Below are 71306 nucleotides of genomic sequence, written 5' to 3'. Positions count from 1 at the left end.
TCCCACAAATCTACAGCAGACCAGCAGGGAGCACAATTTTCAATGGAATATTGTTGGCAATCATTGCAACATGCCTTAGGAAGGAAAAATTCTTCTTTTGGTGGATATATGCAAATAGGTTACATAAGTACGTGAGAAGAGTCGTGCTGGATCAGGCCAATGGCCCAAACTACCCCAGTATCCTGTTCTCAAACTTGGGCCACACTTTCTGAATAAAAGTTCAGATGTGAATTTTTTATTGCTCAGAAATACATTGGAATATAAAAAGAAACCACTCCTGGTATACAGTGGTACCTTGGTTCTCAAACTTAATCCGTTCCAGAAGTCCGTTCCAAAACCAAAGTGTTCCAAAACCAAGGCACACTTTCCTGTAGGAAGTAATGCAAAATGGATTAATCCATGCATGAGCAAAGTGCGATTTAGCGCTTCTGCGCATGCGCAACCGCCGAAACCCGGAAGTAACCAGTTCTGGTGCTTCCGGGTTTTGGCGATCCACAACCCAAAAAAACGCAACCTGAACCGTCTGTAACCCGAGGTATGACTGTACTTAGGAAGACCAGATGGAAAAAGAAACACGGCCTTTAATAGTTGCGTAGAAAATTTCAGAGGATGTGGCTGGCACGGCAAAACACACCTGAATTCTCCTCTTTGGCACGGCTATTAAAGGCGCAGGGGCCCCGCCCTCTTTTCCATCTGAACCCGCCCACATAAATAGTATGTTGCCTAACCCTGACGCACGTAATGCCTGCTGCCTAATCTCACTTCTAGACATATAAACGCTTGACCTAATCTAATCATCGAAAAGGGAAATGTTACAAACAAGCTTCACCTTTAGACGTGCAGCTACTGTCAGAACGATATCGAGAGTGATGAGGAAGTTCTCTCTTATTCTGACAACTGAGATTGTGGAGGTGAAGGAGGAGCTGGAATCCAGCAAAGAATGTCCTCAGCAGCAAAGATGCATCTGCCAACGTTTTCTTTCCAATCCTTCCACCCTTAAGCCTTGATCTGTTTATGTGGGGACAACACAGGGCAAGAAAGGCCAGGGCAAGCACCGCCCACCCCTTGAATGAAAACAGGATTCCAGAATAAAGGTTACCAACTTATTCTCTCTTTTTTAAAAAAACCAGGCCTTTAGCAACAGCATTATCTAAAGGCTTATACAGTGGTACCTCGGGTTAAGAACTTAATTCGTTCTGGAAGTCCGTACTTAACACGAAACTGTTCTTAACCTTTGGTACCACTTTAGTTAATGGGGCCTCCCGCTGCCGCCGCATGATTTCTGTTCTCATCGTGAGGTAAAATTCTTAACCCAAGGTACTATTTCTGGGTTAGCGGAGTCTGTAACCTGAAGCGTCTGTAACCCAAGGTACCACTGTAGTGCACATTTACATGCCGTGAAAACGTTTGCCCACAGATTGAGGGCAGAGCCACAAAATACATTGAAAGCGCATAACTTCCCCCCAAGTATCCTGGAAACTGTAATTCCCCCCCTCTCAGAGCTACAGTTTTCAGCATGCTTAGCAAACCAGTTCTCAGGGTCCACAGAAGTTGTGTGCTTTCAGTGGGGGTTGGACAAAGTATGAGCCTGAACAATGCGCTTTTCGGTAGCATAGGGAGCAATCCCTGCACCGGTTGGCCTCGTGCACCTTTCATAGCATTGCAGAAGAGGAGATTTCAGCAAGTGTAGCTTGTTCTGCAAGGTGCATGAGTCCTCTTTTGCATCCGGCCACCCTAGCAACAACTCCTAGGTCTCACCAGCTTCATTGTGCTGTTACTACACTCCGGAAGGTTGCATAATGGAGGGTGGGAAGTCAAATCTGCCCTTACTGGTTCAGTTCCTTTTGCAGTCAGCAACAGAGCTCCTTCCCACCGAGTCTTTCTTCCAGCCCATTAAACGATTTTTAGCCCATTGATCATCTGCCTGATTAATCGACTCAATTTAAATAGCTTGACTATCTCCAGAACCTTAACGCCAATGCCCTTTTGACACAGTGAAGTCAGCAGGGAGGCTGGCTTGGTTAGGAGAAGCAACAACCCAGCCTTCTCTTCTGCCTTCAGCAAGCTGATTGGCAGAAAGCTGTGGGTGAAGCTTCTCAGGGCAGGTCACAGACAAATGTGATCCTTGTTTTTGGTTACCAAGTGCTCCAAACAATTGCAATGAATCAAGGAAGGAAGGAAGGAAGGAAGGAAGGAAGGAAGGAAGGAAGGAAGGAAGGAAGGAAGGGTTAAGTTGTGGGTGAACTTCTTGCAGTGAGGGAACCACCAGAAGGCCCTCGGCGCTGGATCTCAGTGTCCGGGCTGAACGATGGGGGTGGAGACACTCCTTCAGGTATACAGGACCGAGGCCGTTTAGGGCTTTAAAGGTCAGCACCAATACTTTGAATTGTGCTCGGAAACGTACTGGGAGCCAATGCAGATCTCTCAGGACCGGTGTTATGTGGTCCCGGCGGCCGCTCCCAGTCACCAGTCTAGTCTAGCTGCCGCATTCTGGATTAATTGCAGTTTCTGGGTCACCTTCAAAGGTAGCCCCACGTAGAGCGCATTGCAGTAGTCCAAGCGGGAGATAACCAGAGCATGCACCACTCTGGCGAGACAGTCCGCTGGCAGATAGGGTCTCAGCCTGCGTACCAGATGGAATTGGTAGACAGCTGCCCTGGACATAGAATTGACCTGCGCCTCCATGGACAGCTGTGAGTTCAGAATGACTCCCAGGCTGTGCACCTGGTCCTTCAGGGGCACAGTTACCCCATTCAGGACCAGGGAATCCCCCACACCCGCCCGCCCCCTGTCCCCCAAAAGCAATACTTCTGTCTTGTCAGGATTCAACCTCAATCTGTTAGCCGCCATCCATCCATCCATGGGACTACAACTCCCATCAGCCCCCAGCCAGCACATCTGCAGAGCACCAGGTTGGCAAAAACTCCACTAGATCAAGCGGGACTTGGGCTTTTTTCAGCCATTGGAGTGGAGACGTGAGGCAACAGCTCCTTCCTTTCCTGGCCGTTCTGCTTCCTGCAGCGGTTACATGAGGAGCCCATTTCCCCTCACATGGCTCTCTGGCGCAAGAGGCGAAGGCCGAACGTCAACAGGGGCCTGGTCTTGTTAAAAGCCAGTGATGAAACTTATATATGTGTGTGAAACAGTTAAAAAACAAAACAAAACACCACAATATTTCTGAATGAAGAAGCGTACTACGTGCCACAGAAAACACCAGGTCCTCCTCCAGTCAAACTATCGCCCGCCTGCCATCTTACATATTGTCTTAGTTCTTTAAAATGGTTAACCACCTTGGGAGAAAGGCAGTACTGTACAGTGGTACCTCGGGTTAAGAACTTAATTCGTTCTGGAGGTCCGTTCCTAACCTGAAACTGTTCTTAACCTGAGGTACCACTTTAGCTCATGGGGCCTCCCGCTGCCGCCACACAATTTCTGTTCTCATCCTGAAGCAAAGTTCTTAACCCGAGGTACTATTTCTGGCTTAGCGGAGTCTGTAACCTGAAGTGTCTGTAACCTGATGCATCTGTAACCCGAGGTACCACTGTATATAAATTAGACAAAAAGGTAAATAAAGAAAACATATGGGGGGTTTTGTGGGGGGCAATCACTTTAACCTCTCAGCTAAGCCTACCTCACAGGGCTGTTTAGAGGATAAAATGTGAGGAGAACTGTGCATGCCGCCTTGGACATTTTAGAGAGAAAGCAAGAAGGAAATTGTACTTATAGAAAAATAAATGTGCGTGTAGGCCGGAAGCTGCTGCTACTGAAGATCCCTATGCAACGCCCCAACATAGGATCAATGTTGCTAAAGGGTCTGCTGTTTAAGTACAGTGGTACCTCAGGTTAAGTACTTAATTCGTTCTGGAGGTCCGTTCTTAACCTGAAACACCACTTTAGCTAATGGGGCCTCCCGCTGCCGCCACGCCGCCGGGGCACGATTTCTGTTCTCATCCTGAAACAAAGTTCTTAACCTGAAGCACTATTTCTGGGTTAGCAGAGTTGTAACATGAAGCGTATGTAACCTGAAGCGTATGTAACCTGAGGTACCACTGTATCTGCTGTTTAAAGGCACAGAGAATGTGGTTTGTGAATAGGAGGAAAGAGCAGTTGTCAACCCTGAATTGGGGATTGGGGGTGGGGGGTGGGGAAAAAATAAACCTCCCCTATTTCTCTCTACGCTGTTATAAGAAAACACTGCTTCCTTTCCCTTATGGGGTATTCCGGAGCCCATATAGAGTCCTTAAGTGGGTTCTCTACCGGTACGAGAAAATAACAGAGGCCAACCAGAGTATATTGAGAAGCAAAGCGGCTAGTAAGCCTGATCTTTATTAAACCATTGCAACAGGGTCCCCACTCACCACACGCAGGAAGGAGGAGGAATCCAGAACAATGGTGCACAAGCCCTTATACTTTTGAAATTGCCCACCCTGTAGCCCAAGACCACCCCCCTAAACATCATACATACATCACAGAAGGAGGCGGTCCCCAGCAGAAATTTGAGCATGTTGCTTCTCTCCTGTCTGCCAGGATACCAGATAATGCCTTACTTGATTGCATTTTCTGGGTAGCCTGGCCATTCCTTTGAGATACCTTGTTCCTGAATCTCTTACACATATTGATAGTTTGCTTACCTTAACAGATTCTTGCCAGACTGCATCTGAAATGGGAGATGTAAGCCCATACAGTCAAAGACAATTTGAAAGCTCTCCTTCCTCCTTGCAGAGAAATATTTGAGGTCAATTTGGGAGAGTCAAAATGGCTTCAGGATTGCTCTCCTGAACTATTTCAGATACGTGGTTTATATACTTCTGTATGTGTTTGCCTTGTACATTTATGAGCGTTTATTTTATATTTGAGGCCTTAGAATTCTTATAACACCGCCATTTACATCTGCTGCAACAGCTATCTTGAGACCGTCACTTTCAAAGGCTTCAGCACAAAGAAAAGGTCTGGGTCGTTCTCGGCTCCGTTTCCAATAGCAACCTTGGGATGGACAAAAGGCGGCGGCGTTTTTCAATCAATATGGAAGGCTGTCCTTGAAAGGCCCCAAAAACAAAAGGCTCCCCCTTCCTCTTCCCACCCCCTCCCTATCTCGGCAGCATTTTTCAGTCCATCCTCAACCCATCTGACAAGGCCCAGTGCCGTTTGCCTTCCCCCTGCTTTGAGAAGGGCAGATAAGTGCTTACATCTGTCATTAATATTTCCACGCAGGCAGCTATAGGACTGCCTCTCGCTCGCTCCATTCAGAAGATCCTCCAGCCTCTCAGGAAACCAGATGATGAGATCGATCCAAATGCAAAAGAACCTGGAAGTGGGAAGCTATGCACTGGGGGCAAGGGGGAAGGAGGCTGGCATGGGGAGTGGCATTAAGCAATGGGGTAAGGGGCTCAGGGTGTGGAAAGGATAAAAGAAGGGGTCTCTTATACGTTGCTGGAAAACGTTTTGCAGAAATGGTGACATCTCCTATGGAAGAATGAGTGGGAAAACTTTGGGAACCTGCTAAAATGGCTGAATTAAATCACAATACAGTCAGGTTACAGACGCTTCAGGTTGCATTTTTGGGGGGTTACAGAACCGCCGAAACCCGGAAGTACCGGAACGGGTTACCGCAGCAGCGCTGCGGGTTACGAACGCTGCAGGTTGCAAACATGCCTTCCACACAGATCACATTCACAACCTGAGCGTCCACTGTATTAGATTTAAGGGACAGGGGGCAGAGGCATGATAGCTTTGTGATACGATGGGGTGGGGGAATAATTGAATATGTAGTAAAAAAAAAAAATTGAGACCGATAGTGGAAATAAATTATCAATGTATCATGTTATGAATATAAAGACTATGTTTTGAACATAAGTATTATCTTACAGCGCTATTTATTCAGAGAATCAGAGAATCGTAGAGTTGGCAGGGACCCCGAGGGTCATCTAGTCCAACCCCCTGCAATGCAGGAATTTCAGCTAAAGCATCCCTGAGAGATGGACATCCAACCTCTGCTTAAATACCTCCAAGGAAGTACAGTCCACCACCTCCAGAAAGAATCCGTTGATGCCTGTAATTATTACGTGTCTCTTTGGACATGTAAAATAATTGCTCGTTTTTTATAGTAAAGGTAAAGGGACCCCTGACCATTAGGTCCAGTCGTGGCCAACTGGGGTTGCGGCGCTTATTTCGCTTTACTGGCCGAGGGAGCCAGGGTGCAGCTTCCGGGTCATGTGACCAGCATGACAAAGCCGCTTCTGGGAACCAGAGCAGCACACGGAAATGCCGTTTACCTTCCTGCCGGAGCGGTACCTATTTATCTAGTTGCACTTTGATGTGCTTTCAAACTCCTAGGTGGGCAGGAGCAGGGACCGAGCAACGGGAGCTCACCCCGTCGCGGGGTATTCGAACCGCCAACCTTTGGATCGGCAAGTCCTAGGCTCTGTGGTTTAACCCACAGCACCAGGACATTTTGTGGTATGTTGTGTTTAAGTTTTGGAAATATTAATAATGACAAAGAAGGAAGGAAATATATGAGCACTATGTGGCATACTGAATGCTCCTTTAAGGGGCCTGCAATGGAACGGTCAAGGTTTCCTTTGTGGTGTTTATCTGCCCCTCGGGGAAACATGCAACGGGCTTGGCTTTGCAACAACAGAGATTGCAAAGGGAGCACTGGTGCCAACTCTAGGGGGCCCTGGGTACCAGGGTACCTCAGCACCCATACTGCAGGACCCTGACAGAACTTCTGAGGCTGTGCGAAGCCTCGGAAGTGACTTCCGGTAGAAACTGGAAGTTGTGTCAAAGGTCTTGCAAGGCCTCAGACGTAACCTCTGAGGCCCAGTGAGGCCCCGGAAGCGCCACTGCGCCGCCACCAATGTCATGTGATGTCATGACGCCGTGACATGTTGCGAGTGCCTTTGGGCACCCATAATAATAATATTATAATAATTTACTATTTATACCCCGCCCATCTGGCTGGGTTTCCACAGCCACTCTGGGTGGCTTCCAACCGAATATTAAAAACAATACAGCATCAGACATTAAAAACTTCCCTAAACAGAGCCGTCTTCAGTTGTCTTTTAAAAGTAAAATAGTTGCCTTGACATCTGACGGGAGGGCGTTCCACAGGGCAGGTGTTATGTACTGAAGTTCTCACCCTGGGCCAGCAAGGGAATACTGTAGATAGTTTTCACTCAGGTCCACATATGCAAATAAGGGATTGAAAGTGACATTCAGTAATTGGATAGTTACAGAAAGTGGTTACTGTTGCGTTGTAGTGGAGCTCTATATAAGCAGGCTGGCTGAACCCTTCAGTTCAGTTCTGGCCTGTGAATAAACAAGAGCTGTTTGAAGAATTGCTGTGTCATCTGATATGTTCACCCACGACTTAACAGCAGGAGCCACCACTGAGAAGGCCCTCTGCCTGGTTCCCTGTAACCTCACTTCTCGCAGTGAGGGAACCGCCAGAAGGCCCTCGGCACTGGACCTCAGTGTCCGGGCTGGGTGATGGGGGTGGAGACGCTCCTTCAGGTATACAGGACCGAGGCCTGTATGCTGGGGGGCCAAGTCGGCGCCCCTGGAAGGGAGAGAAGAGGTAGCGCCTCTCTCTCAGGAGCACCTGTCTCACAAACCAAATCTGCTCAGACTTCCTGCTAGGTCGAACGCTGCCCCGGAGACAAGAGGGAGTCTGTCAGTGTGCTGGCAGAAGAGGGATGAGATATGTGTTTGTAAGGTGTTCCTGGAAACCAGCCCACGTCAGAAGGCAAGGCCGTCACAGCCTGCTTCTGCTGAATGGTTTTGCAACACACCCCAAAGGGAGTGAACAATGGAGGCAAGCAGAGCGGTGCCTTTGTGAAGGATGCATATCCCTTGAGTTTCTGAAGCCTTGTCGCCGGGAGCTGTGGCAGAGCAGGCGCCGTTTGCCTTTCCTCTAGCTCCTAAGGATGGGCAAACGGGTCAAACGCCGTTCGTCTCTCAGCTCCTTCAATTTCCCAATCTCCTCCACATTTCCACATCAGCTTGTGGGAAGCGCACTAGCAGGTTCTGGGTGCAAGAGCACTCTCTCCTCTTGTGGTCTCAATAGGAGTATAGCATCTAGATCAATAGGAGTATAGCATCAAGGGAAGTAATAGTGCCACTGTATTCTGCTCTGGTCAGACCTCACCTGGAGTACTGTGTCCAGTTCTGGGCACTACAGTTCAAGAAGGACACTGACAAACTGGAACGTGTCCAGAGGAGGGCAACCAAAATGGTCAAAGGCCTGGAAACGATGCCTGATGAGGAACGGCTAAGGGAGCTGGGCATGTTTAGCCTGGAGAAGAGGAGGTTAAGGGGTGATATGATAGCCATGTTCAAATATATAAAAGGATGTCACATAGAGGAGGGAGAAAGGTTGTTTTCTGCTGCTCCAGAGAAGCGGACACGGAGCAATGGATCCAAACTACAAGACAGAAGATTCTACCTAAACATTAGGAAGAACTTCCTGACAGTAAGAGCTGTTCGACAGTGGAATTTGCTGCCAAGGAGTGTGGTGGAGTCTCCTTCTTTGGAGGTCTTTAAGCAGAGGCTTGACAACCATATGTCAGGAGTGCTCTGATGGTGTTTCCTGCTTGGCAGGGGGTTGGACTCGATGGCCCTTGTGGTCTCTTCCAACTCTATGATTCTATGATTCTATGATTCTATGTCTCAAGCGACTGGCATTCGGAAGCGTTACAGTGGTACCTCAGGTTACATACGCTTCAGGTTACAGACTCCGCTAACCCAGAAATATTACCTCAGGTTAAGAACTTTGCTTCAGGATGAGAACAAAAATCGGGCCCCAGCCATACCTGTCAACTTACAGATTTGAAAATAAGGGACCAGAAGCCTCGAAAATAAGGGATCAGCAGCCAAAATAAGGGATTTTAGTCAACCAGCAGCCAAATGAAGCCTCAAGTGGTGGTTCCCATAGTGCAGCAACCCGGCAAAGGGGATGCAGCAAGGAAAACCACCGTCACCTCTCCGCTGGGAAGCACTGAGCAAAGGCGAGTCCCCAGGCAACGCGGCCGATTTGATTGGCACAAGGCATGCAAGCTCCACCCCCCAGTCGTTCTTAGACTTCTTACTGGGTGAGCAACGCAGCCTAGCAACGCAGTTGGAGCCTCCCTCCTCCCTGGCCAGCGGGGAGGGAGGGAGAGGAGCTGCTTCCTTTGAAACCCGGGAAATTTAAGGGACATCATCAATAAGGGACAGCAGCGGGACACGGCGCTGGGATAAGGGACTTTCCCGCCAAATAAGGGACGCTTGACAGCTATGGCTCCAGCGGCGCGGCGGCAGCAGGAGGCCCCATTACCTAAAGTGGTACCTCAGGTTAAGAACAGTTTCAGGTTAAGAACGGACCTCCGGAACAAATTAAGTACTTAACCCGAGGTACCACTGTACTGGCATCCTGGGCGCAGCCAACAGGGCCCACCGGCCTCTGAAGGGAATCCAAATGTCATCAAATGCGCAGGTAGAAATTCAATAGACAAGGCATGTCCTTTGCATGGAGAGGTTCTGCGGAGGCAAGCTTTACTGGCTGAGTTCTGGCCCGCCACGCAGCTGCCAAAGGGTGGCTGGAAGGGGGCGAGAATGCAGTCTCTTGTCGAGAAATATGTCGGTATTCACACAAACAAGCCCCAACTTGTCTTGTTACACAACGCCTCACTTCCTCATTCCATGGGGCATGAACTCAAGGCTGCTTGTGGGGTGGGAGGTTAGAAATGTTCGCAATACCGCCAGCTCTCTTTGAAATAAAATTTTAAAATGCACACAAAAACAGTGAGGCTTGTGTATTCTTGCAGTAACAGATGACAACTCTGGGATTTAGCGCAATTCAGTGAACACAAATATCACCCCGTGCCTGATCTCACACACACACACACACACACACACACTCCCTAGCCTCAAACGGCTTCATGCAGCCATAGCAGCGCAGTTGGGAGAATATAAATAATAATTATGATGTTGTTATCGTTATGATTCTAAACAATCGTTTTGTTTACATGGTGCCTGCCTAATTGCTCTTTGAGGCTCTTTATGGAAATCCTGATGCAGTTTGAAACGTCCTATGAAGATGAAAGCTCTTTTGTTTTTTTATAAGGAGGGAAGAGAGACGAGGGGGAAAATAGGTCTATTAACAGCACAACCACAATCGAGACAGACTTATTGACATACCCTCCAACATTTATCTGATGAAAATAGGGACGTCCTATTCAATATTATTATTATTATTAATTATACGCCGCCCATCTGGCTGGGTTTCAGCCACTCTGTGCGGCTTACAGCATGTATCGAAACATAATAAAACACCAAACATTTAAAAACTTCCCAATACAGGGCTGCCTTCAGATGTCTTCAGATGACATCTGATGGGAGGGTGTTCCACAGGGAGGGCACCACTACCGAGAAGGCTCTCTACCGAGAAATACTACTACTACTACTACTACTACTACTACTACTAATAATAATAATAATATTTATACCGCACCCATCTGACTGGGTTGCCCCAGCCACTGTGGACGACTCCCAACATACAGTGGTACCTTAGGTTAAGAACTTAATTCGTTCTGGAGGTCCGTTCTTAACCTGAAACTGTTCTTAACCTGAGGTATCACTTTAGCTAATGCAGCCTCCCACTGCCACCGCACTGCCACAGCGCGATTTCTGTTCTCATCCTGAAGCAAAGTTCTTAACCTGAGGTACTATTTCTGGGTTAGCGGAGTCTGTAACCTGAAGCATCTGTAACCTGAAGCGTCTGTAACCTGAGGTACCACTGTATATAAAAACATTTTTAAAAAACCTTCCCTATACAGGGCTGCCTTCAGATGGTCAGGAGTCGCATAACTCCATACCCTCCAACATTTCTCCAATGAAGATAGGGACGTCCTAAGGAAAAGCAGGACATTCCTGGATCAAATCAGAAACTGGGATGGCTTCTGTAAATCCAGGATTGTCCCTGGAAAATAGGGACAGTTGGAGGGTCTGCATTTATTAGGTAAAACAGAAATGTGCTGCTGTGCTGCCAAAGTTTCCCTTAACTGTCTTGTGTGATGGCAATTTCCCCAATGTGCCGCTCAAAAGGATGCAGAGCCCGCCGCAACAATCCCGGAAAAGGATATGTACATGGTACATCTATGGCACATCTAGTTATGCTTCTTGGGGACAGTTCTGGGTTTCCCAGCAAACAGCCAGAAGCGCTGCAAAAGTCTGCAGAACCAGTTCCACGAGAGATGGCATTCCACTGCAGAAAAAGGGGAACACGATGGCTTTATTGTACTGTCTGCAAACATAGTCTATGTACACAGCTTCAGATACCGAGGATATTACCTGTGATTAGTTATATTGCTCTCTTCCTGGGAGAAAGAACATCTTCAAATGTTTGTCTCGTAGAAGATTCGCATGACACGGACTGACATGGGAGCTTCTGCAATTCTCTGCCAATCCAAAGACCCATGAGAGTTACTGACTAGGTCATTCTGAGCAGCAACATTAGTCCCTCTTGCCCAACACTGTCTAGTCCAGCCTTCTTCGACCTCTGGATGTTGTTGTTTTTTTAAAAAAAGATATTTATTGAAGTTTTACAAAAACATAAATTTAAAAAGGTCATATAAAAAGAAAGAAATATAAAAAAACATAGAAAAATACATGAAAAAGAAAAAAGAAGAATAAAAACAAATCCATTTTTTGTAACCCTAACTCATCTTATTTCCTTGGCCTCCTCACACCTCCCCTTTTTGTATTCCCATTTAAGTAATCAAATCAGCAAATCCTTACCCTCTTTCGTTTATCTTAACTCTGCATCTTAACATATTATAACTCTATATTTTCATCCATTATCAATTCAATTTTGCTTACTCTTGTTAACTTTGTTGCTAATGCCACTTATTTTGAATCCAACATCATTTTAACATTCATTAATTTTACAGTGTTTCTGCAGATAGTCTTTAAATTTCTTCCAGTCTTCTTCCACCAACTCTTCTCCCAGGTCTCGGATTCTGCCAGTCATTTCCGCCAATTCCATATAGTCCATCACTTTCATCTGCCACTCTTCCAGGGTGGGTAAATCTTGTGTCTTCCCGACCTCTGGATGTTTTGGACTACAAATCCCATCGTACCCAGCCAGCATGGCCAATGGTCAGGGGTGATGGGATTTGTAGTCCAAAGCAACTACTCTATTCCGAACTTAAAAATGGAAAGCATAATGCTGGTGGTCAACAAAAGAGAGTTAAAGACTCTCTCAAGGCAAATTTTAAAAAATGTAGTATAAACACTGACAACTGGGAAACACTGGCCTGCGAGCGCTCCAGTTGGAGAACAGGCTTTACCAAAGGTGTCATGGGCTTTGAAGACACTCAAACTCAGGACGCAAGGGAGAAACGTGCTAAGAGGAAGGCATGCTTGGCAAATCCACACCGTGATCAACTACCACCTGGAAACCAATGTCCCCACTGTGGAAGGACGTGTGGATCCAGAATTGGCCTCCACAGTCACTTACAGACTCACTGTTAAAACTGTGTTTATGGAAGACAATCTTACTCGGCTACGAGTGATCGCAGAAGAAGAAGAAGAAGAAGAAGAAGAAGAAGAAGAAGAAGAAGAAGTCCAAAAATAAACAAATGGAAGACACCAATGCTGGGGGGGCATCCTCCTGAGAGCCCCCACCCCACAATTCTTCTCTGTTAGTATTTTGTAGGAAGGATTCAAGGGCACAGTGGAAATGCAAGTTTGAACAATAAAAACAGGGCTTTTTAATTTTGAGGAAAGGCGAGTAAGACATGATAGACATGATAGAACTGTATAAAATTATGGCATGGAGGACATGGACCGGAAAAAGCCCCTCTCCCTCCCTCAGAACTTATAAGCATTCAATGAAGGTGAAATACTGGGAGATTCGGGATAGACAAACGAATGTATTCCTTTACACTGTGCAAAGTTAAGCTCTGGGAAGGACTCCCCCAAGAGGGGATGAGAACAGGATGCCAGATGAGATGAGTGCTTGGCCTGATCCAGGACAGCTCTTCTTATTTATTTATTCATATATTGACCGATAGTAAGGAAGCCTCCAAGTCACCATCAAAAACATAAAACAAAACGTTGAAATTATTTGTACTTTTTCTTCTGATGTCCTTAAAGTGGAAGCTCTTCTCGCTGAAATTCAACACAGCTATTAAAGGTGCAGGAATTGTGTCCTCTTCCACACCTGGGCAACCTAGCGGTGAGCAAGCAAATTCTTGGTTTGAATTCCTACTCCCTGCCCTGAGTTCCTTGAGGTGAGGCTCTCACTCACTGCTCAAAAGACTGGGTTGTGGCAGGATCACATCCTGTGACGTTTCCTACCTGCTCCTCTGCCCCCTCAACACATATCACATCACAGCCTGAGTCATGCCCTGCTCAGATCAGCTACAGAATTCCCTTCGGGCATCTGCACCAAGTTGCTCTTGGGCAGCTGTGTCACAATGAGCAGAGCTTCAGGAAGTGCATATTTTCCTGGTATGGCAATCCAGTGAGAGGGAGGGCGAGGAAGGATTTTGGCCCATACAGTAGCTCCCTTGTTTTGACACAACTATTACAAAAGGCCCAGGGACCTTGTCCTCATTGCCCTTACCCATCAGATGCAGGCAGTGATGGAGGGTACCCATTAGGACTGGGAGGGAAGAAGGCCAGGAGGCCAACAGCAGAGGGCGCCAGAGCCATCGGCAGTACCAGGAGCTGAAGCCTGGAGCAAGTCAGCAATGAAACACCTGGTCTCTGCGACGTTAACTCTTCATTCAAAGAAACCAAAACTGCTCAGGCGCTGTGATGACAGCAACTCTTCCCAGTAGGTCTTGCCCCAATGAGGCACTTGCACGGACTGAAGGTCCTTGCTTTCCCACCACTCTCTAAGACTCTTGCCACCCCCACTGGTCCTTCCCCAGCAATCTGAGGCTCTTCCGTCTTGTCTCTCTTTGCTCCTATGCCTTCATTCCTCTGCGTGTTCTGGGAGAGCAGAGGGGAAGGTTGTGGTGGGAGGGAGAGAACCCCTGGCTTCTTCAGCAGCCTGCCTCCATCATCCTGTCTCCTGGCCCATCTCCTCTCCTGCCTCTGATTCTGGACTGCTCTCTGCTACAGACTCTCCCTGCTCACTAAACCCTGTTGCCTCTTCAGCTTCCAACCCTCCTCTTCCCAGTCTTCTCCCTCTTCTTGCTCTGACCACTCATCATCAATCTACCACCGCTCCCTGGGCTCTAAGTCTTCTTCCCTTGGGGGTCCCCCAACTGGTGCCTCCCAGCATTCCTCTGCATCCAGCCAGACCATGATGACGGACAGGTGGAAGCCAGACAAAGTATAGCTTTGTCTCCACCCCGCCAAGTTCCATAAGAAATCGCAACGAGACTAAACAGGAGGAGGCCAGTAGCTGGTGAAAAAACACAAAGGCTGGTAGGTGGGGGTTGGCTGAGGTTATTTATTTATCTATCTATTTATTTATTAATTATACCCCGCCCATCTGGCTGGGTCCCCCCAGTCACTCTGGGCGGCTTCCAACAAAACACTAAAATACAATAACCTATTAAACATTAAAAGCTTCCCTAAACAGGGCTGCCTTCAGATGTCTTCTAAAAGTTTGGTAGTTATTTTTCTCTTTGACATCTGCTGGCAGGGCGTTCCACAGGGTGGGTGCCACTACCGAGAAGGCCCTCTGCCTGGTTCCCTGTAACTTGGCTTCTCGCAGTGAGGGAGCCGCCAGAAGGCCTTCAGCGCTGGACCTCAGTGTCCGGGCAGAACGATGGAGGTGGAGACACTCCTTCAGGTATACTGGACCAAGGTTGGTGGTGCAGTACCCCCCCTTCACCCCGACGGTCCAGCCTGCACTGTAAGCAAGAAATGTGCCTTTGAGCAGCCGAGCAACAGGCAGAGATTGAGTCGCCCCAGCTTTTCCCCCCAAGATGGGGAGATTTTGTTGTTTTTCCCCCAGCCTGATACACACAGTTCTCCAGAGGCACTGGGAGAAAGTGACTAGGCTTGAGCCGCAGGTGGTGTTTAACTCTGCAACATTTCCGTTGCCTGATGACACACTTGTGCCCCATTCAGTCACCGCCACCGCAAATCTCTGAGGAGTGCCTTGTGATGTCACGCTTTACTTTTGCGCTGTCAAAGGGTCACACACACACACACACACAGGCACTCTGCCACTCCCATTGAGCATTGAGGGAGGAGCTGACTTGAGCACTCGGCTGTTCAGAGCTGCAAAGGAACTAGCTGGTGGAGGTTTGGCTGCTGCTGTGGCCCAGAAGAGGAGGGGAAGAGAGAAAGTAAGGAAGAGGGAAAGACTGCAGGCGAGTGAGAGGCAGAAAGGTGAGCAGGAAAACCCGGAAAGCCAGTGCCAGCCTGTTTATTTATTTCTCTGTCTTTTCTTCTCGCCCTCTTTCTCTCCACCTGATTCAATCCATTGCTTTCTCTCTATATATACTTTGTCTGGAGGGAATCAGTAGCCTCACTCTTCTTCATGTAAGACAGAGAAAGTCGGACAGGGAGGCTGTGTCTACACAGCACATGTAAGGCAAAACCTGCCCCACCCACCCCCAGGTTGGGAACTGTAGTTTTGTTAAGGGTGGTGGGAACAGCAGCTCTGTGGAGAGTGAACTATGGTTCTTTGGAAAGGGGGAGCAAGCTTTGTGTGTTTTGTAAATATATGACAGGCACGCAGTGTCAGTACACTTTGATTATCTTTATTGAATCAGTTTCCTCATTCTTTTTTGCCTAGGAGTGGGCGGCGGGGAATCTTCCAGCACTCTGAGAGGCAAATGATTTATTGTGGTCCATACCTGAGCCACAGCAAATCCTGTTAACAGCACAATCTTAGCCACGTTTACTCAGAAGGAAATCCTATTTGGTTTAGGATGGCCGCTGTAGCACCTTGAATACTCTTTTTTTATTTTATTTTTTTAAAAAACCCTTTGCTGTCAGAGACACATCTAGCTTCCCCTCTGGCATTGGCCTCTTAAATTTCTGTGTCCCCAGTTCTGTCCCCATTTTTTGATCTATCCCTCCCTCCCTCCCTCCATCTCAACATTGCCATATTCCTCTCCCTGTTCTCAAAGACTGAGATCAGGTAATACTTTTACATCAAACAGAAATGCAGAACCGTCAACATTATTATTATTATTATTATTATTATTATTATTATTATTATTCACAGTTTAGATATGTGCTAATGTGATTTGCAGACATACAATGAAAACAGTAGCCCCCCTCCCCAGAATATTTATTTATTTATCCCAGAAAATTTATACACCCCTTGATTGTTAAAAAAAAACACACCAAAAAAACCCCCCAACAACCTTCAAAGTGGTTTACGAAAAGATAAAACAAGAAAAGAAAAGAAAAGGCCTTACTTTAAAACGTACAAAACTTAAATTACTAAAGCGGATTAAAATTACCTCAGCTTTCTAATCCTCTGGGTGGACTTGTCTAAACAGGAGTGCTTTTAGCTGGTGCCGGAAAGTGTACGGCGAAGCTGTCTGCTTAATATCAAGTGGCAGGGAGTTCCAGAGCCCAGTTGTTGCCACACTTACAAAAGCAGAACGGATACTATTGGGGAGGGGGGCTTAGCATTTATGTTTGTTATCATCTTGCATATTTTTGTGCTTTCATATTGTAAACTACCCTACGAACTTCGGATGAAGGGCGGTTCAGAAATTTACGGATAAATATTATGTAGGCACCTCCAGTAGTGCCAATCCCGCCAACTGGAGCGGTCGGTTGGGCATGTGGGGGGCAAGGCGATCCTGTAAGTAAACTGCTCTCAAGTTATTAAGCGCCTTATATAATAACAGCAACACCTTGAATAGTAGCACCCGGTTGCAAATCAGGAAAAACAAACACCTAAGGCCAGCTAGACCTTTCTGCCCAGCTGGAAAAAATAGCTTGCCCGAAACGATTGTTCCCAGAAGGTACAGATTGTGGGTGCAATCCACAAATTGCAGACCCTCCAAGTATCCCTATTTTCCAGGGACAGCCCTGGAAACCGTCCCGGTTTCTGATTTCCTGGAATGTCCCGCTTTTCTTTCTTTTTTTTTTTTTTTAAATATTTTTATTTTTCCATATAAACACAATACAACAAACATAAACATATAAAAACAAAAACAAAACAAAAAACATGTATCATTTCATATCCTAATTTCATATCCTATCTTCCCCGACTTCCTCATGCTTCCCCTTTCTGTATTCCAAATTCTTATCGATTGTTCAGCAAATCTTCCCTTATTTTAATTTAAATTTAGACTATTCTTCCTTATTTTCCTTGTCTTAACCATTGCTAATAGTAACCATTTACTTTCCAGTCCAACATCATTCTAACTTTCATTAACTTTATGATATTTCTTTAAATAGTCCTTGAATTTTTTCCATTCTTCTTGCGCTGCTTCTCTTCCCTGGTTTCGGATTCTGCTCGTCATTTCTGCCAAGCCCATATAGTCTATCACCTTCATCTGCCATTCTTCCAGTGTGGGTAGTTCTTGCGTCTTCCAGTACTTCGCAATGAGTATTCTAGCTGCTGTTGTAGCGTACATAAAGAAAGTTATATCCGTCTTTAACACCCCTTGGCCGACAATACCCAAGAGAAAGGCCTCTGGTTTCTTGGGGAAAGTATATTTAAATACCTTTTTAAGTTCATTATAGATCATTTCCCAGAATGCCTTAATCTTCGGGCAGGTCCACCAAAGATGAAAAAATGTACCTTCAGTTTCTTTACATTTCCAACATTTGTTGTCAGGCACATGGTAAATCTTTGCAAGCTTGACTGGGGTTATGTACCACCTGGAATGTCCCGCTTTTCCTTAGGACGTCCCTATTTTCACTGGAGAAATGTTGGAGGGTTTGCAGTTATGCAACCCCTGAGCCAAAGAGATAAGTAACTAGGCAACCTTTAGAAGGCATCTGAAGACAGCCCTGTATGGGGAATTTTTAAAAAATGTTTTATTATGTTTTTGTTTGTTGGAAGCCGCCCAGAACGACTGGGGCAGCCCAGTCACATGGGTGGAATATAAATAATAAAATTATTATAATTACTATTATTGTTATGGAGTAGGATGTCCCTATTTTCATCGGAGAAATGTTGGAGGATATGTTATTTATCATATTTATTATCAAGGAGTGCAGGAAAACAAAGAAAAAGACATCTGAAGGCAGCCCTGTATAGGGAAGTGTGTTTTCCCCCCACAAAAAAACCCACATGTTTAATGTTTTATTATGTTTTTATATATGTTTGAAGCTGCCCAGAGTGGGTGAGGCAACCCAGCGAGATGGGTGGGGTATAAATAACAAATTAAATATCATTATTATAATTATGGAATAGGATGTCCCTATTTTCATCGGAGAAATGTTGGAGGGTATGAAATTGGAGGGGTGGGGGCTGTTTCTCTCCCTCTCTCAGTCCTCACCCTCCTCGTCTCCCATCCTTGCTGTGTTCCAGCCGGCTGATGTGCCCATGCCCAAGTTTGCTGCAAAGGAAAAGCCTCTTCTATCGCAGTCCCTTCAGATGGCCCCCCTGGTTTTTCCTTCAGTGGTTGTTGATGTTCCGGACATTCCTCGACCTTTCGGGTGGATGGACGGATGGACAAAATTAGTGGCTCTGGGAGAGAGCCTCTAGGGATAGGGAGAGAGGACTGGGCCGGTTTGGCAGTGGGGTGCGTGCCCATGCGTACGGAACGAAGACGGGGAAGGAGCATAGCTGTCAACTTTTCCCTTTTCTTGCGAGGAATCCTATTTGGAATAAGGGAATTTCCCTTTAAAAAAGGGAAATGTTGACAGCTATGGGAAGGAGAGAGGGCAGGCAGGCTTGTAGGGCACCAGCGCTGGGCTTCTCCCTTCCCTGCTTCGACTTTTCTGCAAGCGCATGATTTACTTCTCGGCAGAGACATAAGCCAGAAACTCCGTCCCTGACCTTTTGCTGTCCCGTGGGGTACACACATGCATTAACTCTTCTTCCCCTGTAGCGACAGCAGGCTGGCTTGTCCCAGAAAGGCGAGGGGACGAGGAAGAGGAAAAGCCACGGCGGAATGCGGAACGCACACCCGTTTATTACCAGTGACTACTTTCGATCCACGGATTTGCCAACCCAACCTGCTTGGGGAGGGCGTGTGTGTGCGCCACCCAAGTCCTCCAAACGTGGCAAACCAGTGTGCCGTGTGCCTGACAAACCAGGGTGCCATAAGCTGCGAACAGGTGCACCACAGACAGATGGCTATAGGGCAGGACTCTGCGCAGGCGACTCAAGAGAGTGAGCCAAGCTGCATGTTAGAGTGGTACCTCTGGATGTGAACAGGATCTGTTCCGGAGCCCAGTTCACATCCTGAAGCGAATGCAACCCAAATCTGCGCATGCGTGGGTTGCAATTCGCCGCTTCCGCGCATGCACGTGACGTCATTTTGAGCATCTGCGCATGCGCGAGCGGCGAAACCCGGAAGTAACGCATTCTGTTACTTCCGGGTTGCCGCAGAGCGTAACCTGAAAATGCTCAACCTGAAGCATATTTAACCCAAGGTATGACTGTATAAAGGGACGCGGGTGGCGCTGTGGTCTAAACCACTGAGCCTAGGGCTTGTCGATCAGAAGGTCGGCGGTTCGAATCCCCGCGACGGGGTGAGCTCCCGTTGCTCAGTCCCTGCTCCTGCCAACCTAGCAGTTCGAAAGCACGTCAAAGTGCAAGTAGATAAATAGGTACCGCTCCGGGAGGGAAGGTAAACGGCGTTTCCGTGCGCTGCTCTGGTTTGCCAGAAGCGGCTTGGTCATGCTGGCCACATGACCCGGAAGCTGTACGCCGGCTCCCTCGGCCAATAAAGTGAGATGAGCGCCATAACCCCAGAGTCGGTCACGACTGGACCTAATGGTCAGGGGTCCCTTTACCTTTACCTTTATGACTGTATAGGGGATGGCAACACCTTCTCACCAATGTGTGTGTGTGTGTGTGTGTGTGTGTGTGTCTCCAAGGTCTCAGGCAGGGTCCGCCCAAGACCCATCCGGCTGCAGGTGCCCACAGCTGGACTTTGCATCTTCTGCGTGCAGGGACCTGCAGTATGTATAGTTTGGTCTAGGATGGGGGAGACTTGGGTTCAAATCCACCATCAGGCATGACCTTGGGGCTAGTTGCTCATTGTTGTGAATTCTTCGGGGAAAGGAACGGATAGGCATTTACCAAATTCTGCCCTCTACCACTGAACTCTAGCTCTTCGCCGTATAGAGCGGATTCCAGGAGCGAGTGGTCTGTGCTGCGTTTATTTATTTGTTACATTTATTAATTTGCCCAGGTAGCTCAGTCAGTAGAGCATGAGGCTCTTATTCTCCGGGTCGTGTGTTCGAGCCCCATGGTGGGCAAAAGATTCCTGCATTGCAGGGGGTTAGACTAGATGACCCTCAGGGTCCCTTCCAAGTCCACAACTCTATGATTCGAATTCTATGATTCTGTATCCTGCTGTTCCTCCAAATGGCCTCTGAGGACTTTACAGGGGTGGCTCCCTGGTCATTAGCATTTTTTCATTAGCTTTTGCATAACTGTTTTAAATATTTTTTATTACAGTGGTACCTCGGGTTACAGACGCTTCAGGTTACAGACTCCGCTAACCCAGAAATAGTACCCCGGGTTAAGAACTTTACCTCAGGTTGAGAACAGAAATCGTGTGGCAGCAGCGGGAGGTCCCATTAGCTAAAGTGGTACCTCAGGTTAAGAACTGTTTCAGGTTAAGAACGGACCTCTTGAACGAATTAAGTTCTTAACCCGAGGTACCACTGTACAGTCATTTTAAACCATTACCTCTATTGTGTAATAGCGGGTGAGATGGTGCTTTTTAACTTTTCAGCTTTTATCTTTTCTAATGTAGAAACATAAGTTGTTGTAAGTTGGCAATTCCTTTATTCTTTTGTGTTGGTTTGGCTTTTCACATGGATGATTAACTGCTGTTTTATGTGTCTCTCTGTGTGTGTGTGTGTGTGTGTGTGTGTGTATACACACTCTTTTATTTAGTTTTGCATTTATATTACCGAGTGAATCTACATTATCTAGCAGCTAATATATATAATGAATGGATATGTAAATAATACGGAACAACAGCCAACATTGCCTGAGTGGACGTCTGCCTGTGCAATGAGACTTCCCCCTCTCACTGTCAGGGGCAATATGTTTCCGAATACCAGTTGCTGGAAACCGCAGAAGCATGGAGAGGAGCTGTTGAGCTGCTGTTCTGCTTGTGAGAACAGGACGCTGCGGGAACAGGATTCATTATATCTTATTTTCTTAGGATCTCACCCGATGTGCCTCCTTAAAATTGCTCCTGAGAGTCAGGAGCTGATTGTGGGGCACAGGTGTTGCCATGGGGGCAGAGGAAAGAAGTATATTATTATTATTATTATTATTATTATTATTATTATTATTATTATTAGAGGTGCCGGAACTCAATTCCTGTAGGTTCCCCCTAAAAAAAAACCCTGGTGGTTGTTGTTGTTATGTATTATTATTATTATTATTATTATTATTATTATTAATACCACTCTGGGTGGCTTCCAACATATAGGAAACCATAATAAAACATTAAGCTTTAAAAAAAACAAAACCCTTCCCTAAAAAGGGCTGCCTTTAGATTTCTTTCAAAGGTTGCATAGTTACTGGTAAAGGACCCCTGACCGTTAAGTCAAGTCGTGGATGACTCTGGGGTTGCAACGCTCCTCTCGCTTTAATGGCCGAGGGAGCCGGCGTTTGTCCGCAGAAAGCTTCCAGGTCATATGGCCAGCGTGACTTAGCCACTTCTGGAGAAACCAGAGCAGCACACGGAAATGCCGTTTACCTTCCCGCTGGAGCGGTACCTATTTATCTACTTGCACTTTGACGTGCTTTCGAACTGCTAGGTTGGCAGGAGCTGGGACTGAGCAAGGGGAGCTCACCCCGTCGCGGGGATTCGAACTGCCGACCTTCCGATCGGCAAGCCCTAGGCTCAGTGGTTTAGACCACAGCGCCACAAGAACCGTTTTATTTCACAAACAGTTCTTCATTCTGTTGGTGGATAGCCAACGTCTGGTATGTCCCAAGATGTTTTGTGTGTGTGTGTTGGACATCCTATTGGAAGCAATGTTGTCTGTGTGCGCGCACACTTGTGTGTGTATTTCCCACACATGCAATAGCATATGGTTGTGTGGGCAGTCGTTCACCTGACCTCCCATTGCTCATGTCGCTGCTGTATACAGGGATGGGGAACAGGAGTCAGGCAGCAATGAGGTCAGCGTGGTGCAAACACACCGGCAGAGCCAACCCAGTGTGTTTCCACTGTGTCGCCTCTTCCTTGTCCTACTCACCCCTTCTCCCGCCTGTCTCAGTATGACACAGGTGACCAGAGGTCAGGCCAATGCCCTCCCTTTGCCTTCACATTATTGTTTAAAACCCTAAATGACATAGGGCCCTAAATATCTAAAAGACCCCTCCTTCCCTATAGAGTAGATGCCGTTGGTCCAAGGGGGCCATCTTAGTGGTTCCCTCACCCATAACAGTTCAGGTGTTGGTGGCCCCAATATTGTGGGACTCCGTCCCCACAGAATTGCATCTGGCACCTTCATTATATCGTTTCCACTCTATGCTGAAGAAGACACATCTCTCTGCCTTAGGTTTTTGGGGTTTTTTTCCCTAGGATACATTCCATTTCTGTGGCCGTAATTTGCTTTAACTGTTTTTAATATGGTGTAGCCTTATGAGGCTTTGCCCCCTCGGGTGGGAAAAAGATTGCACCCGGGAAAGGGAAAATGGGAGTCAACAGACACTCAAGGAATAGTTTCGGAGAAAAAGCTTTTATTTCTACCATCCATGAACTGGTAGAAGGAGCAAGTGTGATAACTCACAAAAGGCATGCACGGGTTCACAGTCATGTGCACACAGCATATATACCCCTTCCAGTTCCCTCCCCTTTCTCCTCCTTTTCCAGGAGTCCTGCCCCATGAGTTCCCCTGAGCATGTACAGAAAGTTCCTGTCTTGGGACTCTTTTGGACTCTTGGCGCCCTTCCCAGGAAAGGGGGGTGAGAGCCAAGGGGGCGAGGAGCCCTGGTGGTTCAGCATGTCCAAGATGTTGCAACTAGAATGAGATAAAAGTCAGGCCTGCTCTGACAGAGTCTGTTCATTAGCTTTTTGAAGCCTTCTTATACTGATAAAAGAATAACATTTTGCCTATGTGAGAATCCACAGAAAAGCTGTAGCTGTGGATTTTTAGAAGACAAAAGGAATTTTGGACAGTTTTGAGGCCTGGGGTGATTTCACAGACAGGATTTGGGTATCCTGTCCCTTCAATGGAATTTTAAATCTCCGCAACCAGCCTTGGGACCTGATGGTGAAAGGTGGTACTAAATGGAAATAATAACAATACTGTAATAAAATGATAATAATGTACATATACAGTCATACTTTGGAAGTTGAACGGAATCTGTTCCGGAAGTCCGTTCGAATTCCAAAACATTCGGAAACCAAGGCACAGCTTCCGAATGGTTTCCGATTGCACAGGCGCACTGGAAACAATAGCGGAAGCCGCGCCGGACATTCAGCTTCCAAAAAAAAGTTTGGAAACCGGAACAGTCACTTCTGGTTTTTGATCGTTCAGGAGACAGAACATTTGACTCCCAAGGTGTTTGGGAGCCGAGGCACAACTGTACACACACTGCGAACAGTTAATCTGGTAAAATTTGACGTGAGGTAAAAATTCTCTCCCGCCCTCCCACCAGGGCCAATACTTAGTCCCCTAGCCGAAAGGTGAGCAAATCTTTCACCCAAAGAATCTTCCAGAAGGAACTGGACACAGGGCAGGCGGGCATGTTTGTTTGTCTTTGAGGGTGTATGAGAGGCCAAGAGTACCATCGACATTTAAAAGTTTCCTCTCCACTAAATCAGTCCACCACATCTGAAATGTCTCGCAAGCTGAAGCTGTCCGTGCTGCACTTAAAGAATGATGGAAATCAAACAACAGGATTAAAAGGAGGCGGGAAAACATTCCTGACTTCAGTTGGCCAAAATGGAGGCTCCAGGACACGAGCATATACGGCTTCCTGCTACCGAGTCAAACCATAATGCCCATTTATGATCTGGCAGCCATTCTCTGAGGCATCATAAGCAGGAGAGGAGACTTTGGATTTCATTTTAATTTGATCTGGTTTTTATAAGCTGCTCTCTTTTAAAGTCCCCAGGGCACACCTCAGAAAGAATCCAATTTCCCTGCAAAAGAGGCTTCTGTTTCCCCTTTCTCAGGGCTCTTGAGGATAAATTTAGTGTTTCTTTATTACTTGTGTGCGGGGGTGGGGTTTTGAACTTAGTTTGTTTCGGTGAGGGAGCTGAAGGTGCGGGTGTGTTTCTCCCGTCCAACTAAACATTTCTCCAGCGCTCAGCAGCCTCCCCAGGTGCCTGCACTTCCTGATCTGAAAAAGTCTGATGGGAGGGTTTCTCTCCCGCGCACCCAGGAAGCCTGCAGAGGGCAGACCAATGGGAATTTCTTAGTGGGGATACTGCTGGTGAGGCTGCGTTGATCTTCCGGCTTCTCAATGCCATGCGTCACTGCTGGTTACTGAGAGGGGAGCTGGCAGAAGAGAATTCAGCATGGTGCAAGCACAGCACCAGAAATGTCAATTTGGCTCGACTGCTGTGCCCACAATACAGGATGCAGCTGCAGCCATAAGCAGAGGGGACAAGATGGGATCTCTCCCAAAAAGCACCCCCAAAGCTGTGGCAGCTCTCTGCAGTTTTATAGGTAGAAGGTGTTTGTGTGTGTGTGTGTGTGTGTGTGTGTGTGTGTGTGTGTGTTATTTTTTTTTATTTAAACAAGAACAAAAACTGGCAAATAACATAAACGCACATAATGAAAATACGCAGTTAAGCAATTTCATCTGAACATAAAAAAAGACAAAGATCCGCCATTAAAACGTACAATAAAATAAGCCCATAAAAACAGCGAACAATAAAAAGAGTTAGAACAGCCATTAAAAGCAATAAAACGCAAGAGGTTCAGGAAATCGGGGGGGGGGGGGAGGTGTGCCTGTCCAAACTGCTATGTCCTAAACAGATGAAGTCTCCTGATTATTGGCAGGGAAGACGTTCCACAGTGTTGCTGCTGCCAGTGGAAAAAGCCTATCTCTCTCTGACTACAAGCTGATAATCATCAGGTTGTGCAATTAACGTGGGTTTGGGGCTCTTTTTACCGCGAAGCGGCTTTTGAAATCCAAATGCACGCTCCATAAACGGGCTGCCTGGAAGAGGCTGTGTCCCCTGCCTCATTCTGTAAAGTGTAGGGTTACTAAAGGCATAACACAACCGCCACACTGTCCTGCAATAGCAACCAGTGAAGTTGAGTCTGGAGAGAAAGAGGGGAGAGCAGGGGAACTTGCAGAATAATGACATCATACCATTCACTGAATGCCCCACCACCACCACATTCATTGGGGTGGGAGCATAGCTGGTAAGGGGAGCCATGGGAAGACATGCGGCAACGCTTCATGTTCTGCTGTAGAAGAGCCTGGATGTTTATGACAAAACCTATTTATCTGTAGGATTTATTTGTAGGATTTATAGCATTCCTTACCTGCCCACCCACCATCGGAGGTGGAAAGCAGCAGCATGAAGGAGGCTTGCAAAGCATGGGCCTGGCTCATAGCTGTCAACTTTTCCCTTTTCTTGTGAGGAATCCTATTCGGAATAAGGGAATTTCCCTTAAAAAAAAGGGAAACGTTGACAGCTATGGCCTGGCTATGTCACTGGGAACCCCGTGCAAGGGATTCTGGCAGGTGGGTGTGACATCCCATCTGTCAATCATATGGTCTCTTAACGACATCACACGATTACAAGGCGAGTTGTCCAGTCCACCTGTCAAAGTTGGCCAGTGGGATGAGGGCACTGGGCCCCAGGTCCGAAAGGGTTCTCCAGTCCTGCCTTGAAGTATTCTTTAACCAGCTTCAACCCCATTTTGCTTGTACAGTCATACCTCGGGTTATGCGTTTTTTCAGGTTACGGACCCGCTGAAACCCGGAAGTACCAGAACAGGTTACTTCCGGGTTTCGGGGGTCGCGCATGCGCAGAAGTGCTAAATCGCACTTTGCGCATGCACAGAAACGCTGAATCACAACCCGCACATGCGCAGACGCGCCGCTGCGGGTTGCGAGCGCTGCGGGTTGCGAACGTGCATCCCACACTGATCACGTTCGCAACCCAAGCATCTACTGTATTCATTTTTGGTTCACATTTGTCATGGCCAATGACTAGTAAAGGTAAAGGGACCCCTGACCATTAGGTTCAGTCGTGACCAACTCTGGGGTTGTGGCGCTCATCTTGCTTTATTGGCCGACGGAGCCGGCGTTTGTCCGCAGACAGCTTCCGGGTCATGTGGCAGCATGACTAAGCCACTTCTGGCGAACCAGAGCAGCGCACGGAAACGCCGTTTACCTTCCCACCAGAGTGGTACCTATTTATCTACTTGCACTTTGACGTGCTTTCCAACTGCTAGGTTGACAGGAGCAGGGACTGAGCAACGGGAGCTCACCCTGTCGCGGGGATTCGAACTGCCAACCTTCTGATTGGCAAGTCCTAGGCTCTGTGGTTTAACCCACAGCGCCACCTGTGTCCCTCCAATGACTAGTACAATAAAGTTATTTGGATTGTATTGAGAACCGGCTTCAACTCTCCACAGAGATGGTCTGGCTGGTTCCTTCACTGTTTTGCTGGTATGATTCCATCATATACCAGCAAATTCAAGCTATAACATTTGGAGGAATGGAAGGGACATAGCTCACCAGTAGAGTACCTGGCTTTGCATATGGAAGATTCTAGGCTCAATCCCTGGTATCTCCAGGAAAAGCTGTGAGAGACCCAGCTAGAAATTCTGAAGAGCCTCTGCCAGCCAGTGTAGGCTAGGTGGACCAATGGCCAGACTCATCGTAATGCAGTTTTAAAAAAATGTTTGCCTGCCCGCCTCCAAAACAAACTGGAATGGCGGGATTTTTGTGGAGAGAAAAGTGTGGGAAGATGCCCTTGAAAGTGTGAGGCAACCATGACATCGCTCAGTGTCACGTAACCTGCACGCAAACAAAAAAACAGCATTGCCTTTTAACCTCTGCTGGCAAATCAGGACGAACAGTCCGGAAACAGGATGTCTGGGTGAGGCCCCTGCTTTAAGACTTGAGGTCCTCGTCCCAGCCTGTCACGGCAACCAATGTTGTTTCATGGGCAAAAACCAGGCCAAACGCTAGATTGGGTGATGATTGGAGGCAGTGATGGTTTGGAATGATTCTAGATCAAATGCCTGCTTGGCCATGAAGCATCTTCCACAGGCGGCCATGATCTTATCAGCTTTCCTCAGCCTAACTTCTGGTGACTAGTTCTGTTTGGGCAGTCGGTGGAGTCAAGGAATAGTTGAATTCTCTTCCACCGTATTTTTCGCTCTATAAGACGCACCAGACCATAAGACGCACCTAGTTTTTGGAGGAGGAAAACAAGAAAAAAAATATTCTGAATCTCAGAAGCCAGAACAACAAGAGGAATCGCTGCGCAGCGAAAGCAGCGATCCCTCTTGCTGTTCTGGCTTCTGGGATAGCTGCGCATCCTGCATTCGCTCCATAAGACGCACACACATTTCCCTTTACTTTTTAGGAGGGAAAAAGTGAGTCTTATAGAGCAAAAAATACGGTAGCTTAACCGACCAGCCTTCCCTGTTGCTGTTCATTACGGTTGCCTATGACATAGGTGATATTCTGGAAAGCATTCGCGACAAGGAAAACGATGGTAATAAAGGGTGGGTGGATCAAGAGCAGGAGTCAGCAAACTTTTTCAGCAGGGGGCCGGTCCACTGTCCCTCAGACCTTGTGGGGGGCCGGACTATATTTTGAAGAAAAATATGAATGAATTTCTATGCCCCACAAATAACCCAGAGATGCATTTTAAATAAAAGGACACATTCTACTCATGTAAAAACACACTGATTCCCGAACCATCCGCGGGCTGGATTTAGAAGGCAATTGGGCCGGATCTGGTCCCCGGGCCTTAGGTTGCCTACCTGTGACCAAGAGGAATACAATTCATCCCCACATGCCTTTCCATCATTGATGCCAAGACCCGGCCAGATAATTCTTTAATGAGCTTCTCTCAGATATTATCTGCCTTGGAGAGATTCCCAGCGAGAGAGCAAATGGATGGGATCCCTGCAGGCCATTGTCTGACAGCGCAATGCTCTGCGCATTTCCTCAAAAGTAATCTCTACCGATTCCAGTGGGGATTGCTCCCGGGAAAGCAGGCATTGGATTGTGGCTTAAGTGAAGAGAGGAAGGTGCTCAGAGGCTGGGTGGCTCAAAATTTTGAGGGGCTCAAAATAACATCTTTTTCTGACTGGCCATTAGCCTGGCGATCTAGAGAGTGTGAAGACTTGACGTGCCCCCGGCACTCTGTAGGAACTTCCCATCATCCTCCAGAGTTCACAGAGGCCCTGTGGCAAAAATAAGAGAGACACTCATGTGGAGACCTGCTCCCTAGAGATAGGAAGCTTGACAAATACTGAATTAGAAAATGTGCAGACAATGCTTTGGATGATTCTTTCAAATTGATGTGTAAACACAGCCTTGGTCGTCCCTTTAACTCCTGGTTAAAGGCACCCCTATTTTCTGCGAAGTCTAAGGCTTTCCTTGTTTTCATGTTTTGTATAAAGCGTTTGCATAACCCATCAGAGGGTGGCAACACGAGAACGGGGCCTTCTCTGCAGTGGCTCCCTGTCTGTGGGATGCTATCCCCAGGGAAGTTCACATGCTGCCTTCATTTATACACCTTTAGGTGCCAGGCAAAAACGTTCCTCTTTAACCAGACATTTCGTTGATCTGATGTACATCCTATGCCCTTTTAAAATGTGTTTTTTTATGGGGACAGAGCTATTGGGTTGTTGTTTTTATTAGGTATTTTGTGGTTTTATATCTTGATTTTCTTCTGTGAGACCCCTGGGCATAGGGCGGTATATAAACTCAATAAATGATGATGATGATGATGATGATGATGATGATCATGATGCCATAGAATTCTCTGAAATTGCTTATACTACCTTCGTCCTTCTCCCCTTTCCCCTCAGTTTTCTCAACCGTTCTCCTTCCAAACTCTTCTTCCTAGCTCACTTGTTTGTAGGAATGGTTATGTTATGTATTGGAATTCTGACCTCGGCCACCAGGGGTATCATCGTGTATATAGTTTTCACTCAGGTCCACGTCAGTTAATTTAGGCAGGAAACCCTGGGTTGTTGTTGTTTCAATGTTGACCGCCGGCTGCCTATAAAAGCAGGCCGGCTGAGCTGTTTGTAGGCTAGTAGTAGGGCTACTAGGGGATGTGGGTGGCGCTGTGGGTTAAACCACAAAGCCTAGGACTTGCCAATCGGCGGTTCGAATCCCCGCAACGGGGTGAGCTCCCGTTGCTCGGTCCCTGCTCCTGCCAACCTAGCAGTTCGAAAGCACGTCATAGTGCAAGTAGATAAATAGGTACCACTCCGGTGGGAAGGTAAACATCGTTTCCGTGCGCTGCTCTGGTTCGCCAGAAGCCGCTTAGTCATGCTGGCCACATGACCCGGAAGCTGTACGCCGGCTCCCTCGGCCAGTAAAGCAAGATGAGCGCCGGAACCCCAGAGTCGTCCACGACTGGACCTGATGGTCAGGGGTCCCTTTACCTTTACCTTAGTTGGGCTATTGGACATTTAAACCAAAATAGCCATAATTTTTTTTTCTCTCTCTCTCTCACAGATGCTAAGCCCCCTCCAGAAATGTGGCTCGGAAGGCTGCCTGGTAGACTGCGATTTTTTCCCTTGGCACAGGAGCACCCTCCGAAGGCGGCACCAGAGCTTCGAGGAGTCGGAGTCCGGGGGTGACCACGAGGCTCCCAGCCAGGAGAAGCCCTCCCCTCCCAGCATCCTCTTGGAGGGCGCAGAAGTGTCCACCTGCCTCCAGATCCCCCTGCAAGACCCCGGAGGGGTGTGGCGATCCCGCAGCGAGGGCCGCCTGGACCAAAAGGGGGTGCCGTGCCCAGGGGAGACCGAGGTGGTGGACAAAACAGGAAGCGGGTGGAGCTTGCCGTCCCCCAAGTCTTTGAGGAAAGAGCGACGCCTCAGAGGGAGAGTTGCGGCGGCCAAGCAGCACTTGAGGAATCTCTTCGGAGGGTCCAACAAAGTCAGTGGGCGGCCATTACTCCTCCTTGCACGGCACTGCCATGTTTACAGCCCTTTTGTTAATAATAATAATAATAATAATTTTTTATTCATACCCTGCCCTTCCCGGTTCAGAAAACCGAGCTCAGGGCGGCTAACAACAAATTTAAAACACTTAATTGATGCAACAAAAAACAGCATAAAATGCAATATAAAAGCAGAATAACAATAAATTCAGAATTCAAAAATCAATTTAGGGGGAAAATCCATCCAATAAACATTCGATGATCACCAGGGCTAGCTGGCTAAATTAGTCCTATTTGGGCCAGCGAGGAGACCAAGGGAGAATTAGCTGTGGGATCCCAGAGCGAGTAATCTTCATAAAAAGGGGAGTGGGAGGGAAGGAAGGGGAATAAAAGATCAGGCTAAGTTCAAATTAAAAACCAGGCGGAATAGCTCTGTCTTACAAGCCCTGCAGAAGGAAGTTACCGTATTTTTCGCCCTATAGGACGCACTTTCCCCCTCCAAAAATGAAGGGAAAATGTGTGTGCGTCCTATGGGGCGAATACAGGCTTTCGCTGAAGCCTGGAGAGCGAGAGGCTCTCGCTCTCCAGGCTTCAGGAAGCTCTGCACAACCCTCCGGAGCTGCCTGCCCTCCCAGGGTCCGCGCAGCTCTGCGCAACCCTCCGGAGCCCGGCGCCAAGCCGTGCCGGGCTCCGGAGGGTTGCGCAGAGCTGCCTGCATTCCGAAGCCTCGGGCGCGCTGAAGAGCGCGCCCGGGCTTCGCACAGCTGTCCGCAATCCTGGGGAGACCGGCGCGGCTCCCCAGGCTTGCGGATAGCAGGCTGTTCTGGGGGCTGGGGTCGGGGGAAGCTCGGGCTTCCCCCACGCCAGCCCCGTGCCTGGGGGGGGGGAATAATTTTTTCCTTTATTCCCCCCCCAAAAAACTAGGTGCATCCTATAGGGCAGTGCGTCCTATGGGGCGAAAAATACGGTAAATCCTGCAAGGCCCTAGTCTCATGGGACAGAGCATTCCACCAGGTCGGAGCCATCACTGAGAAGGCCCTGGTGGAGGATAGTCAGACTTCCTTACGGCCTGGGACCTCTAAACTATGACTATTCATGGACCTTAAGGTCCTCTTGCTTGTTGCTTAACATCCATCTTTCTTCTTTCCACAAACTCACCCCCCACCGCACACCACTTCCAGGAGAAACTGCGAGCCCAGATTCTATTTTATTTTAGCTCGGTTGTATAAATATTTTAGTGTCTTTGTTCCCAATGGTTTTAATCTCTGGAATTTCCTGCAGTGAAAAAAAGAGAGAGCGAGACAGAAAAGCACATCCCGAGGCGAAATAGAAAGCTGATAATTCATTACCAAGGAAGGGTTATGCCAAAGGGCCTGGGAGCCTGGACTCCTGGGTTCTCCAGAGGGGGACCAGAGACTAATAAGCGATGCAAAGGATCTGAGAGGCAAAGTCCTTTGTCTAGTAGGTTTGCTTGGCTATCTGACACGAACGCTGATGCCATTGTAGCTTAACTGACTCCTGTGGCTGAGAGTACTGTGAGGCGATGGGGCTTTGAGACCTCTTGTGAGTTAAGTAACTCACAGATTGAATAATAATAATCAATACAGTGGTACTTCAGGTTATAGACGCTTCAGGTTACAGACTCCACTAACCCAGAAATAGTACCTCAGGTTAAGAACTTTACCTCAGGATGAGAACAGAAATCGCGCGGCGGCAGCAGGAGGCCCCATTAGCTAAAGTGGTACCTCAGGTTAAGAACGGTTTCAGGTTAAGAACGGACCTCCAGAATGAATTAAGTTCTTAACCAGAGGTACCACTGTAACAACATTTATATATTAAGGGGAATTGTCTTGGATGACCTTTACAGAGGGCCCATTCCCCCCCCCCTTTAAATGTTTTGAAAACCTAAATAATACAGTGGTGCCCCGCAAGACGAACGCCTCGCAAGACGAAAGACCCGCTAGACGAAAGGGTTTTTCCGTTTTGGAGGCGCTTCGCAAAACGAATTTCCCTATGGGCTTCCTTCGCAAGACGAAAGCCCATAGGGAAATCTCCAGGACAGCGGGGAAGCGCAGCGCGTCTTCCCCACTGTCCTCGGACCTCCTCCGAAGGCTGGCGGTGGGGCGGAGAGACCTTCTCCCCGCGCCAGCCTTCGGATGGCTGTCCTGAAGACTTGCGGTGGGAGGAGGGTTTTCCTTCCCACCGCCAACATTCAGAATGCTGTTCTGAATGTTGGCGGTGGGGAGGAAAAACCCTCCTCCCACCGCAAGCCCCGGGAACAGAGGAGAAGCGCTGCGCGCCTTCCCCTCTGTTCCCGTACCTGTCCTGAAGGCTTGCGGTGGGGAGAAAAGCCCTTCTCCGCACCGCCAGCCTGGCAAGCGGTCTCCATAGGAACGCATTAATTGATTTTCAATGCATTCCTATGGGAAACCGTGCTTCGCAAGACGAAAAACTCGCAAGAAGAAAAAACTTGCGGAACGAATTAATTTCGTCTTGCGAGGCACCACTGTAATCATAATATGTATATCCCGCACATCTGGCTGGGTTTCCCCAGCCACTCTGGGCGGTTCCCAACAGAACACTAACAACAGAATAAAAACTTCAAACATTAAAAACTTCCCTAAACAGGGTTGCTTTCAGATGTCTTCTAAAAGTCAGATAGTTGTTTATTTCCTTGACATCTGATGGGAGGGCATTCCACAGGGCGGGTGCCACTACAGAGAAGGCCCTCTGCCTCGTTCCCTGAAACTTGGCTTCTCGCAGGGAGGGAACTGCCAGAAGACCCTCAGCGCTGGACCTCAGTCTGGGCTGAACAATGGGGGTGGAGAGGCTCCTTCAGGTATACTGGACCAAGGCCATTTAGGGCTTTAAAGGTCAGCACCAACACTTTGAATTGTGCTCGGAAACGTACTGGGAGCCAATGTAGGTCTTTCAGGACCGGTGTTATATGGTCTTGGCGGCTACTCCCAGCCACCAGTCCGGCTTTATATCTCAAGATATAAAGAGGGCCCTGTGCACAAGCTGAGGTGACTCTAGCCCTGAATTCAGTGAAATGCAGGGAGCGGCATAAAATCCCCTGACCTCTGGAAGTGGTTGTGGGACCCCGGACACCTGGGTCCCTTGGGGCATCACAGAACTTGAACTCTTGTTTCTGTTTTTCAGTCTCTGGCGTCGAGTGTGGAATCGGATCTGGGATCAGAAGGTGACAGCAACTGCCAGGCACAACAGAGGCAAAAACGCCGCCGGTGAGTTGAGTAGCTAAAAGCAGAGCTATAATCTGCCAGATCCTAGTTTAAATCTCACCTCCTCCTTCGACTTGCTGGGTAGCTGTACTACAGTCATACCTTGGTTCTCAAACGCCTTGAGACTCGAACATTTCAGCTCCCGTACGCCACAAACCCAGAAATAAGTGTTCTGGTTTGCGAACTTTTTTTGGGAAGCTGAACATCCATCACAGCTTCCGCAGCTTCCAATTGAGTGCAGGAAACTCCTGCAGCCAATCGGAAGCCGCGCCTTGGTTTTCAAACATTTTCGGAAGTCGAACGGACTTCCGGAATGGATTCCGTTTGAGAACCAAGGTACAACTGTATTCCTGAGCCTGCAGAATTTCATCTAAACCAGGTGAGGGCAGCCAATGGGTCTGAAACCCTTGGTGAGTTAGGGCTCCAGCGGATTGAGCAAATGAGACCCAATAGTGGGACCAGTGGTCAAGAAGGCCGTTTCTGCATATGCTGTAGAGGGATGTGAGGGGCATATGGGGTTTGTCAACCTGGGAAGGTAGCCCATCTAGGAGAAGGGAAACCATGATGGCCTTGGAGGTCCTGGGCCACAGGGAGGTTAGGCTGGCCTCAACCAGAGCCAGGGCCTTTTCAGTACTGGCCCCGACTTGGTGGAACGCTCTGTCACAAGAGACTAGGGCCCTGCGGGACTTGACATTTTTCCGTAGGGCCTGCAAGACAGAGCTGTTCCGCCTGGCCTTTGGCCAAGGCACAGTCTGACCCCCTTCTTTGGTAATCCTCACAGAACTCTAGCCCAATGGATGCCATTAATTTGATTTTGAATTGATTTTAGAATGATGTGTTACTTTTATTGTTAGCCGCTCTGAGCCCAGCTTCAGCTGGGGAGGGTGGGATATAAATAAAATCTATTATTATTATTATTATTATTATTATTATTATTATTATTAATATCTTAAACCTCCACTGCTTTGTGGGAGATCTTCAGGAGAAGAAAAGGCTAAGGAGTAAATCTTACACAAATTCAGAGCAGAGTCCCTAAGACTGTTAGATGGTGCCTTGCATCCCTCCTTCCAGCAAACTCTGCAGCCAAGTTGGTGCCAAATGTTATCATAATTTATAATAATAATTTATTATTTATACCCTGCCCATCTAACTGGGTCTCCCCAGCCACTCTGGGCGGCTTCCAACCAAATATCAAAATCAAATACAGAGCAAAATGTTGTTGCTCTGCTTTCCTTTGAAACACATCAGCAAGGCCAAGAGGGGAGTCTTGTCCTCTGAGCAGCCCAGGAACTCCAGACACACTGCCCAGGTTTGCGCCCCAGGGAAGGTCACTTTGGTGATGCTAAGGCAGCAGATTGGCTTCACCTCCCGTAGGCACAGTCCATTGTCTCTCAAGACAGAACAGATGCAGACAATAATCCCCGAGCCCCCAGGTCTGTAGTGCGTCAACGCTAAATGCTAGCAGCCTGACTTTCAAGGTTGTTGTAAAGATGACCGAAAGAACTTCAGCAGGGAAAGGTGCTATAAAATGCTAAAGAGATTCTAACACCTATTGCTGATAAAGTTCCAATCTTGCCTTACATGTGGAAAATGGGGGTAATACTCTAGATCCACTTCGTAGGACTTACTGAGATAAGAACAAGATCAGGCCAATGGTTCATCTGCGCCAGCTTTCAATACTGTTTGTTGCCTGAAAATGTCTTGGGTTGGACTTACTACTTCTTTTCCAATTGGTGCATGGCCCATAGCTTCCTGATGCAATCCTGTAACTTTTTGTACCCAATGTTCTGGTTGGTTTCCCACAAACACAACCTGCTGTTGTTGCACAGAAGCTCAGGAGTGGCTCCCTGGACACTTAACAATGCACTAACATCAGAGGAGCACCGCAGAGCAACTAGGAAAGAGAAACAATGTTCAGATGGGCCAGTATAAATGCACCTCTAATGCACTTTTGTTGCATCAATGATGCGTTGCAGAATATCCGGGGGGGGCGCGGACCCCACACCAATCTGAAGGTTGGCTTCCGCTGCCTGTATGCATTTGATTTACTTTTTCTTTCTTTCTTTTCAAAAGGAGGAAAAATAAAAGAAACTTCCTAAGGTTATGGAGCTCGGGGGGAAATGAAATTCAATCCCTAAGGTAATTTAGCTCTCTTATTCTAACAAGAATTCTTTGTTTGTGTGTGTGTGTGTGTGTGTGTGTGTGTGTGTGTGTGTTTGAGAGAGAGGAGGTGAGGCTTCAGTAGACCACACAGTTATTATTCTGTATTTATTTATTTGTTTGTTTGTTTGTTTATTTATTTATTTATACATACCCCCGCCCATCTGGCTAGGTTTCCCCAGCCACTCTGGGCGGCTTCCAACAAAACACTAAAATACAATAACCTATTAAACATTAAAAGCTTCCCTAAACAGGGCCGCCTTCAGATGTCTTCTAAAAGTCTGGTAGTTATTTTTCTCTTTGACATCTGGCGGGAGGGTGTTCCACAGGCCGGTTGCCACTACCGAGAAGGCCCTCTGCCTGGTTCCCTGTAACTTGGCTTCTCGCAGTGAGGGAACCGCCAGAAGGCCCTCAGCACTGGACCTCAGTGTCAGGGCAGAACGATGGGGTTGGAGACACTCCTTCCGGTATACTGGACCGAGGCCATTTAGGGCTTTAAAGGCCAGCACCAACACAACACTGAATTGTGCTCGGAAACATACTGGGAGCCAGTGTAGGTCTTTCAAGACCAGTGTTATATGGTCTCGGCGGCCACTCCCAGTCACCAGTCTAGCTGCCACGTTCTGAATTAGTTGTAGTTTTCGCGTCACCTTCAAATGTAGTTCCACATAGAGCGCATTGCAGTAGTCCAAGCGAGAGATAACCAGAGCATGCACCACTCTGGTGAGACAGTCTGTGGGCAGGTAGGGTCTCAGCCTGCGTACCAGATGGAGCTGATAAACAGCTGCCCTGGACACAGAATTGACCTGCGCCTCCATGGACAGCTGTGAGTCCAAAACGACTCCCAGGCTGCGCACCTGGTCCTTCAGGGGCACAGTTACCCCATTCAGGATCAGGGAATCCCCCACACCAGCCCGCTCCTGTCCCCCCAAAACAGTACTTCTGTCTTGTAAGGATTCAACCTCAATCTGTTAGCCGCCATCCATCCTCCAACTGCCTCCAGACAACTCACACAGGACCTTCACCGCCTTCACTGGTATCTCTGTCATTAGACGAAGAGATGTGGGAGATGTTGGGCCAGGGCAGTAGTAGCAGCCCTGGCTTGTTCTCATAAGCCCCTCCCTGGACTACTCCCCTCTGTTGTAGGACAGAGCTGTGCATACTAGCCCGCCCCCCTAGACTAGCCTGCTGCCCCAGGTGTACACCATTGCATCACCAGTGCTCATAGCTGAGTAAAATTGTCTTCCATGAACGCAGTTTTAACACTGAGTCCGTAAGTGACTGTGGAGGCCAATTCTGGATCCACACGTCCTTCCACACTGGGGACATAGGTTTCTGGGCGGGAGTTGATCGCGGTGAGGGTTTACCAAGCATGCTTTCCTCTTAGTACATTTCTCCCCAGTGTGGTGTAGTGGTTAAGAGCAGTAGACTCGTAATCTGGTGAACCGGGTTCGCTTCCCCGCTCCTCCACGTGCAGTTGCTGGGTGACCTTGGGCTAGTCACACTTCTCTGAAGTCTCTCAGCCTCACTCACCTCACAGAGTGTTTGTTGTGGGGGAGGAAGAGAAAGGAGAATGTTAGCCGCTTTGAGACTCCTTCGGGTAGTGATAAAGCGGGATATCAAATCCAAACTCTTCTTCTTCTTCTTCTTCCCTTTCGTCCTGAGTTTGAGCATCTTTTTTTAAAATTTAATTTTTTATTAGTTTTTTTTTAACATATCATTTTCAACAGTAATTAAACATACTTTTACATCTTATTCAAATTTTTGACTTCCATCAATCCTGTCTGAAAATTTTCCAATCTAATCTCTCAGTATGCATTTCTTATCTTCCCTATTACATTTCAAACTCATAACCAATCTCTATCTTTTTCTACTTTGTAACACTTCATATATTTCTCCTTAAAAAACTTCTTGTAGTCCTACTAGCATAATTTGTTGATTACAGTTGCTCTTCAAATAATTCATATACTTCTTCCAATCTTCTGTAAATCTCTGGTCCCGCAGGTTTCGAATCCTTCCTGTCATTTTGTCCAATTAGAATAGGAGTTTGAGCATCTTCAAAGCCCATGACACCTTTGGTAAAGGCTGTTCTCCAATTGGAGTGCTCGCAGGCCAGTGTTTCCCAGTTGTTGGTGTTTATACTACATTTTTTTAGATTTGTCTCGAGAGCATCTTTAAGCCTCTTTTGTTGACCCCCGGCATTACACTTTCCATTTTTAAGTTCAGATTAGGGAAGTTGCTTTGGAAGACGATCATCAGGCATCTGCACAACTTGACCAGTCCTGCATTACAGGGTGTAACCCTGCAAGTCTATGATTGCATGGAAAGCTCTTAGTCCTGCTACTAAGTACCTGGACAGAAACGGCAAAGGAAGGCGTTTTTTAAATCAAGAGGAGGAGATGGATTGGTAATGGGGAAAATACATTTGTAATAAGCCAGCAATGAATCACATTGTTTTTCGTTTTTAATTTTTAATCCTTCTTGTTAACCCGTCCACTTAACCTCTTCTTCCAGGAAGAGCTATAGGCCATTTAGATCTGGTCTGGGGCCAAATCTCTTTTAAGAGTGGTCCACGGTGCAGGGAGTGTGTGTTTGTCTCGATGTTGTCGATTATCTGCCTGATTTCTGTGAGTCTAGTAGAGTTATGGGTTGGCCGGATAGAGACAGAGATTTGAGCTGTGGTGCAGTTATCAAAACTGGCCCATGGCTTAATGATCTTACGGGGAGTGGCCCTCTTGAGACAGCAATACACATTACTTCCCTTGCCTCACAATGCAGCAAGCCGGCTCTGCTGCATTTAGGGTCATTCCTGGTTATTTTGCCGAGTGGGAGTCTGGACCTGTGCCCTGAAGTTCCCCTCTGAAGGCGCCACAGGAGTTCACAGAAGAATATCAGCGTTCCTTTAGTGCAACTTCCACCAACCTGTGGCGAGGCAAGATGGGATCTGCAGTCCAACAACATCCAGAATGCCACAGGTTCCCCAGTCCATGCTGTGAAGAGTAGGACCTGGAAGGCCTTATGCAACTCTGGCCAATTTGCTCCTGGGCTCAGAGGGCAGCCGGTTCCCAGTTGCTCAGACACTTTCTCTCTTATAGGCCGACTCCTGAGGAGGCGCAAGAATGGGCTGAATCTCTGGAAAAGTTACTGCTTCATCCATGTAAGTGTGCGGTTCAGAACCACTAAAAGTCTTTAGAAAAGCTGCAAAAGCATACAGTGGTGCCCCGCAAGACGAACGCCTCGCAAGACGAAAAACCCGCTAGACGAAAGGGTTTTCCGTTTTGGAGGCGCTTCGCAAAACGAATTTCCCTATCGGCTTCCTTCACAAGACGAAAGCCCATAGGGAAATCTCCAGGACAGCGGGGAAGCGCAGCGCATCTTCCCCACTGTCCTCGGACCTCCTCCGAAGGCTGGCGGTGGGGCGGAGAGACCTTCTCCCCGCACCAGCCTTCGGAAGGCTCCTCCGAAGGCTGGCGGTGGGGCGGAGAGACCTTCTCCCCGCACCAGCCTTCGGAAGGCTCCTCCGAAGGCTGGCGGTGGGGCAGAGAGACCTTCTCCCCGCGCCAGCCTTTGGATGGCTGTCCTGAAGACTTGCGGTGGGAGGAGGGTTTTCCTTCCCACCGCCAACATTCAGAATGCTGTTCTGAATGTTGGCGGTGGGGAGGAAAAACCCTCCTCCCACCACAAGCCCCGGGAACAGAGGAGAAGCGCTGCGCGCCTTCCCCTCTGTTCCCGTACCTGTCCTGAAGGCTTGCGGTGGGGAGAAAAGCCCTTCTCTGCACCGCCAGCCTGGCAAGCGGTCTCCATAGGAACGCATTAATTGATTTTCAATGCATTCCTCTGGGAAACCGTGCTTCGCAAGACGAAAAACTCGCAAGAAGAAAAAACTTGCGGAACGAATTAATTTCGTCTTGCGAGGCACCACTGTATTATGTATTATTATTATTATTATTATTATTATTATTATTATTATTATTTAATTAATAATATTATTATTGATTACATTTGCCTACTACCCTTTATCCACATAGAAATACAATCCCTCCCACTTTCCCTTTCCAAGAAACAAACAAGAGCTGAAAATCTGAAGCAGAAAACAATTCCCATATTTTTCGCTCTATAAGACGCGCCCGACCATAAGACGCACCTAGTTTTTAGAGCAGGAAAACAAGAAAAAAATATATTCTGAATCAGATGTTGTTGAAGAGGCTTTGCGCGGCTATCCCTGAAGCCAGAAGTTGCAAAAGCAACGCAGCCTGCATTCGTTCCATAAGATGCACACATATTTCGACTTACTTTTTAGGAGGGAAAAAGTGTGCCTTATAGAGCGAAAAATACGGTATGTACAGAAATTTCATAGAATTGTGAAATTGTAGAGCTGGAAGGAAACTTAAAGGGTAATCCAGTCCAGCCTCCTGCAATGCCAGAATCTCAGCTAAAGCATTTGCACCCTTTATTCCAACAAAATAATTTGGATTCTTTGAGGGGAAACCCCTGACTCCTCCATCTCTCTTCCCTGCAGATGGACGGTCTGTCTTTCACGCTTTCCTCAAGTCAGAGTTCAGCGAAGAGAACTTGGACTTCTGGCTAGCGTGCGAAGACTACCGGAAGCTGCGAGGCTGCGACAAACTCCAGGACAGCGCCAAGAAGATCTATGACCAATACGTCACCATCCACGCCCCCAAAGAGGTAAGAGAACTGGGCTTGATAAGCACGCTTCCAAAACTATCCTCACCCAAAATGCCTTTTGAATGAGCTGGTCTTCTTTTCTGAGGTGGAGGCAGAGGGATGGGTGAGGTTTTCTTAATCAGGGGTTGGCCCAAGACATTTTGCCGCCTGAAGCAGACCTTGAAATGGCACACACACACCCCACCTCTGCGCCAGGGAAGAAAGGGTCAGGGAAGTTCTGCATCAGGAACAAAAGTGGGGGAGAAAGATTGACATCGGGATCTGCTGTGCCGCAGAACTCTGTCGCCTGAGGCGGTCGCCTCACCTTGCCTCATAGGTGCGCCGGCCCTACACTGTGATGTTGTGGGTAAAGTCCTGGACTAGGACCTGGGAGACCAGGGTTTGAATCTCCACTCACCCAAGAAGCCTACTGAGTGACCTTGGGCCAGTCACTATCTCTCCTACCTCATAAATTGAAGAGTAGGAGAAGGGTCAAGGGACGTGGGTGGCGCTGTGGGTTAAACCACAGAGCCTAAGGCCTGCTGATCAGAAGGTTGGCGGTTCAAATTCCCGCGACGGGGTGAGCTCCCGTTGCTCGGTCCCTGCTCCTGCCAACCTAGCAGTTCGAAAGCACGTCAAAGTGCAAGTAGATAAATAGGTACCGCTCCGGGGGGAAGGTAAACGGCGTTTCTGTGCGCTGTTCTGTTTTGCCAGAAGCAGCTTAGTCATGCTGGCCACATGACCTGGCTCCCTCGGCCAATAAAGCGAGATGAGCGCCGCAACCCCAGAGTCGGCCACGACTGGACCTAATGGTCAGGGGTCCCTTTACCTAGGAGAAGGGTGTACACCACCTTGAGATGGAATATGAACGTATCATCATCATCTTGGGGGGGAAGACATGTGCTTTGACTGCATGGTGTTGGATGTTACCCAAGTCAACAAATCATCTTCCTGCCAGTTCTCCACCTCTGCTCTATACTGCACTTTGCCTATGAGTTAATCCAGACCTAGTAATTTCTTTTCTTTTTCCCAACTTCCTGCTTGACGCTACCTTTGTTATCCTACTGCCGTTTTGGCCACGCCTCTCCATCCCGACCCACAGACGCCTGCCCATTTGGCTGGGTTTCCCAAGCCACTTTGGGTGTCTCCCAACAGAATATTAAAAACACGATAAAACACCAAACATTAAATACTTCCCTAAACAGGGCTGGGACACGGGTGGCGCTGGGGGTTAAACCACAGAGCCTGGGACTTGCCGATCAGAAGGTTGGCGGTTCGAATCCCCACGACGGGGTGAGCTCCCGTTGCTCAGTCCCAGCTCCTGCCAACCTAGCAGTTCGAAAGCATGTCAGAGTGCAAGTAGATAAATAGGTAGCACTCTGGCAGGAAGGTAAATGGTGTTTCCGTGCGCTGCTCTGGTTCGCCAGAAGCGGCTTAGTCATGCTGGCTACATGACCTGGAAGCTGTATGCTGGCTCCCTCGGCCAGTAAAGCGAGATGAGTGCCGGCCAGTAAAGCGAGATTTAAACAGGGCTGACTTCAGATGTCTTCTAAAAGTCAGATAGTTGTTTATTTCCTTGACATCTGATGGGAGGGCGTTCCACAGGGTGGACGCCACTACCGAGAAGGCCCTCTGCCTGGTTCCCTGTGTGCTAGGCATTGTTTAAATCATTGTAGCAATAACCATTTTCTGGCATGTAACCTGACCGCTTCCATCTCATGTTTGCAGGTGAACCTTGACTGCCAGACCAGAGACATCACAAATCGTAACATTTTGCTACCCACTCGTTCGTGCTTCGAACAGGCTCAGAGGCGCATATACGGCCTGATGGAGAAGGACTCGTATCCCAGATTCCTCCGCTCCCTCCTTTACCAAACCTTGTCACAGCCCGACAGACACCAACCCAACGGGCCTGTGTAAACCAGCCATATTTGCCTTTCATTCTTTGGAGAGGAGGCCCGACTAGGAGAGCAGGAACCAAAGACGAAGACCTTCTTCCTGGACTTCCTCCGGCGGACTGTTTAGGATGTATGTAGCCCAAAAGCGGGAGAGATGGATTGGCCTGACGTTAACACCAATGCTGCCGAGGCTGTGGACTTGCCACCGGAGATGGACCTGGGAAATCTTTCATAATATTGCACCCTGCGTGAGGCCAAAATGTGGCGCCCCCAAGTGGATCTTCTCAATTATGGATCTTATCAGTTTTGCACCCCCTTGGCTCGTCGGCCTCTGTGGGGAAACGACCTGCACCACCCTAAATCTGGCTCTGTTGCCACACCGGCACGCCAATCTTTTCGGGAGGAAAGAGCTCATGGAAAGTTGGAGCTGGTGCCCATTTGCCCATGGGCAGAACTTTTTGTGGACTGATGCAAAAAAATTAATAATATTAGAAGTATAGAATCACTGACCATGAGCTGTATGTGTTTTCTGTGTGTCTGCGATGCTATTGCGACATTGGAATTTCCACATACAGCGGTACCTCGGGTTAAGTACTTAATTCGTTCCGGAGGTCCGTTCTTAACCTGAAACTGTTCTTAACCTGAAGCACCACTTTAGCTAATGGGGCCTCCCGCTGCCGCCATGCCACCGGAGCATGATTTCTGTTCCCATCCTGAAGCAAAGTTCTTAACCGGAGCTACTATTTCTGGGTTAGCGGAGTCTGTAACCTGAAGCATATGTAACCTGAAGCGTATGTAACCCGAGGTACCACTGTATTAGGTCGGAACAGGTCTAATGTCACCACTTGGCACCCATGGGCAGCTGCCAATACCCCAGGAGCTGACTGGTACATGCCCTGGGCACCCCTTAGAAACAGCAACAACAAATACATCTGGTGATCGGCCTCGTTTTGAATTCCCCCAGCTGCCCCTGCCACAGCATTACCGTGGGTCATTGTGGGAAATTTAAATGGTGGGCCTGTTTGTGGCAGCAGCGGGGCCTGGAGTAAGAGGGTCCCTAGAGAGGGCACGACGCCAAAGGGGCCCCTTCCCAGCCTTTCCCCCACATGATGCCCTCCAGGCATTTTGAACTACAGCTGCTCATCGGCACCAGCTGGTATGGTCAGAGTTGTAGTCCGAAAAAATCTGAGAGGCACCATGCTGGGGTAACTTAGCCCCCTCTGGCTAGCTGCATCTCGCCCATGTCTTGGGCAGAAGGTCTTTTCCATCCCTTGGTTCTTTATTCTTTTAACTGGAGAAGACAGGGACCGAAACCAGGGCCTTCTGGGCACAAAGCAAGTACAGTGGTACCTCAGGTTAAGTACTTAATTCGTTCCGGAGGCCCGTACTTAACCTGAAACTGTTCTTAACCAGAAGCACCACTTTAGCTAATGGGGCCTCCTGCTGCTGCCGCGCCGCCGGAGCACGATTTCCGTTCTCATCCTGAAGCAAAGTTCTTAACCTGAAGCACTATTTCTGGGTTAGCGGAGTCTGTAACCTGAAGCGTATGTAACCTGAGGTACCACTGTACTCTGCTGCTGAATCAAATTATGGGCCCTTCCTGGTTCTCACTGTGGCAACACACAATCTGGCCTGAGGCCTGCCGTTCAGGACCCAGGGAATCTTCCCTACTGAGAGGGAAGACAAGTCTTATAGCAAGGGTGGGCAACCTTCTCGCAACCTTAGGCAGGGATAGGTGAGGCGAGTGGTGAAATTGGGAACAGCAACCGACGCGGCACTTTATTTTTGTACAGCACAGACGCATCTCCCCGTTTTGGAGAGCAGGAGGCCTTGCCACAGTTCAAGGAAAGTTTCCCGTCAGACAATAAGTCACTCAAGGAGAGGGTGGAGGAAGGCTGGTGAAGGGCAGTTGCAACATCTATGGAGAGACGGGGGACAGAGGCCTCCCAGATTTTCAAGGAGCGGTCCGGGCCCCCTGAATATTCTGTGGCCTGTGGCAGGTCCCAGCAAACTTACCCACAGTCACGGCAAGCTTTGCAGGGTTTACCAACAGCTATGATGTGCCCCACTGGGCCTTCTCTTAATAATAATAATAATAATATATTATTTATACCCCACCCATCTGGCTGGGTTTCCCCAGCCACTCTGGGCGGCTCCCAACAGATGTCAAAAGCACAATAAAACATCAAGCATTAAAAACCTCCCTGTACAGGGCTGCCTTCAGGTGTCTTCTAAAAGTCAGACAGTTGTTTATTTCCTTGACATCTGATGGGAGGGTGAGCACCACTACTGAGAAGGCCTTCTGCCTGGTTCCCTGTAACCTCGCTTCTCACAGTGAGGGAACCGCCAGAAGGCCCTTGGAGCTGGACCTCAGTGTCCGGGCTGAACGATGGGGGTGGAGACGCTCCTTCAGGTATACTGGACCGAGGCCGTTTAGGGCTTTATAGGTCAGCACCAACACTTTGAATTGTGCTCGGAAACGTTCTGGGAGCCAGTGTAGGTCTTTCAAGACCGGTGTTATATGGTCTTGGCAGCCACTCCCAGCCACAGTCTAGCTGCCGCATTCTGGATTAGTTGTAGTTTCCGGGTCACCTTCAAACGTAGCCCCACGTAGAGCACATTGCAGTAGTCCAAGCGGGAGATAACCAGAGCATGCACCACTCTGGGAAGACAGTCTGCAGGCAGGTAGGGTCTCAGCCTGCGTACCAGGTGGAGCTGGTAGACAGCTGCCCTGGACACAGAATTGACCTGCGCCTCTATGGCTGCAACGGGTCCCAGCTGGCCACCCTGTGGATGCAATGGGCCGTAGTGGCAGTGGCGTAGCGTGGGTTGTCAGCACCCGGGGCAAGGCAAGTAATTTGCGCCCCCTAACCCATGGATTCGCGCCCCCTAACCCGTGGATTTGCACCCCCTAACCCGTGGATTTGCCCTAACCCCAGATGTTGCGCCCGGTGCGGCCGGCCCCCCCTGCACCCCCCACGCTACGCCACTGCGTAGTGGGCCTCTTCCTGCCATGCAATGTCACACACATGACACCCCCCCCCAAAGTTGGGCAGGACCCAATGCATGTGGTGAAGGATGAGGCCTAAGGAGAAGGCAAGTTGCCTCAGAAAGCGGCATGGCCTAGGGTCCTGAGGATCAAACAGAGAGGCCTGGAAGGCTGCATTAGTCCCCTGTGGCCTGAGGATCCCCACACCTGCTGTACATAGAGAGAAAGCCCTCTGGCCAGATCCTCAACAGGGTGGGAGCTTACCTAGCCCTATTTCAAATCTACTCAGGGATGGCGTTGTTGTAAACAAAATCTGCCCTTCTTTCCTTATGGGGTACCCAAGAGCCCGTATAGAGTCCTTAAGTGGGTTCCCTATCAGTAGGAGAAAATAACAGAGGCCAACCAGAGAATATTGAGAAGCAAAGCAGCTAGTAAGCCTGATCTTTATTGAACTGTTGCAACAGGGTGCTCCCCTCAAAGCAGGAAAGGAGGAGGACCCAGAACTCAGGTGTGTCTGTCCTTATATTGACATTTTAAATTCCCTTCCATGGAGCTCAAGACCACGCCTCCATACATCATACTTACATCACAGAAGGGGTGTAACCCAAGACCACCGCCCACAAACATCATACCTACATCACAGAAAAGGCAGTCTACAACAGAAATTTGAATGTTGTTGTATTTCCTGTCTGCAAGGTTCTCTGATAATGCCTTATCTGATTGCCTTTCCTGGTAGTCTGGCCATTCCTTTGAGATGGTGATTACCCAATTCCCGAGACAATGGGAAGGTTCCCTCACCCCCTCCCTCCTTGCAGGGAAAACATTTGGTCAGTTTGGGAGTCAAAATGGTTTCAGGGCTGTCTTCCTGTGCTGCTCCAGAAACGTGGTCCACATATCTATATGTACATGCTTGGTTGGTACATTTATGAACATTTATTATATGTATAAGACCTTAAATTTTTTATTACAGCATCACTGTGGACCTGCAGCCTGAGGCTGGGTGTTTCTGGAACTCTCTGCTCTCGGTCCTCAGAACTCTCTTTAATTTTAACTTATTAGTGCTGCAATGGTATAAATTGCTTGCTGGCCTCAGACCATCAAAGCGGCGTACAGCATGACAAAGGTAAAATAAAATAATAGCCGTACATATTCTAAAAGCATTGCTACAGATGCACAATTAATATTTCATAAATGACCGGATCGCACTTCAGGGAAAGGCATGATGTCAGACGCCTGTCAAATTTCAGCCGGTAATTGATTCCAGAAGGCTGGTAGCTGCAACACCAAAAGCCCCGTTTTGAGAACACGCAGTACACTCAGCAGCACTCCATCTGAGGAGTGCAGGGATATATGGGGGAGAGGCAGTTCTTCAGGTAACCTGGTTCCAAGTTGCTTTAGGGTCTTGACGTGCAGAAAGGGATCAAGATGTATGCAACTCAGTTTCAGCAACTGGCAGGCGATTTGAAGTCTTTGGGTTATCCAGGTCAGGTACAAATCCTAGAAGCCTGGCCTTTTCCCTTGAAGACACAGCAATGCCATCTGTCTGCCGCACTACTGGCTTTAATTCTCGGCTTCCATCATGCGGCCTCAGAGACTCTCATGGAAGACTGCATGCCAGGCAGGAACCTAAACAAGGACTTTATTGGCTGCCTGAACCAAGGACAGGGTAGACACAGGAAAACTCCTGCTTCCACCTAGATTACACCACCCCCTGGTGACTCAAGTGTATAATGACGCTATCCATCAGAGTTTGAATATGGCCACCCATTAAAGCTATGGTTTTCCCAGTAGTGATGTAGGGAAGGGAGAGCTGGACCATAAAGAAGGCTGATCGCCGAAGAATTGATGCTTTTGAATTATGGTGCTGGAGGAGACTCTTGAGAGTCCCATGGACTGCAAGAAGATCAAACTATTCTGAAGGAAATCAGCCCTGAGTGCTCACTGGAAGGACAGATAGTGAAGCTGAGGCTCCAATACTTTGGCCACCTCATGAGAAGAGAAGACTTCCTGGGAAAGCTCCTGATGTTGGGGAAAATGGAAGGCACAAGGAGACGACAGAGGACGAGATGGTTGGACAGTGTTCTCGAAGCTACCAGCATGAGTTTGACCAAACTGTGGGAGGCAGTGGAAGACAGGAGTGCCTGGCGTGCTCTGGTCCATGGGGTCACGTAGAGTCGGACACGACTAAACGACTAAACAACAACAAAAGCCCCAGGATGAGCCCAGTCATCGAGTAAAACTCTGCCGGATGCTATTTTTGAAAATGTGGAAGTCTTTCAAAGGTTTCACTTGCAATTTCCCCTCTCGAAACATACTTTATGTAAACATCATTGCACAAAGAACCACTAGGGGACACTGCATGCTCACTCACTAGGGCTAACCTGGGTTTACACTAGGATTATGATTCCAGAAAATGACAAAGAGGCAAAACGCCGATTGCTGTGTGTACATTGTTATTATTTGCAGCAGTATGGATTATGTATGTACGTGCATCCTTTAAACACCCGGGTACATGCAGGTGGAGGGTCCTTTGCTGACAGTCCGTTCACGTACGCATGCTGGCTCACACCATGTGTGTGCTGTTTGGGGGCTGCTGTATACTTACAAGCACAGTGAGGAGACGAGCGTTTGCAAAATGTGTACTGGAGACTCTGCAGGAAATGGTGTCAGAAGTGTCAGGGCTTGAATCTGTGACCTGGGAGAAGTCAGGTGGTTGTTTGGCTTGTGTGCCACCAACTGGCCAAAGGAGAGAACTACAGGCACAAAGCCTCTTAATGGTGATAGGCCTGCAACAGGTTGTGTGAGCTTGGCTTCTTAACAACATTTCCAGCCCAGGTTCACTCATCAGCCCTAGCCAGCATGGTGAATGGTCAGGAATGATGGGAACTGTAGTCCTGCAACTTCCAGAGAGCAATACATTCTCCACCCCTGATTTTAGGACTTGTAGAGCAAAATTAAAGTGGTTCTGGAGAAAGCAAACGAACCAATGATCTGAACCAATGATTTTTAAATTTTATTGATATTGATGCTGCATTTTATGTTGTATTTTATGTTGCTTTTAAGTAGCATTTTAATCAATGTTTTATATTTGCTGTTAGCCGCCCTGAGCCCAGTTTTTAAACCAGGAATAAAAAAAATATTATTATTATTATTATTATTAGGCATTTCCCAAGCTGCAGTTCTCCAGAGGCTGTTGGACTCCAATTCCCATTAGCCCCAGACAGTATGGCCAATGGCTAGGGAAGATGGGAGTTGTTGTCCATAGCATCTGGAGGGCCCCAGGTTCAAAACACATGCATATAAGACCTCTCTAAGGACTCAAAGGTTGTCCTATCTCTGCAAAACACAACACACCCACACCAGTTTAAAAATATTTTTAAATGACTGAACTATATATACTTGCAAAAAAAGAAAAAAAGAAAAAAGGCCATTTAGGTTCCTGTTTTGTGACCAGGCCTACAGAAAGAATTTGATCCTGTGAAAAAGAGGCATTAAAAGTCACATGTTTTTTGGCCCCCAACCAATCCATAGCAAAGCAACAGGTGGAGGTTGCAGTCGTTTCTGCAGGACCAAGGGCAGCTCAGACATTGCTCCAGCAACAGCCAGCAAGCTTTAATTAATGGGATCTAAGCTGGCATGGAAGGGACGCGGGTGGCGCTGTGGGTTAAACCACTGAGCCTAGGGCTTGCCAATCGGAAGGTCAGCGGTTCAAATCCCCGCGACGGGGTGAGCTCCCATTGCTCAGTCCCTGCTCCTGCCAACCTAGCAGTTCGAAAGCACGTCAAAGTGCAAGTAGATAAATAGGTACTGCTCTGGCGGGAAGGTAAACGGTGTTTCCGTGCGCTGCTCTGGTTCACCAGAAGTGGCTTAGTCATGCTGGCCACATGACCCGGAAGCTGTATGTCGGCTCCCTCGGCCAGGAAAGCGAGATGAGCGCCGCAACGCCAGAGTCATCCGCGACTGGACCTAACGGTCAGGGGTCCCTTTACCTTTACCACTTGGGACGCGGGTGGCGCTGTGGTGTAAACCACTGAGCCTTGGGCTTGCCAGTCGGAAGGTCGGCGGTTCAAATCCCCACAGTGGGGTGAGCTCCTGTTGCTCAGTCCCTGCTCCTGCCAACCTAGCAGTTCGAAAGCATGTCAAAGTGCAAGTAGATAAATAGGTATCGCTCTGGCGGGAAGGTAAACGGTGTTTCCGTGCGCTGCTCTGGTTCACCAGAAGCGGCTTAGTCATGCTGGCCACATGACCCGGAAGCTGTACGCCGGCTCCCTCGGCCAATAAAGTGAGATGAGCGCCGCAACGCCAGAGTTGGCCACAACTGGACCTAATGGTCAGGGGTCCCTTTACCTTTACCTTTTAAGCTGGCCTGGAGGACATAGAATCATAGACTTGCACCAACCCCCAGCAACACAGGAATCCTTTTGCCCAACAAGGGGCTTGAACCCATGACCTTGAGATTAAGAATATCCTGCTCTGTTGACTGAGCTATTCCAATATGTATCCCTGGCATGGGAAGCTGCTTAATACTGAATAAGACCAACAGCATCTCTAGCCCAGAACTGTCTACAGTGGCTGCAGCCACAGGTCTCCAGGTTTTCAGGCAGGGGGTCTCCTCCAGCCTGACATGGTGATGCAAAGGATGACACCTAGAGACTTTTGTATGCAAAACAGAGGCTCTATCACTGAATGTGCTCCCTCTTCGGAAGCTAGCATTAGCTATGCGGGACAAGAAGCTACAGTTAGAACTGGATATGGAACAACTGATTGGTTCAAAATTGGGAAAGGAGTCCAACAAGGCTGTATATTGTCTCCCTGCTTATTTAACTTATATGGAGAATTCATCATGTGAAAGGCTGAGCTGAATGAATCCCAATTAAGATTGCCGGAAGAAATATCAACAACCTCAGATATGCAGATGACACAACCTTGATGGCAGAAAGTGAGAGTCCCATGGACTGCAAGAAGATCAAACCTCTCCATTCTGAAGGAAATCAGCCCTGAGTGCTCACTGGAAGGACAGATCATGAAGCTGAGGCTCCAATACTTTGGCCACCTCATGAGAAGAGAAGGCTCCCTGGAAAAGACCCTGATGTAGGGAAAGATGGAGGGCACAAGGAGAAGGGGATGACAGAGGACGAGATGGTTGGACAGTGTTCTCGAAGCTACCAGCATGAGTTTGACCTAACTGCGGGAGGCAGTGGAAGACAGGAGTGCCTGGCGTCCTCTGGTCCATGGGGTCACGAAGAGTCGGACACGACTAAACGACTAAACAAACAACAACATATTTTGGTCTGGAAATTCCATTGGGAGCAAAACAGCCTGCAAACTGTGCTACCATGATCCTCTGCAGGGGTCAGAAATTGCATTGCAGTTTTGTAATGCCTGTATGTCTGGAGTTGTGCAAATGCTGCAATTTTGCAGGTTTCCTTTCAAACCCGCTTGTCTGCTTTAGAATTTCACTTCCCTTCAGGGTGTGTTATAAAAAGGACAGTGAGCCCTTGGCAGAATCGGGGGGCAAATGTTTGGTTTGCTTCACATCTTAATGTCTGTCTACCTACTCGGTGCTTTCCAGAACAACAGGCAAAACTGAAATGCAAACTGAAATCTTTCGAAATGTGCACTTTTGCAATGGAGTTTTCTCTGCATCTACAAAAATGCAGATATTGGCAGAAAACGTGCATTAAAAAAAAGCATAGACTCGTGAAAATGCATTCACAAAATGCGTTGTGTTGGGGGTAATTGCTTGCAAAAATGTGTCTGTTGGGGCTCAAGGGCTGACAAATTTTCAGGATGTCTTTAAAAACACACAGAGAGAGAGACAGAGAGAAATTGATGTGGAAATGTTGCAAACTGAACTTAAGATGGGAGAGATGAGAAATTGCTGGAAACTGAAATAAAGAAATTCACCAGTCCCTAACTCTGGAAGGGTGATATGATAGCCATGTTCAAATATATAAAAGGATGTCACATAGAGGAGGGAGAAAGGTTGTTTTCTGCTGCTCCAGAGAAGCGGACACGGAGCAATGGATCCAAACTACAAGAAAGAAGATTCCACCTAAACATTAGGAAGAACTTCCTGACAGTAAGAGCTGTTCGACAGTGGAATTTGCTGCCAAGGAGTGTGGTGGATTCCCCTTCTTTGGAGGTCTTTAAGCAGAGGCTTGACAACCATATGTCAGGAGTACTCTGATGGTGTTTCCTGCTTGGCAGGGGGTTGGACTCGATGGCCCTTGTGGTCTCTTCCAACTCTATGATTCTATGATTCTATGATTCTATGATTCTATGATTCTATTCTAAGATGCTGTATGGGATGCATAGAGAACACAGCTAGCTTGGACCAGCTCAAGGTCTTTGCTCATCACACTCAATAATTATTATTGTTTTTGTTTTTATTAATAATTCATCAATCAATTAATTAATTAATAATACCCTGCTCATCTGGCTGGGTTTCCCCAGCCACCCTGGGTGGCTCCAAGCAGAATATTAAAAACACGATAAAACAGCAAACATTAAAAACTTCCTTAAACAGGGCTGCCTTCAGATGTCTTCTAAAAGTCAGGTAGTTGTTTATTTCCTTGAGATCTGATGGGAGGGTGTTCCACAGGGCGGGCGCCACTACCGAGAAGGCCCTCTGCTTGGTTCCCTGTAGCTTCACTTCTCGCAGTGAGGAAACCGCCAGAAGGCCCTCAGTACTGGACCTCAGTGTCCGGGCAGAATGATGGGGGTGGAGACGCTCCTTCAGGTATACTGGGCAGAGGCCATTTCGGGCTTTGAAGGTCAGCATCAACATTTTGAATTGTGCTTGGAAACCTACTGGGAAACATACTTCTTGCCAACTCTGGCTGGCAGCAGCTCTCCCCTGTCTCCGGCAAGAGAAAGATCTTTCCATCACCTGCTCCCGGATCCTTTGGCCTGAAGATGCCAAGGATTGAATCTTGGATCTTCTGCATGCAAAGATAGGAGCCAGGAGCTTCCCCCAACCAGCTGTCAGGACAGCACAAAGAGGGATACAGTGGTACCTCTGCTTACGAACTTAATTCGTCCCTGAGAGTTGTACCTGTACATGTCTGTCAATCATTCCCCGTTTTAGCAGTACGGTAGTACCTTGGGTTAAGAACTTAATTGTTCCGGAGGTCCGTTCTTAACCTGAAGCACCACTTTAGCTAATGGGGCCTCCTGCTGCCACCGTGCTGCCACAGCACGATTTCTGTTCTCATCCTGAAGCAAAGTTCTTAACCCGACGTACTATTTCTGGGTTAGCGGAGTCTGTAACCTGAAACATCTGTAACCTGAAGCGTCTGTAACCCAAGGTACCACTGTACACTAGGTTAAAAACACACCATCTCACAACCACACACACCCCTTTTCCACTGTTTTTTTAAGAAGCTGATGTGTTAAAGTCATTTCTAGGATGTTGTTAATTATGTACCTCATGAGAATTATTTTAAGCTTTCTGTTTTATGATATACAGTGGTACCTCTGGTTATGAACTTAATTCTTTCCGGAGGTCCCTTTTTAACCTGAAACTGTTCTTAACCTGAAGCACCACTTTAGCTAATGTGGCCTCCTGCTGCCGCCGCGCCGCCGGAGCACGATTTCTGTTCTCATCCTGAAGCAAAGTTCTTAACCTGAAGCACTATTTCTGGGTTAGCGGAGTCTGTAACCTGAAGCGCATGTAACCTGAAGCGCATGTAACCCGAGGTACCACTGTATATCAAGTTTCAGTTCTGTCCACACTGCCTAACAGCAGCTTTCCAGGTCTTCAGAGTTCCCTTGCAACCTATACATGGGATGCCAGATATTGAATTCTACATACAAAGCGCGACCTTTGCCCCTGTGCTTAAGGCCTTACCTCGAGTGCTTACCAGCGAAGGGTGCCCCAGTCAGCTGCCAAGGCTATGTGCAGAGGAGCGAAAGAGGAAAATGGGAAAGGGGGCAGGTTGCAGCCAGCACTGAGAGGCAGCTATGTTGCATTTTAGCCAGAGAGTCAGCAGCTCCTAAGCGTGAACTACATATTACCCTTGTGTTGCATCAGCCAGGCCACAGATGGGAGGGGAGTTGTCAGTCGTAGGAGCATAGGAAGCTGCCTCTGAATGAGCCGGGCCACGGGTTCATTTAGCAGAGGCAGTACTGCGTACACTGGCTGGCAGGGGCAATCTCCATGGTTTTCAGACACAGTTCTCTCTTAGCCCAACATGGAGAGGGTGGGGATTAAGCATGTGGCCTTCTACATGCCAGAGCTGGATTAACCATTAAGCAAAATAAGCATGTGCTTAGGGCATCAAGGGAAGTGGGGGAGGGGGCCACTTTGCCGGACTTTTCACATTAACGGTGACAAAATTGCTCAGCTGAACGATTGTTTTCTCAGCTGAAATATATTATAAAAAACCCAACAGAACAACTACCCAACAAGGCCCAGGCTGGGTCCCTCATCTTTTCTGCTAAGTGTTGGAAGCAGATGTGTTACGTAAGATTCGTTTTGAGGATCTGATGAAAGACTTTGCAATTAGAAAAAGTAGCAGAATTTACTTTCAAATATAAAGTGGAAGTGTACAAAACTAAACATTGTTTTCCACCTTACTGTTGGTTTTGTTTCATTTTTATTTTATTTTATTTTTATTTCACGGTTGATTCTTGTTTATATTTTGAATTAGATATACAGTGGTACCTCGGGTTAAGAACTTAATTCGTTCCGGAGGTCCGTTCTTAACCTGAAACTGTTCTTAACCTGAGGTACCACTTTAGCTAATGGGGCCTCCCGCTGCCGCCGCGCGATTTCTGTTCTCATCCTGAGGTAAAGTTCTTAACCTGAGGTACTATTTCTGGGCTAGCGGAGTCTGTAACCTGAAGCGTCTGTAACCCGAGGTACCACTGTACATGAGGGCGCCAAAATCTTTTAAGTGCTGCATTCGAAGCAGGTGTCCTGCAACAGACTTTATTTTTCTTCTCCTTTTCAAAGCTGCCTGACTGAGGAGGCGAGAGGAAGTGCAAAGCCTTCCTCTTTTCTTGAAACTTACCCACCCGCTTTTTCCGTGGGAGAGAAGGAAAGAGCAACATGCTCAGAACCTCAAAAGAGGATCTTTCTCTTTTCTTGCTCAAGCATCATTTGGGGCAGTTCTGTGCTCAGAGTTTTTATTTATTCCCCCCCCACACACACACACACACTCCTTTTGCACAGTCAGTCATCCTTTGAAGCATAGTCCACTTATCTGCCAAAGCAACACACCCCTGTCTCTCCCCCCCCTGAAGGAGTGTCTCCACCCCTATCGTTCTGCCCGGACACTGAGGTCCAGCACCGAGGGCCTTCTGGCGGTTCCCTCATTGTGAGAAGCAAAGCTACAGGGAACCAGGCAGAGGGCCTTCTGGGTAGTGGCACCCACCCTGTGGAACGTCCTCCCACCAGATGTCAAGAAAATAAACAACTACCTGACATTCAGAAGACATCTTAAGGTAGCCCTGTTCAGGGAAGTTTTTAATGTGTGACATTTTAGTGTATTTTTGGTCTCTGTGGAAGCTGCCCAGAGTGGCTGGGGAAACCCAGCCAGATGGGCGGGGTAAAAATGTCACCTCTCTATATACATCTGAAGTTGGAGGGCATGAGATTAGGGTAGCCTAGCACATAAATAGGGACGCGGGTAGCGCCGTGGTCTAAAACCACTGAGCCTCTTGGGCTTGCCGATCAGAAGGCCGGCGGTTCGAATCCCCACAACGGGGTGAGCTCCCATTGCTCGGTCCCTGCTCCTGCCAACCTAGCAGTTCGAAAGCACATCAAAGTGCAAGTAGATAAATAGGTACCTCTCTGGTGGGTAGGTAAACGGTGTTTCCATGCACTGCTCTGGTTCGCCAGAAGCGGCTTAGTCATGCTGGCCACATGACCTGGAAAAACTGTCTGCGGACAAACGCCGGCTCCCTTAGCCTGTAAAGCGAGATGAGTGCCACAACCCCAGAGTCGTTTGCTACTGGACTTAACGGTCAGGGGTCCTTTACCTTTACCTTTTTTTAGAACATAAGTGCTCCCTGCACTGTTGCAATGTTCCGTTCCATTCCTCCAGCAACCAGACAGTGAACGTCGCTGAATGAGTTTGACTTGAAGACGTCCTACAGCGCTTCAGCCACATTCGTTGTAAGATTATTTGAAAAATAAAACTAAAATGAGGAGACCTTCACAGTAAGTTTTACTGGGGCACCTTGCTTTGAGGGGCAGCGAAAGACAGACTATTGTAGACTCAATGAAGATAGTGTACAGTAGGAAAATAACAGCTTTGTGTAATGAGAGAGGGCAGGGTGAAAACACAGATGCTGGCAATATACAAGAAAGAGGGTCCCTGTTTTCAGCTCTGACATGCTGGGAAATCTGGTGAGATGTCACAGCGCAGATACGGAACCTGCTTTCTGTCACAGAGTTGGTTTTCTTCTAGGCTAGTCCTCATGATATATATATTCACATATATTCACGTTTGGTCACTTTTGCACCCCACCTATTGTTCCATACATGGGGGTCCAGCCTGAGAGGTAGGTCAGCCTAAGATGAATGGCTTATATGAAGCCCAGCCCATTGGAGATTTGAACCCAGGTCTCCAAGTCCATGACAGCGTGTCAGCGGCTGTAGAGATGAGCTTGGGCAGGCATAGGCAAACTCCGGCCCTCCAGATGTTTGGCACTACAATTCCCATCATCCCTAGCTAACAGGACCAGTGGTCAAGGATGATGGGAATTGTAGTCCCAAACATCTGGAGGGCCGGAGTTTGCTTATGCCTGAGCTAGGAAATGTCTCCATCCCTCCTCAACCCCCTTCCCTGTCTTTGTGAAAATGGAATCCAAATGCAAAAGGGGGGGAGCAAAATAAATTAGGCACACCCCTCCCCGCAAGATCTATGCAGAGATATTCAACCTGCATCAAACAGTCCAATGGCAGAATGTTTCAGCTTCTCTGGGGCCAGAATCCGAGCACAACAGATACACAGTCCACATCAAGCACAGAACCTTCTTCCCCTCGCTGAATCTCCCATTCCAGTCCAACGAAAGTTCAGTCCTGTTCCACGAACGACTGGTCCCCACTCACCGCGCCATCCGTTCCGTCCTGTTTGTTTGGTTCAGGCCTGCAGTGGCTTCCCTGACTGACTGTTTCCTTTAGCTCTGCCACTGTAGCATAGTCGTTGTTGAGAGATGCCAAAGGGACTGGGCAGGTCCCCCCATCACACTGCCCCCTATTGGAATCGGGGAGGTTCTGCAATTCGGCGTAATGCAAGCTAGCTTCATCCGGATTGCCGGCCACACCCTAGTGATGGGGAAGGATACAGCAAGAGGTCACATCGGTTAGTACCAAAAGATGAGAAGAGCGGGCTGGTTAATTTGAACCGGAACGTGAAATTCAGCCCCACCACCACCACCATACCTCCTCCTCCATCCTTGTTGGCCCCTGGGAGTTCCCTGGGCACAGTGCTTGGATGATGGCAGAAGCCACCATTGGCAGAATTCACCTGTCAGGGAGGGTCTCAAACCCATCTCTCCTTATCTCCCCCTGTGAGGGCTATGTTTCCCTCACCTGACCTCACAATAAAGGTAAAGGTAAAGGGACCCCTGACCATTAGGTTCAGTTGTGACCGACTCTGGGGTTGCCGCTCATCTCACTCTTCTGGGTCATGTGGCCAGCATGACTAAGCCGCTTCTGGCAAACCAGAGCAGCGCACGGAAACGCCGTTTACCTTCCCGCCGGAGCGGTACCTATTTATCTAGTTGCACTTTGACGTGCTTTCGAACTGCTAGGTTGGCAGGAGCAGGGACCGAGCAACGGGAGCTCACCCTGTCGCGGGGATTCGAACCACCGACCTTTTGATCAGCGAGTCCTAGGCTCTGTGGTTTAACCCACAGCGCCACCCGCGTCCCTGACCTCACAATAGGCATGGATTTAATTCAGTTTTGTTTCTCTCGGTTTCCTATATTTCCAATCAGTTCTCCACATTTCTGAAGCAGTTTGTTTCTTTTTGTTTGTTTTACAAAAAGATCCCAATGAAAATCATTCAGCATTTTAGTGTGAATTTCTCCGAACGGGCACATTTTTTGTATGCAGCTTTGAGCGATGTACACATTTCTTTTTTGCAAGCAATTCATCCTAGCATAATACATTTTTGCATGTTCCTTTGCCACTCATTTCTATGCGCACTTTTACTTTAAATAGATGCATATTTTTTTTTGGTAAATATTGTTTGATTGCAGAACTGCATCCTGGGAGTAAGCCCTATGGAACTCAACAGGACTGACTCTGCCTAGACCTGGGGCTCAGCTAGACTGGTAAAGAAAATCTGATTTATACGTGTTGTATATGAGATATAACATTGTGCCACCAGACGATGATGCCAAGTCCCCTTTTCCTCTACCTGTTTTCCCTGTTTACATTTGCAACGCTTTAAACTGGAGCGCTTCTCTGATGGGTCTAGATGCAGCCCTGGTTAGTATTGTGATGTGCAGTTGTGTGCACCCAGAAGGAACCCCCGCTGAGTTCAACGGAACTTATTCATATTTAAGTGGGGTTAAGATTGCAGCCTTAGTCCCTTGCCTGGAAGAAAAATATCTGTATTTGGGCCTTTGCTGTATCAGTTGATTTCCTCTCTACCCACCCACTTTCTGCAGCGAGTACAAATTTAGCCTTATCACCTCCACCACCACAATTCTGGTCACAGTTCAGCGGAATTCAGTTTCATCCCACTGCTCAAATTTTATGCAAATCTAAGTCCTTTTTTGGGTCGCGCACTTCTTCTGCATTTTTTTTTTTATCCAGCTTCCTCTGAGGAGCTAAACTTGTTTCTCTGGACTGTACCAGACTTTAGATGTGCTCTCATAGGCTTGAATTATTCTCCAGTCCTCTGGACAAAAAAACCCCCACCTCTCCACATAGAAAAGTAGAAGAGGGTTTTCAGCCTGGTCTCCTTCCTGATACATCAGTTTTCTACGTGTATAAATATTTCCCCTCCCCTCCCCCTATTTGGTCATTTTAGCCCTTGTCTACAGTCCAAAATGGTGCAGTCTCAAGAAGACGCTGGCTGGTCATCACTAGGAACGTATGTAGGCACCTTTTTTCCCATTCCTCCTTGGATTTGTCGCATGCAGCGATGTTTCTGTTCCGCTGCAGTTCATCTCCCACCCAAAATGCCATTAGCCATATTGCAGGACGTCCTCATTTCACGTGCACAATTTCAACCATACGTGCTTAAAGGCAGGCCGGTTGAAATTGCGCAAGTCTAGTCCCACGCAAGGTGGAGAGTTCTTTTTGTACCAGATCCACTTGGGGGCAAGGTCCACTTAGCACACCAGTTCTGGAATGCTCCCTGAGATCACGCGGGACAATCTAAGATCCCGCGAGATCTCACGTGAACATGCCTAGCCTTCCATTTCCATGGCAGCAAGTGGGCCCAGTGAGGCCCACTTGGCATGCCAGTTTTGGTGTTCCCTCCCCCTCTCACCCACTAGCCACAGGGTACCGCCAAAGGTTTGACTACATGCTTAACCCTCAGAACCGAACCCTTGCCTAAGATGAGGGAATACTGCACATTATTAGCTACATAGATTACATTGCCATTAGGTTATTCTGATGAAAAGGAAATGCAATACAAATCGGGGGGGGGGGGTTAGGACATAATGAAGTGTCATTTTTGGGCTGAAAGCAGCCACAACAACATATAGGTAAAAAAGGTAAAGGACCCCTGGATTATTAAATCCAATCAAAGGTGATTATGGGGTTGCAGCATTCATCTCGCTTTCAGGCCAAGGGGGCCCATGTTTGTCCACAGCATAGCTGTCAACCTTCCCTTTTTTTTTTTGCAGGAAATTCCCTTATTCCAGCGCCGTTTCCCGCTGCTTCCCACTGCTATCCCAGATTGTTAGATATCCCGTAGACTGTCCCCGGGACAGGTGAGGCCGCTGATCCCTTATTTTCAAATCTGACAGTTGACAGCTATGGTCCACAGACAGCATTCTGGGTCGTGTGACCAGCATGACTAAACCACTTCTGGCGCAACAGGACACTGTGACGGAAACCAGAGCACACAGAAACGCCGTTTACCTTCCCGCCACAGCGGTACCTATTTATCTACTCTCACTGGTGTGCTTTCGAACTGCTAGGTTGGCAGGAGCTGGGACAGAGCAACGGGAGCTCATCCCGTTGCGGGGATTCGAACCGCCGACCTTCTGATCGGCAAGCCCAAGAGGCTCAGTGGTTTAGGCCACAGCGCCACCCACGTCCCTACAACAACATATACACTGGGTTGGTTTCCAGTTTCTGGACATGAGGCAAACCAGTGAACATTGGCAATTTCCACTCCAACATCCCTAGACACTACACCGAGCTCAGGCCAGTGTGCAGCTTATGGGACGAGCACTATTTTTAAGACAAACCACAATGATCAGCTCTAACGCCTTGAATTTATCTCAGGGACGACCTTCTGGTATTGATAGAATTTAGAATCTAGAGATGCTCCCTTAGAACTATGAAGGTTGGTGATTCGAGGACTTGCCCTAGAGCCATGTGGCCCAGGCAGTTCCACAGGCCTAGGGCAGGGATAGCCAATGTGGTGATGTTTGGGGCACGCTGGCTTGGGATGATGGGGCTGGGAGCACACAATATCTGCAGGACTCCACAATGCCCTAGAGGTTGTTGTACAAGTTTGCCTTAGAAGCTCCGGAGAATAAAGTTCCTTTGAGCCATTCCCCATCCCTCTAGTTCGTCTGTGGATCCTGAATCTACATGCTGCAAATGTGTACAGTTCTTCCTCACCCAGCCTCCTCTGCCTGCTTCGGTATTGTCTCTAAATCACACAGTACTTACTTCTATAGGTTTTCGCTTCTTTCCTGCGAAGGAAAACAAAAACACTTGTTATACCCGAAGGAGCGTCTCCACCCCCATCGTTCTGCCCGGACACTGAGGTCCAGCGCCGAGGGCCTTCTGGCAGTTCCCTCGCTGCGAAAAGCCAAGTCACAGGGAACCAGGCAGAGGGCCTTCTCGGTGGTGGCACCCGCCCTGTGGAACGCCCTCCCACTAGATGTCAAAGAGAAAAACAACTACCAGGCTTTTAGAAGACATCTGAAGGCAGCCCTGTCTAGGGAAGCTTTTAATGTTTAATAGGTTATTGTATTTTAATATTCTGTTGAAAGCCGCCCAGTGTGGCTGGGGAAACCCAGCCAGATGGGCAGGGTATAAATTATTATTATTATTATTATTATTATTATTATTATTATTATTATTATTTATATTCTTATTTCCTCAGGTTGTGCTTTATATTTTTACAGCAAGCAGGAGCCCAGGAAGCTGCCTTATAAACAAAAACTCAGCCACTGCATTCTCCATAATCATCACACATCCACAGGCTTGGGAAAACCCCCAAGGTTTGCAGAAGTACAAAAATACTTTACATGCAGGCACGCAAAGCTCGCATAGGGTAACCACCTATTTTTCCAGGCAATGTCACTGGGAGGAGTAACATTGTCAAGACATTCTGTTGCTCCCAAAGCAATTTACAGCACCCGCTTCTTAAAATGTGGTTGCGTTGGGTCCCGGTAGCAGCCAGACTTTGTAGCTGCTCACACAGTGATTTTCTGTGTATACAAAAGTGATCCTTAAAAGTATTTGACGAAGTGAAATATCTGATTTATAGGTCCCTCCGGAATATTTCTTTGGATTTGTTTGTTTTTCCCCAGGAGCTTTTGACAATATATCACTGATGCAATATAAGTATGTGAGTGGTAGATTTACTGGGTCATCCGCACATCATTCTGGTATATTTGGTGCCTTATTGCCATCCAGAGAGGTGCTTTTACCCTAGCAGTTAGAAATACATCTTCCCATAATGGCTGGCTGGTGGTCTCTGATTTTAAAGGTTTGTGCATTTTTGTTATAAATATATATAGCTGTAAATTGCTTTGGGTTTTTTTTTTAAAAAAATAGTAGTACAGTGGTACCTCAGGTTAAGTACTTAATTCATTCCGGAGGTCCGTTCTTAACCTGAAACTGTTCTTAACCCGAAGCACCACTTTAGCTAATGGGGCCTCCTGCTGCTGCCGCGCCGCCGGAGCACGATTTCTGTTCTTATCCTGAAGCAAAGTTCTTAACCCGAGGTAATATTTCTAAGTTAGCGGAGTCTGTAACCTGAAGCGTATGTAACCTGAAGGGTCTGTAACCCAAGGTACCACTGTATATAAATATTTTTTTGTGAATAAAAACAACAGTAACCCAGAACATTTGTGGTGTGGAAAGCCAACAGGATTTCAGTAGGAAGTGGCAAGACATGCACTGATTGTGGAAACAAAGCAGTCTGCTATCCCACATACACCTGCAAGTGCTTTTATATGTGTTGGAAGCCGCCAAGAGTGGCTGGGGAAACCCAGGCAGATGTGAGGGGTATAAATAATAAAATAATTACTAAAATTATTGTTGAAAGCGGGATTTCGTATTCTAGCAGGGGGTTTTTTTGGTTGAGTTATTTCCCTGTCCATATCTGTACACTGGTACCTCGGGTTACAGACACTTCAGGTTACAGATGCTTCAGGTTACAGACTCCGCTAACCCGGAAATAGTACCTTGGGTTAAGAAATTTACCTCAGGATGAGAACAGAAATCGCGCAGCGGCAGCGGGAGGCTCCATTAGCTAAAGTGGTACCTCAGGTTAAGAATGGATCTCCAGAACGAATTAAGTTATTAACCCGAGGTACCACTGTACTGGAGATGTTTTGAATCTGTCATGGATGCTTTTGTTGAGGTTTCTGCATTGAAGCAGGTTGAACTAGATGATCCTCAGGGTCCTTTTGAACTCTACAATTCTATAATTTTAAAGCTTTTAATAAATCGCTTCATCGCTTTTTCTTTGCTTGCCTGCGATCCTTGATAATAAACATTTCTCCAATGAAAATAGGAACATCCTAAGGAAAAGTGGGACATTCTGAGATCAAATCAGAAACTAGGATGGCTTCTGTAAATCCAGGAATGTTCCTGGAAAATAGGGACACTTGGAGGGTCTGAAATAATAAATACACAAAACAAAGGATGTCTGAAAGGGGCCCTGGTCCTCACGCTAGACCAGGAGGCGTAGTTTGTACAGACATAGGAGGCAGGTTTATCCTGAGTCAGATCCTTGATGTACTCAGCTGCATATTGTCTACACTGACTGGCAGCCTCTCTCCAGGGTGTCAGGCAGGAAGCCTTGCGCAGGGAGATGCCAGAAATTGAATTCGGGATGTGATAGGAATTTTATGGTCTTAGATATATGGTAATGTTCATAAGTGTACCAACCAAGCACATACATAGATCAGCACAGGAAGGCCAACCTGGAACCATTTTGATTCCTAAACTGAGCAAATGTTTTCTCTGCAAGGTCAAACTGGAAAAGCCTCCCCATTGTCTTTTCCTTCACAAATCCTGTCTTAAGGGTATGTCTGTGTTTGAATAGGGTGTGAGCCTGTGACCTGGCCCAGGAACTAAGTATTTATCACTACAAAAGAATTGCCAAGCTCCCCAGGCAATGCAACCTGCCAGACAGGAGATAAACAAGGACAGGAGAAAAACAACATTTAAATTTCTGTTTTAGACCGCCTTTTCTGTGATGTAGGTGTGATGTATCTGAGGGGTGGTCTTAGGTTACACCCCGTCTGTGATGTATGTATGATGTTTCTGGGGGCGGTCTTGATCTACAGGGTGGCAATTTCAAAAGTCTTTATAAGGCCTTGCGCGCCATTTTTCTGGGTCCCTCCTCTCTCCTGCGGGTGAGGAGAGCACCCTGTTGCAACAGATCAATAAAGGCCAAGCCTACAGGCTGCTGTTTTGCTCCAAGTAATCCTGGTTGGTGTCTTTGTTTTTGTCGAAGGGAGCCCTCGGATTTTTCCGTTAACAGGGACCTTCTGCATATGCGACCACAGAAATCTGTCCTTTCCCCCCCCCCCCCGAGATCAGGTCTCTCCGAAACGCAAAGCCAATAAACTTATTGAGGTTTCCTAACTGTTGGGGACCGGGACTGATTTGAGGAAAGTATTCTCAACTTTAGAACAATTCCACACTTCCCTAGTCATTTCAGGAACAGAGGTTTAGGACTTTGCAGGCTCTCCAGCAAGGACCAACCTCTCAGCTAAAAAGGTTTTGATTTTAAAAAAGGACATCCTTTGTTTCAGGAAGTTTTTCTCTCCTGCTTTAGAGGCTGTTCCCAGATATTTCACAACGAGATCGTTACCTCTTTTGCAGACACGGCAGAGGCAGATGGAGAGGATCACGATAACCAGCAGCATCAGGAGAATGGCAGCTCCTCCTCCGAAGAGCAGCCACTTTGTGATTTGGCAGCGATCTGCGTAGTTGGGAAGATGTGACGCCGTCAGTGCCAGGAAGCCCAGTCTCCCCTCTTGCCCCCCGTTCCTCTTGCCTATGATCCCACTCCTCATCTTGGAACCAAAACTAGCTGTAGTTCGTGTCACCCCTCCTGAGGACGTAGGCCTGAGGGGGCTGGAGCAAGACCTCTTCCACCCAGCACCCATTCCAGAGGGTGGCATGGCTGGGCATTTGCCAGCCTCCAACACCTCCACTGCCCAGAGTATCTGGTGAACAGATGCCGCCTAAGAAAATTATTTCAGCCAGACAGAGAGAGAGAGAGAGAGGAGACAGTGCCAGCCTGTTCCAGACACACACACACACACACACACACACACACACACACATACAGTGGACACTTGGGTTGCAAATGTGATCCATGCGGGAGGCACGTTCGCAACCCGCAACAGTGTGTCTGCACGTACGCGGGTTGCAATTTGGCGCTTCTGTGCATGCGTGACCGCCGAAACCCGGAAGTAACCCGTTCCAGTACTTCCAGGTTTCGGCAGTCCGTAATCCAAAAAAACGCAACCTGAAGTGTCTGTAACCCGAGGTATGACACTGTGTGTGTGTGTGTGTGTGTGTGTGTGTGTGTACACACACACACACACACACAGTGTCATACCTCGGGTTGAAGTAGCTTCGGGATAAGTATTTTCGGGTTGCACGCTGCGGCGACCCAGAAGTAACGGAGCGCGTTACTTCTGGGTTTTGCCGCTTGCACATACGCAGACGGTCAAAATGACATCACACACATGCGCGGAAGCAGCGAATTGCAACCCACCCGTGTGTAGACGCGCTGCTGCGAGTTGCGAATGCTGCAGGTATGAACGTGCATCCCGCACGGATCATGTTCGCATCCAGAGGTACCACTGTGTGTGTGTGTGTGTGTGTGTGCGCGTGTGTGTGTGTGCGTGTGCGTGTGTGCGTGTGTGTGTGTATACACACACACACACACACACCCCTATATATACAAAAAACACAGTGGAACCTCAGTTTTCGAACATGATCTGTTCCGGAAGACCGTTCAACTTTCGAAACGTTCGAAAACCAAGGATCAGCAAAATCCATTGAAAAAATGGAAAAACACACAGCGGAAGCCATTCGACTTCCAAGGCACATTCAAAAACGCAAGCAATTACTTCTGGGTTTCGGCGTTTGGCTTCCAAATTGTTTGGCTTCCGAGACGCTCGAAAAACCAAGGCGCCGCTGTATTCGAGTTAGGACATTTTTTAATTCAGCCTTCGTGAAATGACAGTTATTTGCTATTAAAATGCACGATTCATCATGACGCTCTTTCATCTAAGTAAATGTGCGTTTGAATCTTTAAAGGGAAGATTCAACACGTGCCCTTTCACGTGCCCTTTTGAGTTTGTTCTTTCCTTCAAGGAAAAATGCTTTTTGAAAAGCCCTGCCGCCTATCCCAAGCCCCTGTTGGATTAGCTCACACAAATCACCTGATTTCTTTTTTTCAAAGCATCCACAACGCACACAAAGGAACACAGCAGAATAAATCAAGACGTTTGCCTGAGCCAATCTAAGGGCTTAGGAAAATTACCTGCTCGTCTCAGCTGCCCTACCTCATTGGCAAAAGCTGCCACCCAAAAACATACTCTCCTCATTTTCCATGCCTTGGTGACATAGGTGCCAACTGCCCAGGGACCTGGGTGCCTGGGCATCCACAAAATTCCCCATGAAGGGGCCAGGCACCCTCAAATTTCGGTGCCAGGGCCTTGCACCCTGCATGGCACTCACGGCCCAAACCCCCACGGTTGTGGGGCCAAACAGGCACTCCTGCTGGTGATGAGAGCAGCAGTGAAGGGGTCCAAGCAGAGGAGGAGAATGAGTTTTGGGGTGCCTTTGTGGCACTGACGTCCTGGGTAACAGCACATCCCAGCTCAGGGGTCCATGGGAGGTGCAGTTTCCACAGCCCCTGGGAGAACTACATTTCCTATGGCGTCACCTACCCCAGGCTGAGGTGCAAAGCTGGAAGCAGTAGATTATTAAAAGCCGCCAGGAATTGTAGGCGGGTGGATAGTAAACTACACTTGCCAAGATTCTTTGGGGGGAAGCCATGTGTTCTAAATGGGCATTAACGATACGATACAATATCTTTATTGTCATTGTCCCATAGAGAACAATGAAATTGAAAAATCTACGTAAGACATTCAAAAACCCCTAAAAACTCTGAACCCCCATTTTAAAATACAATATGCTATAGAGACTCCTTATGCTGCGTTTAGAACCAGAATTGCATTTGGGTAGAAACTGTTTCTCAGGCGGCTAGTCCTAGTCTTTATAACCCTGTACCTTCTTCCAGAAGGCAGAAGCTGAAAGAGATCATTTCTGGGGTGTGTACTATCCTGCGCTATCTCTGCAGCTTTCTTATGGCACCTGACAGCATAGATTTGATCCAAGGTGGGAAGAGTGCACCCAATTATTCTCTCTGAAGTCTTTACAACCCTGGACAGCATTGTTTTTCCCCTGACCGCGCAGCTCCCAAACCACACACACAAACCGTAAGTTAATACACTCTCCACAGTACAATGGTAAAATGCCATTAACAGGTCCTTTGAAAGATTGTTTTTCCAGAGGATTCTCAGAAAATATAACCTCTGCTGTGCTCTCTTCATCAGGTCTTTGCTGTTTTCTCCCCAGGTTAGGTCATCTCTCAACTCCATCCCCAGAAATTGAAACACCTCTGCCCCACCTCTGCCCCTGCCCCTTGAGGAACCTGCCTCAGTCTACCCAATGGCAGGGCTGGCCCTGATCCCAACCTGTGGATGAGAACAGTTGACACCAAGGGCTGAAATGTACCTACCGTCTCCTTCACAATGCAAAACAAGCATCGCCAGAGTAAGAAACGAGGTGTTCTAGAACGAAACAAAAGAGACAAGTCAAAGGCATGGAATTATTATTATTATTATTATTATTATTATTATTATTATTATTTATGGTAGTAGGGGGCAGGCTGTCTCAGAAAACATTTTCTGCCATTATTGATCTATAATTAAGGAACTTGAGAGTCCCATGGACTTCAAGAAGATCAAACCTATCCATTCTGAAGGAAATCAGCCCTGAGTGCTCACTGGAAGGACGGATCCTGAAGCTGAGGCTCCAATACTTTGGCCACCTCATGAGAAGAGAAGACTCCCTGGAAAAGACCCTGATGTTGGGAAAGATGGAGGGCACAAGGAGAAGGGGACGACAGAGGACGAGATGGTTGGACAGTGTTCTCGAAGCTACCAGCATGAGTTTGACCAAACTGCGGGAGGCAGTGGAAGACAGGAGTGCCTGGCGTGCTCTGGTCCAGGGGGTCACGAAGAGTTGGACACGACTAAACGACTAAACAACAACAAATTAAGGAACAACAGGGTTTCCCACAGGCAGATAAAAAGAGCATTTCAAATGTTCAAACTGCTTCATGTACAAAATCTCAGCAAACCCTCACAACTGCCGTGGAAGGCAAGTCAGTAACATAATCATCTCTATATTGGAGATTGTGGAAGAGAGGTGGCTGAAGCTGAGGAAACAACGACTCGTCTGACAGTCACCAAGCGTGTCTGAGATAATTTTGTACCTAGAAACGCAGCTCGCATGATTAACTGCTGCACTACATTGCTGAAAAAGTTACATGGGGTGTTTTTTAACCACAACAACAACTCCAAGGTATGTATCCAATTTGCACAATGCATGCTCAGCTATCACAACTGGCACAGAACCGTAGAGTTGGAAGGGGCCATGAGGGTCATCTAGCCCAACCCCCCTGCAATGCAGGAATCTGTTGCCCAACGTGGGATTCAAACCCACAACCCTGAAATGAAGAGTCTCGTGCTCTGCCAGCTGGTCTATACAGCAGCTACACAGCAAACACAAGTGGTGAGTGCCACCAGAATTGCAAACAAGAACCCCAGGGCTTGCAGAAGTACAAAATAAAATAAAATAAAATAAAATAAAATATAAAATAAAATATAAAATAAAACTGTTGAGCTCATACAGCTCAGTCGCTCCACCGCTCCAGCCCTTTGAACTTTGTAGGTGACTGAAGCCTCAGACATTTCACAGGAAGACTCACTGAAATCTCTCCCTGCCCCTAATATCAATGTCTCTCTTCATTCACCCATTCCTTTGCATTTTCCCAAATCCTTTGCCCTTCCCACTACTCTCTCACAGATCCAGACCCTAAGTGGATGACAGGTTCCATTTAATCCCCTCTTACCTTCTCCCACTTATTCAGTTTGGTCCCAAGGGCTTTGGGGCGTCTTCAACATCCCAAGCGCTCAGGCATCCGTCCTCGGCCGTCTGTCTTCGCTTTCGATCTGACACCTTCTTGTGACAGATGTCACGAAGCAGCGAGCTGCAACTTCTGCTTCCACCAGGAAACAGGGACCCAGCACACAAAACCAGAACTTACAGAGCAGATGTTTCCATTCGACCACTGGGACAGAAGAAGCAGGGCTCAGAAGGCACTCGCTATAGAGGACAACAGGCTCCACTCCCACAAGAGTCTCAAGATTGCTATCTGAGCTGTTAAAAACACAGGCTTCGTGTTCTCGGGCTGAACTTAGCCAATCCAAGACAAAAACTGGGTTAACAAACCCAGTTTGAACGACAGTCGCCAGAAAAGCAATGGAATGAAATGATCAAGGCGACTTGACGCTTCCCCCCCCCCCCCGGGGTCTTGTAGGGTGCTTTGAAATGGGTGTTTGTTTGGGGGGGTTTTAATATATAATTTTTATTAAATTTTCTAATTTACATTTCAAAAGGTTCATTTAAACAACCTTAAATCAACGACTCCCCTTCTTTTCTTTCCGTGGTTCATTTTGCATACCATACATCCCTGAATATTTTACATGAACTGAACCATTCAGTAATCCATTGTTACATCCATCAAAACTTATTTACACCGCTGAATTTATCTTAGTGCTACCAGCGTTTTTAAATGAACACAATTTTCACCCATATATTCAGTAAACATTTTCCAGTCTTCTTTAAACGTATGTTCTTCTTGTTCTCTTATTCTATATGTTAAATCTGCAAGCTGCACGTATTCCATCAGCTTAAGTTGTCGTTCTTCTTTAGATGGGACCTCGATCGTTTTCCATTTTTGGGCTAACAAATCACAGGCCGCAGTAGTAGTAGCATACATAGTCTTTTTTGACACCTGGGAATTTCCATCTGAATTATCCCCAACAAAAAGGACTCTGGTTTTTTTGGTAAGGTACGGTACTTTAAAACATTTTTTTCCCAATTCATTATATATCATTTCCCAATACTCTTTTACCTTTTTACAAGTCTTCCACATATGATACAACGTACCCTCAACCTCATTACATCTCCAGCATTTATCTGATTTGGACTTACACGTTTTAGCAAGTCTACTCAGAGTTAAATACCATCTATAAATCATTTTCAGGTAGTTCTTTTTTTTTTTAATAAATGTTTATTAGGATTTTACAACACATAAAAATCAAACAAATACATATCAACACAAAAAACAAAAAATACACACTTAATAAAAAAAGAAAAAGAAAAAGAATCCACTTTTAAATTTCAAGGTTCTATATCCCTCTTTCCTGACCTCCTCACATCTCCCTTTTTTGTGTTCCTCTTTATTCCGTCAAATTCAGCAAATTCTAACCCTCTTTCACATCTCGTTTATAATTGTGTACTCCCACTTGTTATATCTCTAATTTCCCCTCTTTTTTAGATCCTTTTTTTCATACCTCTTTTAACCATATCCCAAATGCCGTGTTACCTTTACATCCCACATCATTTTAACATTCAAACAATTTACTATATTTCTGTAGATAATCCTTGAACTTTTTCCAGTCCTCTTCCATCAACTCTTCTCCCAGGTCTCGAATTCTGCCGGTCATTTCTGCCACATTTTCAGGTAGTTCTCCTTCAAAGAATAGCATGCTGTGAACTTCAGATCACTCTTCCAAAGCTTTTCCCAGAGATTCAAATCTATATTAAATAGGTTTTTGTTATGAGATGGGTGCTCCTTATGCAAGCACATTTTTCACAGCAGCCACACAGTGTAGGGCTTGTCCACACTTCTGCTTATGCAAGCAGTTTCCCCTCTGCACTGCTCAGGGGAAGGAAAAAAACCCTCTCTTTAGTGCTAAATCGGAGCAAACATCAATCAGGAGAAAACCCGAATTGCCGTTTGCTCCGACTGAGTGCCGAAAAGTGGTTTTCCCCCAGAGGAAATCAGCGCAACAAGAGGAATAGCGGATAAACCCATAGCTAGCCAAAAGCCAGCCCACAGCCCCACACCTCATCCACTTTAATTGGGATTTAATCTTTCCTGGGGGGCGGGGGATCCCGTTGCAACAATCTGCTTACAATATTGAGCCACCTTTTGGGAGCACCAACACACAAATTTAGACACAATGTCGGTTCACACATTCATACCCACTACGTGTTTGGCCCGTGTTCATCACTCACAGGGCTGTTTCACACATTACACAGCGGCACACCTGGATTTGCCACCAACTCCACATCTGATGTGCGGCTCCAGCCAATCCCAGATCCCTGAGAGTTGTACCTGTACAGGTCCGTTCTTAACTTGAAACTGTTCTTAACCTGAGGTGCCACTTTAGTTAATGGGGCCTCCCGCTGCCACCCCCACACGATTTCTGTTCTCATCCTGAGGTAAAGTTCTTAACCTGAGGTACTATTTCTGGGTTAGCAGAGTATGTAACCTGAAGCGTCTGTAACCTGAAGCGTCTGTAACCCGAGGTACCACTGTATTCTTTAAAAAGCAGTGCACAAAGAGCCCTTAGATGCATGTAGCTGAAGGGAGCTGTCCAAATGGTGTTTATTTTTGTGACAGAGACTTTTTGGGTGGTGGCTCCCTGTTTTTGGAATCTCCGACGAAGTGTGTCTGTCCATTGTTCTTCACTTTCATGAGGAACTTTAAAAAAAAAACAAATATTGCTGTTCAGCTAAGCACTTGATGGCTGAAAGTCCAGCAGCCCTGTACGTTAAGTCACTATTACTATCCCCATATCACAGGCGGGAGGACTGAGGCTGAGACTAAGTGGCTAGCCCAAGGCCACAGCCAGGATTCAGGGCAGAGCAACATTCAGACCCTCTTTATAGCCCAGTCTATTATGCCACTATACAACACTAGCTATCTCTGATGATTTTTTCACATTCGTAAGCTATCACGTGATGCGGCAGCCATCAAGTGACGAGCCACTGAGTGATAAATGGGTGGTGTGGCATGGTCACATTCTTCCCCCCCCCTTCATTTTTTAAAAAATTATTTATTTATTATTAATGTTGCAATACATATATGAAATCTTTACATGATACATATACATTATATTTGTAAATTCGCATTTTCACATTTCATTATGTACCAACATTTATCCATTTCTTATTTCTTGCCCTGTGTCTTCCCTCCACCCATGCGTGACTTCCTTGTTATTATTTTGTAACTTTATTATCAAGATTGTATTTTTGTATCTTAATAATTAAACATTCATTCTTATATATCTCCTTAACTTAACTTTGTGAAATCAGTCTATACATAATCAATAAATTATTGTTGGAGCATCTTTTGGTCATGTATTCTTCTACACATTTCCATTCCTGTTTGAGCTTTTGATTAGATTGCATTCTAATTGTGGCCGTCATTTTTGCTAATTCAATCATTTCAAAAAAATTATGTTGCCAGTCTTTCAGTGTTGGTACTTCTTCTGATTTCCATTTTTTTGCAATCAGTAACCTTGCGGCGGCTGTCGCATATAAAAAGATTCTCTTCCTGTCTTTGGGGGTGTCATTTGTTATAATTCCTAAAAGGAATGTTTCCGGCATGGCATG

The 71306-nt window shown here is 47.4% G+C and overlaps 2 protein-coding genes across 2 annotated transcripts; one reads left to right on the top strand and one right to left on the bottom strand.

Annotated features, from left to right (window-relative positions):
* The first annotated feature begins 15188 nt into the window (after positions 1–15188).
* LOC310757105 (regulator of G-protein signaling 3-like) lies at positions 15189–42653 on the top strand. The gene is made up of 7 exons (XM_083602270.1): positions 15189–15333; positions 29750–30172; positions 33339–33421; positions 35492–35557; positions 38674–38735; positions 40098–40264; positions 41972–42653. The coding sequence occupies exons 2-7, from the start codon at positions 29750–29752 to the stop codon at positions 42161–42163; spliced, it is 993 nt and encodes a 330-aa protein (XP_083458396.1). The 5' UTR covers positions 15189–15333; the 3' UTR covers positions 42164–42653.
* Positions 42654–55288: 12635 nt separating this feature from the next.
* On the bottom strand, positions 55289–67884 carry LST1 (leukocyte specific transcript 1). Its single transcript, XM_083602615.1, has 5 exons — positions 67690–67884; positions 66292–66343; positions 63340–63450; positions 59952–59974; positions 55289–56408 (listed from the first exon to the last, which is right to left on the bottom strand). Exons 2-5 carry the CDS (start codon positions 66317–66319, stop codon positions 56157–56159), a joined length of 414 nt encoding a protein of 137 aa, XP_083458741.1. The 5' UTR covers positions 66320–66343; positions 67690–67884; the 3' UTR covers positions 55289–56156.
* Positions 67885–71306: the final 3422 nt, after the last annotated feature.

Source organism: Podarcis filfolensis (genome assembly GCF_964270895.1).
Source record: "Podarcis filfolensis genome assembly, chromosome: 2".
NCBI lineage: Eukaryota > Metazoa > Chordata > Lepidosauria > Squamata > Lacertidae > Podarcis > Podarcis filfolensis.
Note: the sequence above shows the minus strand (reverse complement) of the source record. Positions and strands in the feature narration are given on the sequence as shown.

Bases quoted from the DNA above. Each gene is read 5' to 3' on its own strand.
- LOC310757105 (XM_083602270.1), top strand. From the start codon at position 29,750: ATGCTAAGCCCCCTCCAGAAATGTGGCTCGGAAGGCTGCCTGGTAGAC. The intron at 30,173-33,338 runs GTCAGTGGGCGG...TCTGTTTTTCAG, and splicing joins TCTTCGGAGGGTCCAACAAA to TCTCTGGCGTCGAGTGTGGA. The intron at 33,422-35,491 runs GTGAGTTGAGTA...TCTTTTCAAAAG, and splicing joins CAGAGGCAAAAACGCCGCCG to GAGGAAAAATAAAAGAAACT.
- LST1 (XM_083602615.1), bottom strand. From the start codon at position 66,319: ATGCTTGTTTTGCATTGTGAAGGAGACG. The intron at 63,451-66,291 runs GTAGGTACATTT...CCAACTACGCAG, and splicing joins TTTGCATTGTGAAGGAGACG to ATCGCTGCCAAATCACAAAG. The intron at 56,409-59,951 runs GTAAGTACTGTG...CCCCATCACTAG, and splicing joins AGAAGCGAAAACCTATAGAA to GGTGTGGCCGGCAATCCGGA.